The following is a 72,089-nucleotide window of genomic DNA, read 5'->3' as shown; positions in this document are numbered from 1 at the left end:
AAGGTAATAACCATCCGGGCGAGTGTCGTGCAGGGAAGGGTGGTTGTTTTGGGTGTGGTAAGACTTTTCAAAAGTTGAGGAATTGTCCTTTTTATTAGTTAGTTGCTTTAGGATTGCAATGTATATTTCTCAATTTCATGTATTTTTTTCAACTATTTTAGGAGTATTTACCATGGTTAGCATCATGACTTAAAAGTAGGACCCCGATCTATTTTAGTTTTTTAATTATAGGTGTTTATGTACTTTCTACTTCTTTTTCAAAGTATTGCAAGTCTCCATATAATTTTTTCTAATAGCCATCTTCACATTTCAATTCCTTGTATGCTCCTACTTTCGTTTTAATAACAAAATAGACACTGTTTTCATCGTATTATATGCAATCAGTCTCTTAAAAACTTACACTTGGTATCAGAGCTTTCATATTAAGGAATATGTCATCGAGTTTGAGAAGTCATGGATGTTGAAGAAAGTTTCTCACCAATTGCTCCGCCGGTCTTTGATGCTGATAATTTTCAGACTTGGATGGTACGAATGTATATGTACTTTTATACTTTTCATCTCTAGGAAGTTGTAGAAGAGGATTAGGTTATCCCTTCCTTACCAAATAATCCTACCATTTCTCATATTAAAGCAAAGAAGGAAAAGAAGACAAAGAAATTGAAGTCCAAGGAACGTTTACTTTCTTCCCTATCGTCAATAGTTTTCACGCGAATAATGTCCCTGAATACTTCTAATGAAGTATAGGATATTCTCAAGGAAGTGTATTTTGGATATGAGAGGATAAAAGGTATGAAAGTTTCAATCAAAATAGGGAGTTTGAATTGCATAAAATGGAGTAATCTGAAATAGTGAAAACATATTCAAATAGACTTCTAAATGTTGCAAATAAAGTGAGGGTACTTGGCTCTACATTTTCAAACTCGAGAATTTTCTAGAAGATCCTTGTAACAATTCCTGAAATTTATAAAGAAGAAATAGACCCTTAGAAACTACTAAGGATTTGTCAAAGATTAGTTTGGCAAACTTGCTCAATTTCCTAAAACCTTACAAACAAAGAAGACTCATGAGACATGAGGTAACAATAAAAGGGGCTTTTTCACTACCCATCAAGTTAACAAAATTTAGAAGAATAAAAAGAATCAAGCAATGTGTGAAGGATAAACATCAGCCAACAAAAAAACTATGGTAGGAAACGCGAAGAAAATTTATCTTCTTTGTCACCATTGTTGAAGAAAGGTCATGCACCATTCAAGTGTTAGAGAAGACTTGATGCTAAATGAAAAAAATTCAATAAGCTTGGACATGAAACAGTGATTTCCAAGAATGAATTCCCGCATGAGGATGGAAATGCTCGAGTTGCTGATCAAGAAGAAGAGGATCATCTTTTTGTTTCAACATTCTTTTCAAGTAAGAGATCAACTGATTCTTGGTTAATTGAAAGTGATTTTAACACACCACATGACTCAAGAAGAGAGTTTATTCAAGGATTTGAAGCCGACAAACAATTCGAAGATTCGAATAGGATATATATCACTTTTTTGTCAAAAGAATTGGAACCATAGATATAAAGATGAGCAATCGCACAAAGAAAATTTCAGATGTTCTTTATGTTCTTGAAATTAATTAGAGTTTTTTAAGTGTAAGACATCTACTAGAAAAAGGATTCAAGGTAATCTTTGAGAATAATAACTGTCAAGTCAATGAACCTACTTGAAATTAAATTTTCAAAGTGAAGATGAGAGAAAGGAGTTTTTTCTTTGATCCTACATAGAAAGATCAACAAGCTTATTCTATGAAGGCATGTGTAACAGAGACATGGCACAAGAGTCTTGCCATTGTCATCTATAAGCACTATTTTTTCTGGAGAAGGAAGATATGAAAAGAGGACTACCAACTCAAGTTAATCACTTACCAAGTTATCAAGCTTGTCAATATGGTAAGCAGAATAGGAAGTCACTTCTTAAAGCAACATGGCGGACTTCTCAAAGGTTGCAACTGATTCACACAGATGTTGCATGACCTCAAAAAACACCATCCTGTAATGGTAGTCTATACTATGTTAAATTCATTGACGATTCTACAAGATTCTTCTAGATTTTCATTATGAAATATAAATCAGAAGTTGATGGAATTTTCTTAAATTTCAAGAAGATGGTGGAAAATCAAAGAGTGGTTGCAGAATTCAATCCGTGTGGTCTAACAACGGAAAATAGTAGAATTTTAAAAGATTTAACAAATTTTGTGAGGAAAAGGGCATCGCTAAGATTACTGCTCCATATACTCTGCAACAAAATGGAGTTAGTGAAAGGATAAATAAATATATAACGGAGATGTCGCAGTGCATGTTGCATGAAAAAGAGTTGCCGAATCATTTGGTGCTGCGGCAACAAATATGATAATATTTCTCAAAAATCGGCTTCCTACTAAAGCATCACTGAACAAAACTCCATTCGAGGCTTGTAATGGATTCGAACCATCAATAAGATTCACTAAAGTATTTGATTATGTTCATTTCTTTCATGTGCTACAAGTCAAAAGAGACTAACTTGACAAGAAGGAATTTCCTGTAATATTTGCTGGTTATAACTCATCCTCCAAAGCCTACAAAGTATAAAATACACAAACGGGGAAGATAATTATAAGTAGCGATATGCACTTTGCTGTGGAAGAGAAATGGGGCTGGAACATTAGAGGAGCAGGCATCTGATCACTTGAAATATATGTTGTAGGATGATCTTACTCTCTACATTTACCAAAAAAGTAATGTGGCAGTTTATGAGCCTCTAGGAAATGATTAAAACTTCAAGATAAAAAGTAGAGAAATGCCATGGATAAGAAGATGCTAATAATCAAGAAAAATTAAAGTTGGGAGTTAGTTGGCCGACTGAATGATAGGAAGGTCAATGTACGAAAATAGGTGTTTAGAACCAAGCTCAATTCTTATTTTTCTATCAATAAATACAAGTCTAGGATTATTGTCAAGGCATATGCCCAAATATTTGGTGTTGAATACTCGAACACCTTTGCTCTAGTAGCCCGATTGGATACCACTAGATTGTTGCTAGAAATAGAAGCACAAAAGGGCTGGAAAGATTTCATGCTAGATGTGAAATCTGCCTTTTTAAATGGAATACTACTTGAAGAAAAATATGTAGATCATCCTGGGGGTTTCTTTGAGCAAGAAAAATAAGAAAAAAACGTGTGCTTGTAAAAGCACTTTAAGTCTTAAAACAATCTCTAAGAGCTTGGTATAGAAGGATTGATGATCACTTGTTGAGTTTAGGGTTTGTTCGAAGTGTATTTGAACTCACTCTTTATGTCAAACATAAAGGAACTGATCTTTTCCTTGTTTCCCTTTATGTTGATGATCTCTTAGTGATAGGAAACAATGTGTGGCTGGTTGAAGAGTTTAAGAAGGAAATGATTCAAGTCTTTGAAATGATTGACTTGGGATTAATGATATACTTTTTCGGAATGGAAATCAACAACAGTTTTGATGAAATTTTTATTAGTCAAAAAAAGTATGTAAGAGAGATACTTAAGAAATTCCATATGGAAAAGTGCAAGGCATCAACCACACCAACTAATCCAAAGGAGAGGTGAAACAAATAGGATTGAACTGACCAAATTGATGAAGGAAATTTCAGAAGCTTGATTGGATATTTGATGCATCTCACTTCTATAAGGCTAAATATTCTATTTTTTGCAAGTCTTTTATGTACATTTATGAATTAATCTACTGAAATGCATTTTCGAGCAGCAAAAAGAATTATAAGATACATTAAATACACTATTGAATATGGCGTTAAATTCAATAAGTGTGAGCCTTTCAAGTTGTATGGATTCTCAAAAAATCATTAGGTTGGATCCATTGACAACATAAAAAGTACATCAGGACATTATTTCAATCTGGGATCAGGGATTTTCACGTGGTGTTCAAAAGAAAGGAAACTACGGCACAATCCAAGGAAGAGGCTGAATTCAATGCTCAAACTGCAGCGGTAAATCAAACCTTATGGTTGCGAAAAATATTTTTGATTTGCATATTGACCAAAAATTTAATACTGAGGTTCATGTTGATAAGCAATCTGCAATAGTCATTTCACATTATCAAGTGTTCTATGGAAAGACTAAACATTTCAATATCAAGCAGTTTTTCTTTAGGGATGTGCAGAAAAAGGAGAAGTGATTCTTGTTTATTACAAATATGAAGATTAGCTAGAACATATATTTACGAAATCCCTTCATATCCGCTAGTTCAAGTTCCTAAGGGAACAACTTGGAACTTGCAATTCCTAATGCAAGGAAGAGTATTAGTTGCTTTAGGATTGTAATGTCTATTTCTAAACTGTATTTCTCTTTTTTTTTTTAGTTTTTTTAGGAGTAGTTACCATGGTTAGCACCATGACTCAATGATCTATTTCAATTTTATAATTGTATGTTTTATGTATATTCTTTTTCTTTTTGACAGTAATAAAACTCTCTATATAATTTTTTATCTAAGTCATCTTCACATTTAAATTCTTTGTATTCTCATGCATTCCTTTAAGTAACAAAATAGACATTGTCTTTATCGCCTTATCTACCATCAGTCTCTCTAAAACTAACACTTCTTCTAAATGGTGTCAATAAGGTCACAATGGTAGGGCTCAGTCTATGAATTTGCAAAACTAGCAAGTAGCCCGACCCTACATTGTACGTCATTTTGTACATATGGTGGTTAGCGCCAAAACAATTGTAGGCTATACATGATCTCAATGATCTAGAAGATTCTCCTGATGTTCTTACCGGAACATTACGAGTCTTTGATTAAGAGTTTTTTGCTTTGTTAGATCAAGGGGCTACTCTTTTCTTTGTAACTCCTTTTATAGCAGTACACTTCCCCCAGTCAAGAAATTCTCTCAAAACCCTTCTTAGTCTCTATTCTAGTAGGTGACTGTGTTACAAAATCACAAGTATATAGAAATTTCATTGTCACATTCACACAGAAAGTCACGTTAGAAGATATAGTAGAGTAATAAATGGTCTATTTTGATAACATTGTAGTCATGGATTTGCTACATTATTTTATGTCTCAATCGATTGTAGAACTAGGATCATTTGTTTTTAGTTTCTTGACGAACCAATCTTAGAATGGACAGGAAGTAATTCAGCTCCTTTGGGTCAATTCATTTATTATCGTAAGGTGAAATACATTATCTCTAAATGTTATCTCTATCATCTAATTTGGATTAAGGATTCAATCTTCAAAACACAATTTTGTCAGTCAAATGTAGAAGTTAGTGACATTCTTCAAGTGTTTCAAGAAGATATTTCTAGATTTCCTCGAAAAGGTAATCGACGTCAGCATTGATATGGTTTAATATACCAAATCTATGTCTATTACACCTTACAGAACGGCTGCAGCTCAGCTTGGGGAAATGAATGAGCAGTTGAAATACATTCTAGATAAGGGCATTCATTAGGCCTAATATTTCCCATGGGGTGCATCAATGTTGTTCGTGAAAAAGAACTTGTTATTCACTAAGTTTAGCAAATGTGACTTTTCGTTGCAATCAATTTCTTTTGTAGGCCATATAGTACCTAGAGAAGGAATCTGAGTGGATTCTCAAAAAGTAAAAGCACTGAATAAAGGGTCAAGACCTACCTGTCCTGTTCTTTGATGTAGAGGGTTATTTTCTAAGGTTCATGGAAGGATTTTTATCCATAACTTCTCCCTTGAATAGGTTGACTCAGAAAAAGGTTAAGTTCCAGCGGTCAGATTATTCTGAGAAGAGCTTCTTAGAATTGAAAATTAGGTTTACTACAACTAATGTTTTAACTCTACTAGAGGCTTCAGATGGTTATGGGATCTATTATTATGCCTCCAGAGTTAGTGAAGGTTTTGTGTTGATGCAGAGAGGTAAGGTTATAGCTTATGTTTGAAGACAACTTAAAGTGCATGAGAAGAACTATCTTGCTAATAATCTTGAGCTTGCAATCGTAGTATTTTCCCTAAAGATTAAGAGATATTACTTTTACGGTATTCACAAAAATGTGTTCTACTAGCATAAGAGCCTTCAATATGTGTTCACCTATAAAGAGTTGAATCAACTCAAAAGGAGAAACTTCAGTTACCCAAGGACTATGATATGAATGTGCTTTACCATCCTAGAAGGCCAATGTAGTAGCAAAATCTCTTATTATATCATCTATGGTTATTGTAGAGCATGTTGAGGAAGAAAGAAAATATCTAGAAAATGGTTTTCACTGACTAGGTCGTGAGGGATTCCACGTTATGAACATATTAGAGAGAGGTGTAACAGTTGAAAATTATCACGACCTAGATTCTTGAATCTGGATCGCAACCGGTATCGTTGACCTCTCCGAAGTCGCATACAAGCCTCATCTTGCATTCATCACATTCATATGGTTATTTTTGGCGGAAATTTTAAAACTTTTAAACGTATAAAGTATACATAGACTTCATATAGTTATTTCATGAATTTATCATATACTAAGCTCAACATAAAGAATCAACAATCTAACAATTACGGAATCAATTCAAATCAAAGAATAACATATCATAGTAGTTTGCCAAAATGTCCTTATTATATAAATTTGAATAAATGTATGAAAGAAATTCTAGCGACAACATCTACTAGCCATATCTCAAACTAAGGCTATACTAAAACTGTAGCATCCTAGAAATAAAGAGGACCTGCCAACTTGTCTCGAGAAATGCTGATGTCCAAACCGTTGCAAGGGTAATCAAAATATCCCTTAACCTGCATCTATAAAATAGTATTATTAGGGGGTTAATACAACGCTTGTACTAACTATGGGTGTATGCACACATACACATAAGGCTACGCATGATCAAAGAAAGTTCTTCCTAAACAACATGCTATTTCTGGAAAGCGTAGTGACTAGACTTTCCTTAATCATTAGATGTGAATTGTGGTTTGGATATCATGTATTTTAATGCATTCAAAGCAAACAATTCATTTTCTATATGATAACAAAACATTAGTATCATCCACATAATTTCAGAACAACTCGGGCGAAGATTTGAGATTTTGATCCTCTTAGGACGAGAGATCCTCTTTGTACACTTAGATTATTTATCAGTCTTTTTCTTCTTGTGGTTGTGTAGTTCAATAGTTCTTTTGGTCCTATGTTTTACTTACACGTGGAATGATTCATTGTAGTCCCATACAAACAATGAATCGATGTAAGTAATCCAAGGACTAAGGAATGATTTCACTACCTTATAGTGAGTCATCATTTACACTATATATTCATTACCTTTCCTAAGTAATTCAGTATTGATCATGCAATTGATTTCATTACTTTCATGTCTTATATATAATACATTTCATATACACGAGAATTTGGAGACATTGATGTAGTATAAGACATCTCAAGTGAGGGCCCAACATCGGGGACCTCAACCCGAGGGCCTTAATTAGAAAACACTGAGTCTGCTTAATTCATTCATTCATACCTCATATTATTCATTTCATTCATTCGTAGGTTGATATAAAAACCAGCTATACCTAGGATGAAGTTTAATACACTCTTTGGGATCATGAAGTGCAATGACCAAGAATGACCTAATGTCATTACATGAATTTGATTTCACCTCTTCATTGTCTTGCACAAAAACCTTCGATGTCATTCATTTCATTATCTTTCATACTTTGAGTAACTCCAACCTTAACCGACATAGGTCATGTGAGCATCATGAAATCCAGTGTCTACCCCAAACCGAAAAGGAGTGGAATCACCAGCCTAAGTAACCCAAAACATGCTAGCGTACATGAGAGTTGATCCCCGCCAAATCCCTATATTGGTAGTATAGGTTTGAATAATAGGAGATATATGGAGAGTCATACTTGGAATGCCGGACAGTCAAATCTCATGAGAGTTACGTGAAATTACATCCTTCCCAAAAGAAGGCATCACCACTCATAGCTAGCCTATCAATGTTCAGTATAAAGTTCCATTACATTCAACTCATACGTCATGGAAGATGGATTCTAGTATGAGGAAATCATAGCTCAATATATTATTTCTCATCTCATCATTAATATTATGTATACATTAATCTCAATACTTTCGTTAGAGTGTTCATAGAGATTGGTCTCATCTTTAGCTTTACACTCTCATAGGTGAGTACGTTTTTCTAAAATTTACTTATGCTCATTAGAGATTGATTTCATCTTTCACACTATCCTCTTATCATGTTGTCACAACATTCATTAACATTAACACATTTTTTTTCATAATTACTCACCCCTTTACATGAATGTTCATTTCTTCTTTATCTTCTAGTGTTGACTCAAGCATTATGGAGGCTTTCTTCTAGATTGAGATTTACTTACTCTATTCATGACTGGTCATCCTTACTCTACATTTATGATATATGAATTTTCCTTACATATCATCCTTTGGTGTTAATGATACTGGCTTACACCTTCGAATAATTTCATACGTAAGTATTCATTTATCACAGAAGCTTAGGTGTATGTGAGACTTCTCTTACTTCCTTTAACACCCCATTCAGGTTAATTACTTACTTTATACCCCTTTAATTATGTTATAACTCACGTTACTTACTTACTTTAGTGTAGTAGAATAATATCATCATGTATGGAGTATGAGCACTTCAATCAATTAGTTTCATGAATTCATATGTCATTCTTTTAGAGCATGTAGGGAGTTGTCCCAATGAGTGTCATTCCCTTGGTTATGGATTCATTGCTATTACATTAGAAGTGCTTATATTATAATTTAATACTCTAATTACAGAAGATTTATCATATGATTAGTATTGTCTTAAGATTTGGGATATTAGAGTAGAGAATTCATTCTTATTGGCATAAGCCAATTTTATGTATGTTCATATTTAATTTGCCATATGTATGAACCTTATCCAATCTTTTAATGATTTATGTGAATATTTAATTTGCCATATGTATGAAACTTATCCAATGTTTTAATCAGTTACATAAGTTTCTAGTTATTGGCATATAATCATTTTGACAAATAGAGTTAGCCAATTTTATTGGAACTAGATAGACAATTCATTCAAGATATGATTTCATACTGGCCTTGTTAAGCAAATATTAGTTCATTACTTTCGAGTGACGTTTTTAAGTCATAATGGACAGCATTATATTAACATTTGATGACTTAAACATCTTCATAATGTTGTATTAACAACAAGTATGCACAACAAACCGTAAAATCTTCATACATAACATTTTCATACATTCTTTAACATAGCGTCATTCTTTTAATTCACAAAATAACACTTAATAACAAATGTGTCCAATTAATACGTTCATTTAATCATTATTTAATAAAACACAATACTCATTAAGATCAGCCAGCACCACAAACCAACAACATGATTTCTAACCTATTCAACATTGAAATCGTAACAAGGATACTAGGGAAAGGAGTTCGACATGAACGACGGAAAACAACCCTAGTTTTCAGGATCTTTGAATTATTAGAAAGAATGTTCTCTTGGACAGATAAGTCCAGGAGAGAAACCCATACCTTAAGTAGAACATAATTTACGAAGACCTCCTTGAACGAACCTTGAAGAAACATTGAAAATCGTTTAAGAAATTTTCTATTTTTTTCTTGCATTTTATTTATTATTTTTCTCACGCTTGTTTTCTAGTTTTAGTCGTGTATTTGTTTGATTTTTAATGTGGTTTTTAGTTTTAGGAACTTACCTTGACTTATTCAACTTAGGTTTTAATAAATTAATTAAAGAATTTAATTAGCTAATTACTAAAAAAACCCTCATAAGTTGACTAAACATAGGAGAATGTTGACTTGACCTAAAATCTGAAATTTAGTGTTGACTATAGTTTAGGTCAACATTTTGACTTTATATTAATTAATTAAATCCTTAATTTAATTAATAAGGTAACTAGTGTACGTACTAAAGTACTCCTAAGTCATTGGAACCATAATAAGCCCTTTAGGGCCATACTAGGTTAAGTACTATAATGTTTCTTGCATTATACTAGGTTAGCATAAGAATTTCGGTTTGACCCCTTTAATTTAATTAATAAATTGATGATTAAATTAATTGAGTAACCTAGGGTAATTACTTAAGTACCCTTAAGTCGATGTAACCATAACCAATCCTTTGGACCGTCGTGGGTTAAATACTAGGTTGTCTTTTTCTTGTCTCAATCGAAATCTTGAAACTTCTTTGTGATTTTTGTTTTGACCCTTTAAATTAGTTACTTAATATGCTAAATTTATTAATTAAGTATCCTAGTGTACTTATTAAAGTATCACTAAGTTGTTAGGACCTTAACTAACTCTTTGGACCATATGTATGAACACTTAAAAAATCATTTAATCATTTACATATGTTTCTAGCCATTAGCATATATTCATTTTGGAAAAATAGAGTTAGCCAATTTTATTGGAACCAGATAGTCAATTCATTCAAGATATGATTTCATAGTGGCCTTGTTAAGCCAATTTTAGTTCACAAATTTAGAGTAACGCTTTTAAGTAATAATGGACAGCATCATATTAACATTTAATGACTTAAACATCTTCATATGGTCATATTAACAGAATGTATGCACAATAGACCGTAACATCTTCATACATAACATTTTTGGACATATCTTTAACATAGTATCGTTCTTTTAATTCACATAATAACACTTAGTATCAAACGAGTCCAGTTAATACGTTCATTCAATCAGTATTTTATCATTACCCATACACATTAAGATCAGACAACACCACATACCAACAACATGATCTCTGACCTATTCAACATTGAAATCGTAACAAGGATACTAGGGAAAGGAGTTAGACAAGAATGACGGGAAACAACCCAAGTTTTCAAGATCTCTGAATCATTCGAAAGAAAATTCTCTTGGACAAATAAGTCCAGGACAGAAAACTATACCTTAAGTAACACTTAATCTATAAAGACCACCTAGAATGATCCTTGAATAAACCTTTAAAATTGTCTAAGAAATTTTTTTTTCCTTACGTTTTGTTCACTGCTTTTCTCACGCTTGTTTTCTTGTTTTAGTCGTGTATTTGTTTGAGTGTGACCGTGGTTTTTAGGTTTAGGAACTGACCGTGACTTATTCAACTTAGGTTTTAATATGTTAATATAATAAATTAAATAACTAATTACTAAAAAAAATCCTAAGTTGACTAAACATAGGAGAATTTTGACTTGACCTAAAATCTGAATTTTTTGTGTTAACTATGGTTTAGGTCAAAATTTTGACTTTATATTAATTATTTAAATCCATAATTTAATTAATTTAGGTACCTAGGATAAGTACAAAATTACCCCTAAGTTATTGGAACCATAATAAACTCTTTCGAACCATCCTATGTTAAGTAGTAGGATTTTTCTTGCATTATAGGTTAGGATAAGAATTTTGGTTTGACCCCTTTAATTTAATTAATCAAATGGATAATTTAATTATTAATTAACTTAGGGTAATTACTAACGTACCCTTAATTCGTTATAACCATAACTAATACTTAGGACCATCCTAGGTTAAATACTAAGTTGTCTTTTTCTTGTCTCAATCGAAATCTTAAAACTTCTTTGTGATTTCGGTTTTTACCCTTTAAATTAAATAATTAAGCTTATAAATTAATTAATTAAAAACTCTAGGGTACTTACTAAAGTATCAATAATTTTTAAGGACCGTAACAAACTCTTTGGACCATCGTAGGCCAGGTACTAGGTTGTCCCTTTCTTGTATTTTCAAAAATCTGAAAATTTCCTTTGTAGTTCTTGTTTTAGTTCTTTTAAATTAATTAATTAATTTTTGAAATAGATTAATACGGTAACGTAGGGGAATAACTAATCTACCCCTTAGTTTATAGAACCATAACTAACCTTTTGGACCATCCTAGGTTAGGTACTAGGTTGTCTCTTTAACTAGTACTAGGTTAGTGTTAACCCGGTTTCAGTCCTAGGTTGTTGAGTGCTCTAGTTGGTCCATTTCGATTAGTCCTAGGTTTGTTAGATATTTGAGGCAGTAGGTTAGACCTTAAAATTAGTGATAATTTTAAGCCTTACATGGACTGGTCCCTTATGCTAGTTTTTGTCCCCTTAACTACCCTAACCGAATTTGGTTAGGGTGGTCCCCTCCTTTGGTGCTTCTTAACATGTCGTGTACATGGGCTTGCACATGGGTTGGTTGTAATTTCCTAACTAACTATTATTTAAGTTCGTTTGGGATTGTTTACTTATTGTCCCAAGGATTCTCACTATGTCGTTGGGCACTGCTTACTCTACATGATCATTTTAAATGGTTATGGAGTATGGTACTAGGGTTGACACTTGGATGCCTTTTACCTAATATGTATGCGGATATAATTATCACAATTTATTATAACTTAGGGCCTTCTTCGCAAGTACATTTCTAAACAATCTTGGACTATATTTTTCATATTTGGGTATATATAGAAATTTGCTAACACCCCTTAGACATTTTTCTATACTATGCCAAATATTTCTCAATATTGGGCACTGAAATGTCTATTTTTCCCCAATACGTATTCTAACGGACTTACTGGCTCTTCACTAGACATATGATTTCCCAAAATGTTCCAAGGATGGTTGAGAATCTTCATTGGTGGTAGAGGTTAAGGAAAAACCAAGACGGCTATCCTATTTTCTTCAACTTAAGGGTGTGGTTCATCAGTAGAGGGTTGAGGTTTTCTTCTAAAGGGAGATAATGTGCTTCACCATAAGGTTCATTTATGGGTTCCTAAGGTGGGTGAGCTAAGACAACAGATTCTTAGAGAAGCCCATAACTCACTCCAGGTGTTCTATTTATCTAGGTTCCACTACGATGTACCATGATCTACTGGAAGCTTTTTGTAGAATGGTATCAAAGGGGATATAGCAAATTTTGTGGCTAAGTTCCCTAATTGTCAACAAGTGAAAGTAGAACATCAAAAATAAGAAGGTATGACTCAAGATATTATCATTCCGACATGAAAGTGGGAAGCTATCAATATGGACTTTATTATATTTTTACCTAATACTTGAATTGGGTAATAGTAGATAGAGTTACAAAGTACCCTCATTTTCTTGCTGTCAAGATTACAAATTCGGTGGAGGACTACGCCAAGCTTTACATTAATGAAATAGTAAGGTTGCATCGAGTTCCTTTTTCTATCTTGTCAAATAGGGTTACTTAGTTTACCTCTCATTTCTAGAAGTCATTTAATAAAGGTCACACTACTCAAGTTAACCCTTAGCACGACATCTCATCCATAGACGGATGGTTAGGCAAACTGTACCACTCATATCTTAGAGGAAAAGTTGTGATCTTGCATAATTGACTTCAAGGGTAACTTTTATGATTACCTTATTCTTATAGAGTAGCATACAATAATAGTAACCACTCAACTATTTAGATGGCCCTTTATGAGGCATTGTATGGGCGCTGATGTAGATCTCTAGTTGGGTGATTTTAAGTCGGTGGAACAACCTTGATATGGACAAAAAAATTTCATGATGCTACATATAAAGTTCAGATCATTAGAGATAGACTTAACCCAGAGTAGACAAAAGTCCTATAAAGATGTAAGGAGAAAAGACTTTGTGTTACAAATTAATATTGGGTTTTCTTGGAAGTGCCACCTCTGAAGGGGGTGATGATATTTTTCATGCAAATAAAGTTAAGTACTAAATATGTAGACCCTTACACAATTTGGAAAAGAATTGGAAAAGTGTATTATGAGTTAGAGTTACCACCAGAACTAGAAGTGGTGCATCCGGTCTTTTACATTTCTTTGTTGAAATATTGTGTAGGTGATCCAACACCAATAGTAACATTGGAAATTGTGGCTATGAAATATAATCTCACTTATGAGGATGTTCTACTGGAGACTCTTGATCGTCATGTTTAAAGGTTGAGGAACAAATAAGTGGGGTCAATGAAGGTTTTGTGGATGAGTAAGTCCATAGAGGGAGCTACTTAGGAAGCAAAAGTACTTGTGAAGGGAAAATATCCTCAACCCTTTCTTTCCGATTCCATCCCCATTTGAGGTAATAGTTTATATCTATTCTTTAAGGTACTCATGCATAGATTCAGTATTAGTATCATGTTCATTTAGGTATACTTGCATTTTTAGAATATTTGGATGTTCTTGGAACTTAGTTCAGCTAGATTTCAATTTTCGACAGTTACGGCTAGTCTTCATGCGAGAACAAATGTACCCAAGGCCGATATAATGTAACGCCCGTAATATAGAAAGACCTATTTTATAACATCTCGCAAGTTGAAATAACTAAAAAGAACATTAAAATTAGAGAATAGTCATTTTTGCAAAGAATATAAAATTTGAATATTTTTGTTAAGTATAATAAGTTGAGTTTTTTTATTAAATTAAATTGACCATACCTCCTATGTAAGGATGTGTTAGATGTTTCTCCAGATATCATATGAAAGTGTAATAATATTTCCAATGCAATCAAATTTGCACAACTCCAAATTCGTATAAGTGATGTATTCCCATTGGAAGTTGGGATATTCAAATAAGAAAAGTCTAATCAGAATTTTCGAAGGGCAGTTCAGTGTTTTCCTTACACAATATATTAAATACGTTTTAATAAATTACTTGGGGTCTAAACTAATTTATTTTAGTTAATGCAATTATAAAATACGCTAGGGCTTTCATAGAGAGAAACAAGTAAAAAGGAGAAGAGAAACCCAATATTCATCAAGTTTTTTTGATTTTCATTGCGGAATTCACCAAGGATTCAATCCCACAAAGTTTTTGAGTATTTAATAGCGCTGGGTTCATTAATCCACACGCCAATCATGTTTATTTCAGCGAAGTTCGCTCCAGAAAGTTGAAAGTTGATGAATCTTTAATGGTGTTCTTGAAATTGTCCTTCAGTCTTGAGTTAGGTTGAGATTGAGAAGTTCATTGAGGAGAAAATGTTGTTTCCTAGACTTGTTTCTATTAGATTCTTGTGTATACATAGTGTATATCTTAATCAAACGGTAATTTAAGAAAAAGAATTGAATTTAGGCGAAATAGGGTTAAAAAATGAGTAGGAAAAGTCATATAAAGAACAAGTACTAGGTCCTCGTCACAGACATGTTCCTTCAATGTGAAAATTTTCTCTCTGCGTTGTGGAGAGTTCGCGTACTCCACTATTTAATAAATTATTGGTGACAAACCTTTTAATTCATTTCCGTGTCATAAGCTTGATCCCTAAACAATTTTTTTAACTATATCTCGTGTTTAGCTATGTAAAATCACTCCAACACATCAAAAGATCTTTCCTATCATAAATCATAATCCTTGAATCCATAATTCAATTGAAGGAAATTTAAGAGTAATGTCTTGAAGTTAAGAAGCAAGTCAAGAAAATTTGTATAGTTTTCAAAGGGCTTTGAAGAACGTTTTAACTTTGTTTTAAGACGTATCTTTTATGTAAAGCAAAGAGAAAAGAGCTATGTTCAGTTCTTCAAATCTTATACGGGAACTAAGTATTCCCAAAAATAAGAAATGTTTTCACAATTGAACAAGAAAGGGAAATACTGATTTCCTAGAGAGCTTTTAAGCTAAGGTTGGCGTAATTATGTTAAGCAAAACAAAGTGCTTTGTTTTAAAAACATACGAGTTAAGTATATTTTGTGAGTAGTATTGAGAACTTATATAGGGATTCCAGCTCAAATAACTATAGTCTACATAAACCATGCAACCATCTAGGGTAGTAAAGGATCATACATTTTAGATGACTCCTTAAGTGATTTTTAGCATAGACTATTGGATCAACCTAGTTAAGTCTTTCTATATGACAACAATGTATAAAACAACATGGGCAAGACGATGTATCACCAATTAGTCTCATAGTGGTGGTTGTCGATTAGAGAATCTCCCATAAAACTGTAGTACTTTATTATATGAGTAATTTTGAGTTTTTTGTTGCATTTTTTAGAAGGAATTAAGTTGCTTTCTACAATTTAATCTTTCTATGTATTGCATACATTTTATTTATGTATATTGAGTTAAGTGATTCAGAAGTTGAGTAAAGACACGATAAGTGTTCCTTTTAGACTCTTTTAAAGCCTACGTTATGTTAGAATTCCAAACTTGTATAATCTTACCTCCAATTTACTGATGTTAGTTGGCCTATATCCTCTTATGACGAAAATTTAGGTAACCATGATCAACACTGAGCAACTCGTTGATCAAGTTGAACGCTCAAAGTCATTGATGATCCTATTTGAATTTTGGAGGACTCCTTTTATTTCATTATTAAGATGATCGGGGGTCTACTAGTGACATCCCACTTTGTTTTAAAGGCTTCATAAACAATTAGTTATAGATATTTGCCCTTATTCATTGCAGTTGTATACGTTTAAGAATTGAGTTTCAATTTTATCTAACTTATTATTTTTGAAGTTATTGCGTTAGTAACATTTCTTATGTTTAACTATTCCGCTAAATAAGTATGCCAGTCAAAGTGTTCTCTTGGGACCAATAATGATGCTGGAGTGCCAGTCTCTCCTATGTGTAGGATTAGGGAGTGACATGTTCTATAAATCAGAAGTTATAGGTGACACCAACAAGCACAACCCATGGACCTTACGGTGACCCAGTGACCGTAGGTGGGGTTAGTGGATGAAAACCTTCAACACTTAAAACTCAAATAAAATTCGTCACAGGGTCTACCTACGCCAGTACCTACGAATCATAGGTGGGACCACGGTTGTTGGTTTATACCGTTGATCGGATCCCAAATTAAACGTCATTTGACCCTTGACAGGATGGAACAAAGGTAAATCCATGGTCCGTAGGTTTGTCCCTTGGTTGGACCCAACAACTTTTAAGCCATGGGTCACTTTGTTTTTTTCTTATGCGTTGCACCCCTAAACTACGTCATTTATAAGTTTTATCCTATAACATAATTAGAACTTTACCCTAGACAACTTATTCCCAAAAAATTATCAAGTTTAACGAAAAGAAGGAGAAATAATTGACAAAGACCTTTCCAAGAGACAAACAAGGTTTCTTTATTTATATGTGAATTTCATCAACAAGTATGTGAGATTTAACTTTTGAGTTCCTTTCACCCATTAGGTCCCTAGAGCTCAGTTAGATTCTTCATTCTCTATATCATATTACTCCTATAGTTTCTAAAATTCAAGAAATTACATTGTGATTTATTTCTTGGACTAATCAAAATCAAATTATCATGTTTCCATGGAATTGTTGCTTATTTCTTTGCATGAAACTGAGAATCATAGTTGTATTAATTCGTTTAATTCATTAGTTACACTCGCTAGATCAATTTATCCAAATATAGATACTTTAGTTAAAATGTCTTACTATCAATATATTATTGTTGTAGTTTAAGTTAGCATGTTAGTATTTGAACTATTAAGTATTTCAAAAATTCAAGCATAATGTGTTATTTACATAGTTAGTTGGGAGTTGACTTAATACATAGTGGATTAAGAGTCTGTCACCCTCATTGTCATTGAGCTATGTCGCCTGTAGGATAAGTCCCATCTGTGAGCAACATATTTTGCCATCACGCGAATTATTCTTTCGTACACATGGCAAGGTATACTGGGTCCTCTCGTTGTTGTGATACCTCAGAATCCACGAATAGCTCTCGTGGTTTTATGTTAGTTAACAATACCACAGATAGTAAGATTCTAGTGTATTGACCAGGGTATTAGTAACATGTCAGCATTCGGTCTTATTATGTCATGTACATGGTCATTACATTCAGTTACTTCAGTATTCAATACATTTTAGTATGTCTATCATGATTAGATTATGTCATTATTTTATTTCTTTGTTCGGTTATATGTTTAATTGAGCTTTATCCTATCATTCATGCTTAGGAACATTCCAATATATACACATACTCTACACTACATCATCTCATGATTTACGTTTAGGTCCTCAGAAGTCATATTACACATAGATCAATTCCGAATCTCTAGTTTAGCAACATTAGTGGCAAGGTTACATTCTTCGAGGAAGATTGACATGTCTTTTATTTAGTTGTTTGGTTCAAATTTTTCAAGACTTAGTTGGGGCATGTCTCAACATCTCTAATTAGTAAATACTTTTATTCATTCATGGTTTAGCTTCAGTTTTTAGTTGGAGTTTGATCCTCTAGTTGTCATCAAAATCTGTTTTACATATTCAAACCTGGAATGTGTTTTCCCCATCATTGCATTTTATGTTATCTTTTGTGCTTCTACATAGTATATTTATTATTTAGATAATTTTTAAGTATGCTTGTGATATGCCAGCAGGGTTTGATTTCGGTCAGTCATGGTCCTAGGTCCCGTGTACACGTCGACAGGGCAGCCTTGGGGAGTTATATGTGTAAATAACAATATGGAACTCGTGTATGAAACTCAGCTCATTCTCATACTTTACTTCCTCAAAACTCAGTGTAAAATTCTACTGTTGTTTTTATCAAACATTCTCAAGCCTTATAACTCAAAACAAGGCTCATGCTGAATTATTAACATGAACAAATAAACCCAAGGATCTCTATAAAATATAAAAACTCAATAATATGGAATAAATTTTTATTAGAAACCTTAACTCAATAAATCAAAATCAACTAATCTCAAAAATACAAAAATATCGGGAAAGAATCCTTAAATACTATTTTACTGAATTGAAAGTAGATTTAGCGCGTGAAGAAGAACTAGCCCAACACTATTATAACTTTGTATACGCGGAAGAACAAGGTTCCCAAATAATCCTGATGAATTTTTGAGGAATCATGAAAAAGAACATGATTCGAGGGCTTGAAACTTTACCTTGAAGGTAAACCATCAAGAAAACTATTCTTGAGATTCTTGAATTAGTTTCTTGAAATCTCTATGGCCAACAATTATGATTTTATTTAGTATTTCATAGTTGTGTGGAGGAATTTGCGTCAAAAAAAATGAAATTCATTGATAAAGACTTACCTTGAAGAAGAATCTTCAAAAATATTGAACGAAACTTGAATATAGTATTCTACTTTGATTTTTCCTTCTTGTTTTGCCCTAGGGTTTGAGAGAGAAATCATGAAGGATTAAAATATGAAAATCTTATTGTTTTTACCATTTTGTTAGTCAAGAAATACATTTCGAGTTTTCTTGGAGGTAAAGAGATAAAATGATCTTTTTTAATATTTTCATGTCAGCTAATTCATTAGATCATCGTATTAGACTACTAAATGGTCATAACATATAACTTTTAATTTTGATCGACACAAAAATTAGTGGGTTGGAAAGGACATTCAAATATCTTTAATTTCATAGGTTATAAGCCATGTAAATCTTTATGTTTTAAAAGATATGGTCGTTCAAAGTTGACCATAGTAGAATCTTACATAAAAAAGGAAACTTCAAGAACACTTATCAAGAAATAATCAAGAAATATAAGTGCTCAATATTAATGGATATATTTGTAAAATATAGTCATGGTTGATGTCTTGGTGAACAAATTAAACATGATGAAACCTTACATACATCAAAGAACTAGGTTCTTGATGAAATATTGAATTTGTTGAATGAACGCTTGAAACTTCAAACTTTTTTTTCCTCTTGAATTGTCTCTCAAAAACCATAAACGCTTTTGGGATGAATGATTTTGAAATAAGTTCGGTGGTGGTAAATAAAATACTAGAATACCCATCCTATTTTTGGGTAAGTTTACTTATATTGACAGACTGACTTCAAAACGGCATATTTCCCTCATACGAGCTAAAAAATTAGCAAATTCGATGACGTTGGAAAGATGAATTATAGATATTCAATTTTATATCTTATGAGTATCCAAAATCATCTTGTTTTGAATGTTATGATTGTATTAAGTCGAACCAAAACTTAAAAGAACTAAGGAATGAGTTGAATGAATTCCCTTTAATTGGTTTTTGAACTAAAAGTACTATATCTAGTGACCTGACCTTAATATGTAAGAAATTTTAAATATTTTGGTACAATTCTAATCACAAGGAAGAATGGTTCAAGTCTAAACTAAATATTTTCTGAGGTGTTACAATTATCTTAATGATTAGTACTTTTTCATTGCATTCAATTTAGTCTTTCAGTTATATTTCACTATCTATGTCTTTGCTCAGTTACATCATTACTCAGTTATATATTGTTTAAATTATATATCATGTATGCAATTTAGTGTCTATATCTTGCATATTCAGTATATTCCAAGTACCGATGCGTACTCTCGCCATATCATTTCATGATGTAGGTTCAGGTACTCAAAATCTGGGTCATGCTTAGATCAACTGTCGGTCCACTTTCAGTAGCTTCAGTGTTATGTCCTAATTTTCCGAGGACAGTATCTGGGGGCATGTCCCACAACTCATCTCAGTTAAAGGTTTTTGACATAGTAGAATATTTAGTTTGAGTTGTCAACTGGTTATTTGAGTTATCACTAAAACTCTTAGTTTAATTCACTTATATTTAGACCATTTTGTGTTTTCCCCATTTTGAGATATCCACTATTGTAGCTTCTACATAAGTTTTACATTGTAACTTTTATAGTATGACTGATATATTCCAAACATAGGGTTAGCTTGGGATATCACTCGTGATCCTAGGACCCGTGTTACGTCAAGGGGGTAGCCTCGAGGTGTTGCAATCTCCTATTTATCTATGGCTCACTTTTAAAATTAGGAAAGTGAAACTTTCGATTCCAAAAATCATTGGTCAGGACAATGGTTTCTCATATTCTCTAAGCTACAATGTTCTTAGACACAACTATTAGTGTCTAAGATCACACTAGTAGGTTAGTAAATCTTCATCGATGCTTCAATAACATAGACTCTGCATCGGGAGACATAGTTATCGGTGATTTTTTTGTTCTTATTCTCTCTGTCTAGAATTTTATCTCTCATTTTCATTTATTTTTCATCTTGAAAGGTGACGGTTATCCACTTTAGAAGTTTCAGCTTCATCTTGATTTTATTTACAATCAAAGATCTATTTTTACATTCTGAAATTCACATTATAAATTTGGGTTTTATATCACTGATGAAATTATTTGCAAGAGCTTCTTTTGGTAGATTTTGTTTTCTTTTAACTATTAATGTATATCAGATATGTTTTTCATTTTTATGTATGTTTTGTTGTTATTGTTGTTTAAAACCTTGTTGGTACACAAAAAAATACTTATCACGACTACTTCTTAAGGTAGGGATATAAATTTGGTTAGTATAGAGACCAATATTTTTTCAAGCATTATAAAAATTTCTTAGATAACAATTAACAAGCGGATAATATTCCCTTATTGCATGACATAATATTTGATCATTAAAACTGAATTTATAAATAAGGATAGGTACCACATGTTATAATAATCTAAACCATGATCTGATATTACACAATGATTTATATATATAACGATTGAAACTAACTGAGGAAGAAGCTGAATTTAAAAGGTGAATTAGATCAAAACACTAAATGGATAAGGAAAAAAATGTAACATACAGCTCAAACAATTATAGCTAAAAGCATCTTAGAAGATGTGTTATTGGAAGAAGTACCCAACTAACTCTAAATCTTAATCCGAAGACTAAATAACTTAAATAAGTAGTTTTCCTCAAAAGTAAGGACTTACTAACGCTACTGTGACCTGATAAATGTTACAAAATGCGAGCTAAGTACAAAGATTCAGAACCCGTACTATAAAATAATAAATCACAAAAGTTATGCAGATAGTATTTTTCATGTATTTATTGTGATACATGTGCCACAATTCTTGTAAATGAGGTATTATAAATCTAAGATGCTAAACTAATTGTTGCCAATCTGTGTTAAGAAAATCAGAAATTACTGGTTGTAATAAATCATTCAGAAACACCAAGTAACTGAGATTTTTAGAACCAGTAAATAAGATGAACAGAAATTTATTTGTAAAAAATAATTTAATCTATAAAACTTACCAGAATCTGGAATACTCTTTTTGATAATTTATGAAGAAAATGAAGTCCACTGAATTCACAGTGTCCCCTTAAGGAAATTATTCCTTTCTAGTATCCGAGGTTTGACTTGGAATATAACCTCCCAGGGTAAAATGATCTTAATCAGTAGATTATAGATACAAAAAACTCTACTGTCAGCGAATCAATCTACAGCAGGAAAGTACACAAAGAGATATGTCTTTTTAAGAAGAAGGAAGATCAGAAAATTCGTTAAAAATATTCTGAAGACTTAATAGTATTTATAGACTGAATGGTATTTCAAAATTGACACAACCATTAATGAAAGGTTGCAAAATTTCAAATGGTATTGACTGTTCCTGAAAGTTGTAACCTTTCAGAATAGTCATGGCGGAAATTTTTTAAATATAACGGAATTTAAAACAGGTCACGCGCGCGGATCTGAGTCGGGTCGGGTAAACTAAAAAGTTGAAAACATTTCTATTACCGATGAGGGACTATTGCCTTTTTTATTAAAACATTAGAGCACTTTTCAAGTTCCCAACCTTTCAAGTTCTAAACTTTTCAAATTCCTCTCCTTCCCTCTATTTCCCATCAATTCTTGCTACATACCCAACAATCCCCCAAATTGATGGGGAAAAGTTATAACATAGGAATGCACGGACAATTGTGTACTTTACAAGCAAGGATTAATTGCATATGGATAAATAGGTTTTCCCTTGGACTTTCCGTGGTGAAAATATGTCAGATATACTCGGTCAATCGGTAAATGTGATATCTTTTAACCGTCGAACTTTGGTGTATATCTAGACAACCATATGTCACATAATTAACCCTTTACTATTTATGATTCTTACGGTTGTGTTCGTTTCAGCCATGAACACCTCTTGGTTTCATGAATGTATAGAGAATAGACTTTTGACATAAAATTCTCTTTGAAGCGGCTCCACATCCCACTCACATAGGTGATTTCTAATCCTGTCATCTCGTAGATATACTATTTGGTCTAAACAATAAAACTTAGCAAATCATTAAAAACATTAAGCTTTATTATCTCATTAGTAAGACTTAAAGTCTTAACCTTTTCCTGAACATTGTCTTCATCATGAAAATGGATTCTGTTAATAGACAATGTCGAACCGTCAGCCACAACTTTGTTTTTCTCCTTTAATCTAGCTCTTGGGATCTCCAGTCTGCTAAATAGAGTTGTCGTCATGCTGACTTGTCCTAAGCCGTAAACTCATTCTTTTAGAAGATCTTTCAACTGAGTCTCTCACTAGGACTTTCGTTAGTGGATCTGACACATTATCGCTTGACTTTACATAGTCAATTGTGATAATTCCACTAGAGAGCAGTTGTCTTATGGTGTTATGTCTACGTCGTATATGACGAGATTTCCCATTGTACATAACGATCCCTGCACTACCTATTTCTTCTTGGCTATCGTAATGTATGCAAATTGGTCCAACGGGTTTGGGCCAGAATGGAATATCCTCTAGGAAATTCCGGAGCCATTCCGCTTCTTCACCAGCTTTATCCAAAGCAATGAATTCAGATTCCATTGTGGAGCGAGTAATACATGTCTGTTTGGAAGATTTCCAAGAGACAGCTCCTCCACCAAGTATGAATACATAACCACTCGTGGATTTTACATCATTTGGCCCAGTGATCCAATTTGCATCACTATATCCTACAATCTTAAGGAAATTAATTAAATTTGTGTTTCTGGTGGAGACAAAAATCTCTGTGATTTTATACTCCTTTAAGTCTGCAATTATAATTTATTGCTTACTTATATTGTATCAATTTTGTTTATAAGAAATGGAAAACATTGGTGTTACAGTGGTTGTTGCTGCACCAACCCGAACTCTTGTATCACAAGCAGAGAAACCGTGTAAATTCACAGGTGAGAATTTTAAAGGATGGCAGCAACGAGTATTTTTCTGGCTTACCCCTCTTGGTGTGCAGAAATTTACAAGTGAAGATACTCCAATACCTGGTGATGATATGCCAGACAGGGAAAAATTTATGATTGTTGAAGCATGGAAATAGTCAGACTTCCTATGTAAAGGTTACATTTTGAGTGCTTTAGAGGATGACTTATATAATGTCTACAGTCCTATAACAATTTCAAAAGAGTTGTGGAATGCACTTGAGAAGAAATATAAGACAAAAGATGCATGCTTGAAAAAGTTTGTGGTCGCAATGTTTTAGACTATAAAATGGTAGATAGTAAAACTGTTGGATCACAAGTGAAGGAACTTCAACTTATTCTCCATGATCTGATTGCTGAAGATATGGTAGTAAATGAAGCTTTTCAAGTGGCTGCAATGATCGAAAAGTTGCCTCCTTCGTGGAATGATTTCAAGAATTATCTAAAGCACAAGCATAAAGAAATGAAGATTGAAGATCTTGTGATTCGTCTCAAGATTGAGGAAGATAACAGAAATGCCGAAAAGAAGTCACGTAAGAGTTCAAAAATCATTCGAGTTAATATTGTTGAAGAACCTCCTACCAAAGAAAAAAAGAGAAAGAAGTCCAACGGGCAGAAGTCAGAACAGGCCAAGAAGAAATTCAAAGGCAACTGTTATAATTGTGGCAAGGCTGGTCATAAATCTTCTTATTGTCATGCTCCAAGAAAGGACAAAAACAAAGGCAAAGGAAAAAGTCAAGCAAACATCATGGAAAAGATTGAAGAGGCAGATGACTTGTGTGCAATGATATCAGAGTGTAACTTAGTTGGAAATCCCAAGGAGTGGTTTCTCGACTCAGGTACTACTAGACATATTTGCTCTGCAAAGTAAGCCTTTTGAACATACACTCCTGCTGAGTACGATGAAGATTTATTCATGAGAAACACAGCAACAGCAAGGATTGCAGGAACTGGGAAAGTAATGTTGAAAATGACATCCGGCAAAGTGTTGACATTAAACAATGTTCTGCATGTCCCTACTATTAGGAAGAATTTAGTTTCTGCTACATTACTCGTTAAGAACGGGTTTAAGTGTCTCCTAGTTAGTGATAAAGCTGTAATAAGTAAGACTGAAATGTTCATAGGAAAGGTCTACCTCCATGACGGTCTTTTCAAACCAAATATAATGGTTATTGACAGTATTAATAGAAATTTTGCTTCTGTTTACTTATTGGAGTTAAGTGATTTATCGCATGCCCGTTTGGGACATGTAAATTACAAAGCCTTGCAAAAATTTGTTAATCTAGAAGTATTGCCTGATTTTAAATGCGATAATTCGAAATGTGAAATTTGTGTGGAAAGTAAGTTTGTTAAACATCCTTACAAGTCTGTTGAAAGAAATTCTAAAACTTTAGACTTAATTCACACAGACATATGCGATATTAAGTCAACACCATCTTGTGGTGGGAAAAAATATTTTATAACTTTTATTGATGACTACACTCGATTTTGTTATGTATATTTGCTTAATAGTAAGGATGAAGCAATTGATGCATTTAAGCAATACAAAAATGAAGTGGAAAACCAATTGAATCTAAAGATAAAAATGATTATGAGTGACAAGGGTTGAGAATATGAATCTCCTTTTGCAGAGATATGTTTGGAATATGGTATTATTCATCAAACTACTGCACCTTATACACCATAGTCAAATGGTTTGGCAGAACGGAAGAACAGAACATTAAAGGAAATGATGAATGCCTTAATGATCAATTCTGGTTCACCGCGAAATCTTTGGGGGAAGCCATCCTTACAGCTAATAAAATACTCAATAGAGTACCCCATTGAAAAAAACAATCAATTCCATATGACTTGTGGAAAGTAAGAAAACCCAACTTGAAATATTTCAATGTGTGGGGGTGTTTAGCCAAGGTAGAGGTTCCTTTACCTAAGAGGGTTAAAATTGGACCCAAAACAATAGATTGTGTCTTTATTGGGTATGTTGTGAATAGTATAGCCTGTCAATTTTTGGTTCACAAATCTGATAATCCTGAGATTCATGTTAATACAATAATTGAATCAGATAATGTAGAGTTTTTTCAAAACATTTATCTGTATAAATCTGAAAGTGAGTGAACAAGTGAAAGACCTAAACGATCACGAGAAGAATCAATGGAAAATATTCTAACTAGTGAGGAACCTAGGCGAAGTACTCGCCAACAAAAATCTGTTTTTTTCGGACCAGATTTTGTAGCACTATTGCTTCAAAATGAGCCTCAAACATTTAAAGTAGCTATGTCTTCGTCAGAGTCAACTTATTGGAAAGAGGTAGTCAATAGTGAGATTGAATCAATTTTAAGCAATCACACTTAGGAATTGACTGATCTTCCTACAGGAAATAAACCTTTAGGATCAAAATGGATCTTTAAAAGGAAAATGAAACCTGAAGGGACTATTGATAAATATAAGGCTAGACTGGTAGTCAAAGGGTATAGACAAAAGGAAGGTCTGGACTACTTTGACACATACTCTCTAGTAACAAGGATAACATCAATTAGGATGTTAATAGCACTAGCAGCAGTGCATGATCTTAAAATCCACCAAATGGATATAAAGACAGCTTTCTTAAATGGAGAGTTAGAGGAAGAAATTTACATGGAAAAAACTGAAGGGTTTATAGTTCCTGGTAAAGAAAAGAAAGTGTGCAGACTTGTGAAGTCACTTGATCGACTCAAGCAAGCACCCAAACAATGGCATGCTAAATTTGATCAAATAATGTTGGCAAATGGATTCAAGATTAATGAATGTGATAAATGTGTTTACATTAAAAACGTTATGAATCATGAAGTCATTGTTTGTTTGTATGTTGATGAAATGTTAATAATGAGTAAGGAAATTGACGATATAAATGCTACTAAGAGCATGTTGTCCAGTAAATTCGATATGAAAGACTTAGGAGTTGCTGATTTGATCTCAGGGGTCAGGATTATCAAAATTCCCCAGGAACAAGCATTATCTTAATCTCATTATATTGAAAAATATTGGATAAGTGCAATTACTTGAATTAGAATGTAGTCAAAACTCTAATTGATTTAAGTTGTACATTTAGAAAGAATGAAGTTCAAAGTGACTCACAATTGGAATATGCGTGAGTGTTGGGAAGTATGATGTATATTATGAATTGCACGTGACCAGATATAGCATGTGCTATTAGTAAACTGAGTCGGTACACTAGTACTCCGAATCAAACTCATTGAATGGCTATGAAACGTGTGTTCGGTTATCTAAAATGGATACAACATTATGCTTTACATTATAATAAATATTCTGTTGTGGTTGAAGGATATAGTGAAGGACATAAAATTCTCTTTGAAGCGGCTTCCACTTCACACTCACATAGGTGATTTCTAACCGTGTCATCTCGTAGATACACTCTTTGGTCAAATCTACAAAACTAGCAAATCATTAAGAACATAAACTTTATTATCTCATTAGCAAGCCCTAAAGTCTTAACGTTTTCCTGAACATTGTCTTCATCATGAGAATGGATAGAGTTACCGTCATGCTGACTTGTCCTAAGTCGTAAACCCATTCCCTTAGATGATCTTTCAATTGCCTCTCTCACTAGGCCTTTCGTTAGTGGATCTGACACATTATCACTTGACTTTACATAGTCAATTGTGATAATTCCACTAGAGAGTAGTTGTCTTATGGTGTTATGTCTACGTCGTATATGACGAGATTTCCCGTTGTACATAATGCTCCCTGCCCTACCTATTGCTGCTTGACTATCGCAATGTATACAAATTGGTCCAACAGGTTTGGGCCAGAATGGAATATCCTCTAGGAAATTCCTGAGCCATTCCGCTTCTTCACCAGCCTTATCTAAAGCAATGAATTCAGATTCCATTGTGGAGCGATCAATACATGTCTGTTTGGAAGATTTCCAAGAGACAGCTCCTCCACCAAGTATGAATACATAACCACTCGTGGATTTAACATCATTTGACCCGGTGATCCTATTTGCATCACTATATCCTTTAATCACAGCAGGATATTTATTATAATGCAAAGCATAATGTTGTGTCCATTTTAGATAACCCAACACACGTTTCATAGCCATCCAGTGAGTTTGATTTGGATTACTAGTGTACCGACTCAGTTTACTAATAGCACATGCTATATCTGGTCGCGTGCAGTTCATAATATACATCATACTTCCCAACACTCTGGCATATTCCAATTGAGAGTCACGTTAACCTTCATTCTTTTTAAATGTACAACTTAAATCAGTTGGAGTTTTGACTACATTGAAATTCAAGTAATTGAACTTATCCAATATTTTTTCAATATAATGAGATTGAGATAATGCTAGTCCCTGGGGAGTTTTGATAATCCTGACCCCTAAGATCAAATTAGCAACTCCTAAGTCTTTCATATCGAACATGCTGGACAACATTCGCTTAGTAGCATTTATATCGTCAATTTCTTTACTCATTATTAACATGTCATCAACATATAAAACAAACAATGACTTCATGATTCATAACGTTTTTAATGTAAACACATTAATCACATTCGTTAATCTTGATTCCATTTGTCAACATTATTTGATCAAATTTAGCATGTCATTGTTTGGGTGCTTGCTTGAGTCCATAAAGTGACTTCACAAGTATGCACACTTTCTTTTCTTTACCAGGAACTATAAACCCTTCAGGTTGTTCTATGTAAATTTCTTCCTCTAACTCTCCATTGAAGAAAGCTGTCTATACATCCATTTGGTGGATTTTAAGATCATGCACTGCTGCTAGTGCTATTAAAATCGTAATTGATGTTATCCTTGTTACTGGAGAGTATGTGTCAAAGTAGTCCAGACCTTCCTTTTGTCTGTACCCTTTGACTACCAGTCTAGCCTTATATTTGTTAATAGTCCCATCAGGTTTCATTTTCCGTTTAATGATCCATTTTGATCCTAAAGGTTTATTTCCTGGAGGAAGATTAGCCAATTACCAAGTGTGATTGCTTAAAATTGATTCAATCTCACTATTAACTGTCTCTTTCCAATAAGTTGACTCTCACGAAGACATAGCTGCTTTAAATGTTTGAGGCTCATTTTCAAGCAATAGTTCTACAAAATCTAGTCCGAAAGAAACAGATTTTCGTTGTGGAGTACTTCGCCTAGGTTCCTAACTAGTTAGAATATTTTCCAATGATTCTTCTCGTGGTCGTTTAGGTTTTTCACTTGTTGACTCACTTTCAGTTTTATACAGATAAATGTTTTCAAAAAACTCTGTATTATCTGATTCAATTATCGTATTAACATGAATCTCAGGATTATCAGATTTGTGAACCAAAAATTGACAGGCTTTTCTATTCACAGCATACCCAATAAAGACACAATCTATTGTTTTGGGTCCAATTTTAACCCTCTTAGGTAAAGGAACCTCTACCTTGGCTAAACACCCACACACTTTGAAATATTTCAAGTTGGGTTTTCTTCCTTTCCACAACTCATATGGAATTGATTGTGTTTTTTGATGGGGTACTCTATTGAGTATTTTATTAGCTGTAAGGATGGTTTCCCCCCAAAGATTTTGCGGTGAACCGGAATTGATCATTAAGGCATTCCTCATTTCCTTTAATGTTCTGTTCTTCCGTTCTGCCAAACCATTTGACTGTGGTGTATAAGGTGCAGTAGTTTGATGAATAATACCATATTCCAAACATATCTCTGCAAATGGAGATTCATATTCTCCACCTTCATCACTCCGAATCATTTTTATCTTTAGATTCAATTGGTTTTCCAATTCATTTTTTTATTGCTTAAATGCATCAATTACTTCATCCTTACTATTAAGCAAATATACATAATAAAATAGAGTGCAGTCATCAATAAAAGTTATAAAATACTTTTTCCCACCACGAGATAGTGTTGACTTCATATCGCATATATCTGTGTGAATTAAGTCTAAAGTTTTAGAATTTCTTTCAACAGACTTGTAAGGATGTTTAAAAAACTTACTTTCCACACAAATTTCACATTTCTACTTATCGCATTTAAAATCAGGCAATACTTCTAGATTAACAAATTTTCGTAAGGCTTTGTAATTTACATGTCCCAAACGGGCATGCCATAAATCACTTAACTCCAATAAGTAAACCGAAGCAGAATTTTTATTAATACTGTTAATAACCATTACATTTAGTTTGAAAAGGCCCTCATTGGGGTAGCCCTTTCCTATGAACATTTCATTCTTACTTATTACAGCTTTATCACTAACTAGGACACACTTAAACCCGTTCTTAACGAGTAGTGCAGCAGAAACTAAATTCTTCCTAATAGTAGGGACATGCAGAATATTGTTTAAAGTCAACACTTTGCCGGATGTTATTTTCAACATTACTTTTTCAGTTCCTTCAATCATTGTTGTTGCTGTGTTTCCCATAAATAAATCTTCATCGTACTCAGCATGAGTGTATGTTGCAAAGGCTTCTTTTGCAGAGCAAATATGTCTAGTAGCACCTGAGTCGATAAAACCACTCCTTGGGATTTCCAACTAAGTTAGACTCTGATATCAGTGCACACAAGTCATCTGCATCTTCCATCTTTTGCACGATGTTTGCTTGACTTTTGCCTTTGCCCTTGTTTTTGTCCTTTATTGGAGCATGACAATCAGAAGATCTATGACCAGCCTTGCCACAATTAGACAATCAGAAGATCTTCAAGCTTTATTTCTTTACGCTTGTGCTTTAGATAATTCTTGAAATCATTCCACGAAGGAGGCAACATTTTATTAAAGTCACAACTCTTTATAAAAGTCGCAACTCTTCATTTTCCATTCACACCTTTTTTAAAATCCAACAATCCCCCGCATGAATGGAAAATGACTCGTAGAAAAAGAAACGGACAAATATGTGTACTTTACAAGCAAGAATTAATTGCATCTGGATAAGTAGGTATCCACTTGGACTTTTCATAGTGAACATATGTCGGATATACTCGGTCAATCGATAGATGTGATATCTTTGAACCGTCGAACTTTGGTGTATACCTAGACAACCATATGTCACACAATTAACCCTTTACCATTTATGGTTCTTACGGTTGTGTTCGTTTTAGCCATGAATACCTCCTTGTTTCATGAGTGTATAGAGAGATGGGCTCTTGACAATTATCTTCTTTGAAGCGGCTTACACTTCACACTCACATAGGTGATTTCTAACAGTGTTATCACATAGATACACTATTTGGTCAACTCTGCCACACTTAGCAAATCATTAAAACAATTAAGCTTTATTAACTCATTAACAAGCCTTAATGTTGTATCCTTGTCCCTGAGCATTGTCTTCATCATGAGAATATATTTAGTTTATTGACAATGTCGAACCTTCATTCACAACTTTGTTTTTCTCCTTGAATCTAGCTCTCGGGATCTCCAGTTTGCTAGATAGGGTTACCGCCATGATGACTTGTCCGAAGCCGTAAATTCATTTCGTTAGATGATCTTTTAACTTTCTCTCTAGTTAGGCTTTTTTGTAAGTGGATCCAACACATTATCCTTTGACTTTACATAGTCAATTCTGATAATTCAACTAGAGAGTAGTTTTCTAACACTCTCATGTCTATGTCGTATATGACGAGAATTTCCGTTATACCTCATGCACCATGCCCTACCTATTGCATCTTAACTGTGAAAGTGAAATATCAAACTACTGCCATTTTCACCTCAATCTAATGAAAAACCGACCGTTGAAAGAAATTATGGATGCATAACTTATACGGAGAAGGGTCTGAAATACCCTGATAGTATTAGAATTGGTACAAAAATACCCCTCGTTTATCTTTTGGCCTTAAAATACCCTTGGGGTTAACCTTTAGGGACCTATTTTGCCCTTTTGACTAACAGACTATTAAGTCAATATATTTTATTATTTCATTTATTACGTGGCATGTTGTAATTGGTTAAAAATTCAATTAATTATAATCTAATTAGTTTGACCCAAACCACACTATCCACCCGGATCGACCCGACCCATCTTTCAAAATACCCAACCCATCCAAATAAAACATCCATTACCCTTTTCTTTTTTTAAAAAACCCTAAAAATTTCCCCCAACATCATCAGTTCTTGGAGCGCTCTTGGAGTTCATCTTCTTCATCAGATTTGTTAAGTTTTCTGGGAGGCTTTGCAGGATATCACTCTCATTTATCCTCATGGTTTGTGCTGTTGTCTCCATTAGTGTGGGATTTGCCACGGAAGGCTGGCCAAAAGGAATATACGATGGACTAGCTGTTCTGCTTAGTATATTCTTGGTAGTCATTGTTACTGCAATTAGTGATTATAGGCAGTCGTTGCAGTTCAAGGATTTGCATAAGGAGAAGAAAAATATACTTATCTAGGCAGTCGTTGAAATGACATTGCTTCTGCAGGCAATATTTCACAATACGGTAGCAGAGGTTGTTAAGGATAAGGGCGGAAAGAAATCTAATCTCGGTACACCAACAGAATCAGCAATATTAGAATATGTATTGCTTCTTGGTGGTGATATTGACAAGAAAAGAAGGGTCTGTAAACTGCTGAAGGTTGAGCCTTTCAATTCGGAAAAGAAAAAGATGTATGTGCTTATTGCGCTCCCAGATGGAAACAACCGAGCTTTCTGCAAGGGTGAAGCCGAGATAATCTTTAAAATGTGTGGTGTAAATGAATGGTTCCTGAAATGCTCAAATCTTGAATGTAGGTGATCGCTTGAGCATCACCAATGGACAAGCTTGTGTTGGTAAATAATCTAAAAGGTACGTTCGTGTTGTAACCAGATTTTTTGTGGTAGATATGTGTCTGGCTGCTGAATCTAATTGCAGGGACATATATAGTGGTCAAAATGATTATGCAGGTCTTAGAGTTGATACTGATTCTGTTAAGAAGAATCTTTCTTTGTTCCTTCTTTTTGGAAATTTCGAAAGCTTTTTCAAAGCTCGAGGGGACTTGAACAACGTGTTCCCTTGTATCCTTTAGAATCTCGTGTTGGATTAAGGGACTACACAGACTTATGGATAAATAATCTAAAAGGTACGTTTAATGAGATTGTTGCAGTTACTGGTGAAAAAAAATGATGCTCCTGCTCTCAATGAGGCGGATATTGGATTTGCTATGGGTATAGCAGGCACAAAGGTTTGTAAATTGCTCCTGTCATACGTTAACTTACCATTTCTTGTATTAAACCTTCCAAATGAAGCTGTTCTTGACATATTTTTTCTTGAATACATTATCAGGTTGTAAAGAAAGTGCTGATATCATAGTGATCGATGAAAACTTTAGCATAATCGTGAATGTGGCTAAATGGGGTCGTTCTGTATACATAAATATTCAAAAGTTTGTGCAGTTCTAGATGACAGTCTGTGTTGTGGCTCTGATAATCAATTTTATCTCTGCATGCATTTCAGGTATTCAATGTTCTATACGAGTTTTTATTCATTTTTCTGTAAGTGATCAGTGTATTCCATTGAAAAAAATGTGAGAACAAGTTTCTGAATTGATAACTGATATTTACCTGTTTCTATAACATAACAGGATCTGCTCCTTTTACCGCGGTTCAGCTGCTGTGGGTTAACCTTATTATGGACACTTTAGGTGCAATTGCCTTGACTACAGAACCACCACATGAAGAACTAATGAACAGACCTCCTGTTGGAAGGGAAGTGAGTTTGATTTCCAAGACGATGTGGAGAAATATAATCGGACAAAGTATCTTCCAACTAGCTATACAAAGAAAATACAAGCTGAAGACTTTAAATTCAGTCTCGAAATTGGCCTCGTATATTGCACTCGAGGTCCAACTAAACATACATTTCCCATTGTTTTGCCACGAAACCAATCTCGAACGTACATACATAATGTCATCGGACAAAGTATCTTCCAACTAGGGTGGTGTAGTCATTTGTATTTTGATGTAATGTTAGCAATCTGCAGGTTACAACTAATGTAATGTCATCATGTTTTGCTTTTGGAAAATTGTTAGTAATCGTGTTAATCTCTTGATTGTAAAGGAAAAGCTCTTTGCAATCTGCATTTTACCATTTAGCAATCTGCATTTTACAGCAATTCACATTTTTATGGCAAACTGCAATTAATTACAGCAACATGCAATCTGCAATTTTTAACAGCAAAATGCAGTGTGCAAATTTTTATAAAAATCTGCAATCTTCAAATTTTTACAGCTATTACACATCAATTTGTAATCTGTAAATTTTTACAGCAAAATGCAATCTGCAATTTTTTGAACAATTTGCAAACTGTAAGTTTTTACAGAAATTTACAATCTGCCAATTTTATAGCAAAAAGTGCATTATGTAAAATCTTACAACTCAATCTAGTTAAAAAAAATATCACCAAGGATTCACAACTCACAAGATCTGTTAAGACTACCATCAAACAACATACATAATGCAATTGAAAAACAAAATACAACAACTCCACAGATAAGTGATAATGGCATTGTCATATATTTTGAACCCACAAAAACTTACAGACACTTGTTCAAGATATAGTAACATCAAAAAAAGTCAAAATATTTATGTTTCATCATGCCATAACAAAACACCAGAAAACAAAAAAAAAACTTCATAATGCAACTACTTCTTCCCACCCCTCTTTGCCTTCAATTTGCCAATTCTTTTCTCCTTTTCAATTGTCAAATGATCTGAAGTAATAGCTTCTTTTCCTTTCCATACCAATTTTCTTGGTGAGTATGGTAGATTAGTTGGAATGCTCACACCATTCTCATCTCCTTTGAAGTCAATCCTCCTGGTACCAGTTAGTCGAATCTGCATCTTTTTAGCTTGAAGCCTAGTCCTAGCTTCAGAAATTGCCTTTGGCTTTAGAATAGTCTGCTCGTCTTCACTTTCATGCTCATCTCCATCCTCATCAGGAACTGCACTTGAAAGTTCAACATGTTGCCCATCCTCAGATTCATCAACAATTATTTTTCTCTTTGACTTTGAAGGTTTAGTAGGGTTATTTTCAATTTCCTTTGATTTTGAAGGACCATCAGGTTGGCTACTCTGTTGACTTGAAGAATCAACAAAGCCAGGAGTAGACATGATACAAGATTCTTCTTGAATAGCTTGGGGTGTTGACACAAGCACATCTTGGGCTGGTTTTTTTAATCTTTGAACCTATAAAAATGACAAAATTAGTTAGATATTGAATTAACTAGTGTAACTATTGACCAAGTAAAGAAAATTACATACCATAGGACATCTTCTTTGGTTGTGACCTGTTTCACTACAATGTCCGCACGTCATTTTTAGTACTTTTCTTGAAGCAGACCACACCCCTTCCCTTTCCCTTGCCTCATCTTTTTCTCTCTTTCTTTTATGTTTTGGCCTGCCTACCAATTTATGTATTTCTGGTGGCTTCAAAAACTTGTCACCTCTAACAGGTTGTATTTTATGCATGTATATCAACATGTAAGCTTCTTTGGAATACCACCAACTCAATTGATCTAGTGGCTCTTGTTTGTCATGAAGATATGCTTTAATGGCATGAGGACATGGTATACCAGTCAAGTCCCATGTCCTACATGTACACTTCTTCCTATTAAGATTCACCACATGACTATCTTCACCCTCAACTACCTCATATCCTTTGTCTCCATTAGATTGAACTTGACAACATTGTCCAATGATATTGAAATCATTATACAACTCTATGGCATATGGACTAAATTCTCCATTCCAATTTCTACCCTCTTCTTCAAGTTTTTGCAACCTATTCATAACCTTTATAACAATACAAAAGTAAGAATGTAACAATCACATAAAGCTATATTCTATAATTTCTATTAAAACACTAGATCTGATAAAACCTATCACTAGTGTGCAGTTGATAATTTGTTCACTAGCTGAACTAAGTCCTTTGGTAGGAAAGTAATTGTAATCTATACAACATCTAGCATGCTGCCTCAATCGAATAAGGACCTTATTTTCTCTAGCCTTCCACCCAAAATGCTAGTCAGATTCATAAAACTTATAAGCCTCAAATCTATCACCCAAAAAAGTAACATGCTTAGCTAACTTCTCAGTCGCAGTGACAACAATATACTATGCAACAAACATCTTTATTGAGCTTATCATCCAACTATAACATGCATTACTTCTATGCAATCCAACTACAGAAATCTTTCTAAAAAACTATAGTTTTGACCCCTTCCGTAGGCTTAACAATTGTCATGTTGTGAAGCAATATTTCCTATTACTACTAATATACAAGTATAAGTTAAACATTAAAATAATTCCTTTTTCCGACACCAACTACATTCCACGCGACTCATTGGATGATCTGAAAACATCTTCTCCTAGAATATTATTTCCAAACATTTGTGTATCCCACATTAATCTAACCTATATAAAACCTATCAGCTATATTAAGGTAAAATAAATGATGATATTATAAACAGTAACAACTCACCTTGATTCTAATATTTTCTAACATCTTGATTATAGGTTTTGCTCTTGCATCTATAATCCATTTGTTGAATGACTCTGTAAAATTATTCTCACATGAATGATTTTTGCAGACTGTGTCAAAATAAGCCTTGCACTAGTTTTGTGCAGGGTACCATACCAAATCCTTTGCAGCTTGTTTAGACACACAACCCATGAATTTTAATTGATCGTGAAATTCTTCTTCATAGGTGCTCCAGGCACACAACCACAGTAACTTCTTCATTTGTACACTTTTCCAATCCTTGCTCCAATTAGCTTCTATGTGCCTTGCACACCATATATGATGTTCTTTAGGAAACACCTGACTAACAGCATTCAGTAGCCCCTGTAACAATTAAAATCATAACAAGTTAAAGTATTATTTGTATAAGAATTTAACTGAAATAAAAAACATGCTAAAATCATAAACAACTACCTTATGCATATCAGACATGAATGTTACTCCTTCACCATCTGCCAGGTCTAGAGAATTTCTCAGCAGCTCAATAAACCATTTCCATGTTCTAAGTGTCTCTATGTCCACCACTGCCCAACCAAGTGGATAAAAGTGTTTCATTTAATCTTGTCCCATTGCAACCAATAAGATTCCCTTGCATTTTCTATTTAAAAAGGTCCCATCTAGCCCTATAAAAGGCCTCAAACCTCCTTTCCATCAATTTTCTAAAGCCTGAATGCATACATACATTCTTAAGAATCTTATTTTTCCTTGTTCCAAAGCCTCTCTAGATATATTTATGATAACATCAGTACCTGGGTTGTTGTCCCTCAATTCTTGAGCATAACCCTCCAACTTATTGAATTCATCAATGTAGCTACCCTCCAATTTCTCTAACACGAGCCTTTTAACCCTCTTCATCTTGGAATAACTAACATTCAAATTAAAATTATCATCCAAATCTTGTCTCATATCATTAACACTGTACTTTGGATTATTCTGAAGTTTTTTCTTGAAGTAGTGTGCTAAAGCTTCTTAAGTGGCCCTTCTATTCTTAAAAGCATTTTCACCACATGAGTGTTTGGTGTTCAAGGTTTTAATTTTGAATCCTTGGTTTTTCCTATCTTCAGATATCAAACACTCAAATGGAAAACCAATATCACACAAATATCTCAATCTTGTAGAGTCACTTTTTTCAACTTTAAGTGCAACCTTTCTAACAATAGAGTAAAAACACTCAATTCGTTTAGCTTCTTTATGATCTATAAAGCACATACCATTTTCCAAATCTAAGAATCTGTCTAGCTTGTCATTGATCTCTCTCGTTTTTTTTCTTTCTAAAGACTTCCAACTCATCAATATTGTAATCACTAGGAACAGGTTCATTCTGATCCTCATCCTCATCATTTGATTCACAATCTGTTGCTACCTCTACTGGCACAACAGCGTAAGGCTTGTTCAGGTCACAAATATTAGGAATAACAACAGTAGCTTCACCCTCATCTACAGCAAATAATTGAAGAACACTAAACTGGCTTGACAGAGCAGATTGTAGAGTCCTAATGCTTGAATCATCCTCAAGCAAATAATACCTACCTGTTGGTCCTGTTACTAACATATGTTTCACAGTCCTAAACCCATGTTTATTAATGAACACTGAGCAAACGTCAATATATGACAGCAAATCCACATCATAACCATGCCAGGTTTCATTTAATTTTTTAATGTATACAACTTGAGGAGAAAGGACCCACTTGCCCCCATAGTTTAATACTAAATCCACTTTTTTGGTCATTCTTCAAATTTTTCACATGGAAGACAAAAAAAAGTGAAAAGGAATTGTCAGCTATAAACAAAACAACTTATAGGAAAACTAAAATTATTTACTATAAAGATAAAGGTAGTTAAGTTATAGAGACCACTAACATTATTTATTCACATGGAATAAAACACAAAACAAACAAAAAGGCACAAATTGGGAGCAATGAAGTCATACACATACCAATCACACACATACCTCACTCGAAAACAATCTATAAAACATGTAAGAAGCAATAAAAGACTCTAACATCAGAAAATAATATATAATGTTAACACTACACAAATTTCACAACGCTACAGTACAAGAGAAAAAATGCAATAAAAAATTGAATAAAACTAAACCCTAACTGTTTACGAAATACATTTAATCGAATAATCATTACACAATATTTATGAAAATTATTAAAAGTAAGTCTTCAGTTCTTACTTTATAGGAGTAGAATCGATTTCTTCACTTTGACTTGAACATCGCCGCAGATCCAAGAACTGATGATGTTGGGGGAAATGTTTAGGGTTTTTTTAAAAAAACAAAAATGGGTAATGGATGTTTTATTTGGATGGGTTGGGTATTTTGAAAGATGGGTCGGGTCGATCCGGGTGGATAGGGTGGTTTGGGTCAAACTAATTAGATTATAATTAATTAAATTTTTAACCAATTACAACATGCCACGGAATAAATGAAATAATTAAATATATTGACTTAGTAGTCTGTTAGTCAAAAGGGCAAAATAGGTCCCTAAAGGTTAACCCCAAAGGTATTTTAAGGCCAAAAGATAAACGAGGGGTATTTTTGTACCAATTCTAATACTATAAGGGTATTTTAGACCCTTCTCCGTAATTTATAAGTTCGGGTTTAGACAAAACTTGTGTGGAGGAACTATCCTTACTGCAAAAGGGATCAATAAAAAGTTTTGTCCTTTTAGAAAGAAAGAGATTTTGTTTTATCAGAATATGATCTTTTCCATATGAGTAATGGAAAGAAAGGAAATCCAACTTGAAATATTTCAAAGTGTGGGGGTATCTAGTAAAAGTCGAAGATCCTATTCCTAAAAGAATTAAAATAGGACCTACGACTGTGGACTGTAAAATTAGACTTGAGTAGTATAGAGAATGGTCTAAAAGGCCTAGGAAATGAAAAGGATAATGTACTTAATAAAGAGATTCAGACGCTTAGTAAAATGTTAAAGGACATTTACTTCGTTCGAATATGCTTTTGTAACATTTTCTGTGTCTTCTGTAGACTCATCCTTTAGAAAGATGGTGTCAATAAATAATATTGAAAGTTAATTGAGCTTCTTCAAGGAAATAAACCTTTGGATTCAAAATGAATCTTTTAAAGGAAAAATAATAGTTGATAGAAATATTGAAAAATATAAAGCAAGACTTTGTGTCAAAGGCTTTAAAAAAAACAAGATTTTGATCTTGTCGATATATATACTCGTTAGTAATTAGAATTACATCCATTTGGATGCAAAAATTATTACTGTAGTATATGACCTCCAAATTCATCAAATGAATGTGAAAAGAACTTTCTTAAATGTAGAATTGGAAGAACAAATTTACATGGAATAACCAGAGGGTTTTGTGGTACCTGGTAAATAAAAGAAAGTATGTGAACTTGTTAATTCACATTATGTTAGCATCAAAACAATGACATAATTCAATCAAACCATGTCGGCAAATGGATTGAAGAATGATAGAAGTGATAAATGTGTTCACATTAAAATCATAAGGTCATTTTTTTTTGTATATTGGTGATATGTTGATAATCAATAGAGACATTAATGACATAAATGCTACTAAACGTATTCTATAAAGCAAGTGGAATGAAAATTATTGGAGTTGATAATGCGATCTTAGATATAAGAATTCATAGAACTCCATAGTTTTTAGCATTTTCACGGTCTCATTGCGTTGAAAAGGTACTTAACTAGTTCAAAATTTGAATGTCACTATTGTCAAGTGTCCAATAAATGTGAGTTTTGCATTTCAAAAGAGTGAAAACAAAAGTGACTCACAATTGGATTGTGCTAGATTGTTGAGAAGCATGATGTATATCATATAGCGTGTGCGATCAGTATAGCATTTGTTATTTTAAACTGAGTTCGTTCACAAGTGATCCCAAATAAATTCATTAGATGACAATAAATAGAGTTTTGGAGTATTTAAAATAATACTTAAAACTATGTCTTGAATTATAACAATATCCAACAATATTGAAAGATATAGTGATGCAAATTGAATCATCGAAAGAATGAAGTAAAATTCTCGAGTGGATATGAATTTACTATTGGTAGAGGAGCAGTCTCTTAGAAATATTTCAAAAGTGACATGTATCGCTAGCCCTACAATGTTCTTTGAGCTAGGTGCTCTAGATAAGGTCGGTGAATAAGTTAAAAGACTCCGGAATTTCTTGATAGATATTCTATTTTTGCCCAAACCATTGGCATTAGTATGCATACACTTTCACAGTCAAGATGCAATAGGTAGGGCATGGAGCATGAATATAACAGAAAGTCTCGTCATATACGACATAGACATGATATTGTTAGAAAACTACTCTCTAGTGGAATTATCAGAATTGACTATGTAAAGTCAAAGGATAATGTGTCGGATCCACTTATAAAAAGGCCTAACTAGAGAGAAAGTTAAAAGATCATCTAAGGGAATGAATTTACGGCTTAGGACAAGTCTTCATGGCTGTAACTCTATCTAGCAGACTTGAGATCCCGAGAGCTAGATTCAAGGAGAAAAACAAAGTTGTGAATGACGGTTCGGCATTGTCAATAAACTCAATACATTCTCATGATGAACACAATGCTCAGGGACAAGGATACAACATTAAGACTTGATAATGAGTTAATAAAGCTTAATGGTTTTAATGATTTGCTAAGTGTGGTAGAGGTTACAAAATAGTGTATCTACGCGATAACACGTTTAAAAATCACCTATGTGAGTGTGAAGTGTAAGCCGCTTCAAAGAAGATAATTGTAAAAAGCCCATCTCTCTATACACTCATGAAACCAGGAGGTGTTCATGGCTAAAACGAACACAACCGTAAGAACCATAAAAGGTAAAGGGTTAATTGTGTGACATATGGTTGTCTAGGTATACACCAAAGTTCGACGGTTCAAAGATATCGCATCTACCGATTGACCGAGTATATCCGACATATGTTCACTACGGAAAGTTCAAGGGGAAACCTACTTATCTAGATGCAATTAATTCTTGCTTGTAAAGTACACATATTTGTTCGTTTCTTTGTCTTCGAGTTATTCCCCATTCATGCGGGGGATTGTTGGATTTTAAAAAAGGTGTGAATGGAAAATGAAGAGTTGCAACTTTTATGAAGAGTTGTGACTTTTATGAAATGTTGCGACTTTGATGAAAAGTCATGACTTTTTAAAAACGTTACATTTTTTATGAAAATTTGTGACTTTTATGGAATTTTGTGACTTTTATGAAAGGTGACGACCATTCTGAAAGATTTTGACTTTTCCAAAGGTTTGTGACCTTTCCGGTAAGGCACAATGAGAACTACTTCGCACCACCCTTTGTTTTCTATAAATTGAGGGATTTCCTCTCATTTTAATATAGAATTTTTGGACTTCTTCTTCAACTACTAAATTTAGTATTCTAAGTGTACTTTACTACCGTTGAGTGGTTCGCTGACACCGGAGTTTTTGATATCTATACTCTGGTGATTGAGATCATTTTACCCTGCGAGGTCATATACTACAGTAATAATTTTTGCATCCGAATGGATGTAATTCTAATAACTAACGAGTGTATATATCGACAAGATCAAACTCTTATTTTTTTAAAGCCTTTGACACAAAGTCTTGCTTTATTTTTTTCAACAGTTCCATAAACTTTTATTTTTCCTTTTAAAGATTCATTTTGAACCCATAGGTTTATTTCCTTGAAGAAGATCAATTAACTTTCAATATTATTTATTGACACCATCTTTCTAAAGGATGAGTCTACAGAAGACACAGAAAATGTTACAAAATCATATTCGAAGGAACTAAATGTCCTTTCACATTTTACTAAACCTCTGAATCTCTTTATTAAGTACATTATCCTTTTCATTTCCTAGGCCTTTTAGACCCGTCTCTAGACTACTCAAGTCTAATTTTACAGTCCACGGTCACAGGTCCTATTTTAATTCTTTTAGGAATAGGATTTTGGACTTTGACTAGATACCCCCACACTTTGAAATATTTCAAGTTGGATTTCCTTTCTTTCCATTTCTCATATGGAAAAGATAATATTCTGATCAAACAAAATCGCTTTCTTTCTAAAGGATAAAACTTTTTATTGATCCCTTTTGTAGTAAGGATAGTTCATCAACACAAGTTTTGTGTAAACCCAAACTTATAAATTATGCATCCATAATTTCTTTCAACGTTCAGTTTTTCATTAGATTGAGGTGAATATGACAGTAGTTTGATATTTCACTTTCCAAACATATTTCTGCACATTGAGATTTATACTCTCCATTCTTATCACTTCTTATATATTTTTTCACACTGATTTTCAACTTCGATATTACATTGTCTAGACATTTCTATTGCTTCATCCTTACCATTTAGCAAATAGACATAGTCATTTCTAATGCAATTCTCAATAAAAGTAACAAATACTTTTTCCCACCATGGGATGGTAACTTCATATCATAAATGTCAGTGTAAATCAATTCTAAGGGATTAGAATTCCTTTCAACAGATTTATAAGAATGCTCAACATACTTAGATTCCACAAAAACTTGACATTTTTATTTATTGCACTCAAAGTTAGGCAAAACTTCTAAGTTGATCAGTTTTTCTTACAAGGTTTTGTAATTGACATGCCCCAAGTGTTCATGTCACAAACATTGACTCAAGCAAGTAAGAACAAATAAAAACATTGAGTTTGAAAAGCTCTTCGCGAGGTAGCTTTTTCCTCACTAATATTTTGTTCCTATTTCTTACAATTTTGTGTGATATAAACATTGTTTAGATTGTCAAATATCCTTTTCAAAAGGACATTTTCCATAACTTTCAATGTGATTGCTAAAGAACAACCTATGAACAAAGTTTCATTGGGTTCAATAAAGACAATATAGTTCAACTGGTATTTTTACAAAAAACATAACAAATGACTATTCACCAATATTCATGTTTATGCAAATACTTTTATTATAATAGACATATCTTTTCATGAAAAATCACAACATTTTAAGTGATTTTTTTTTCATAAAAGAACACAATTATTTTGAACAAGTGTATATATAATTTGGATGTTTCATACTAGTCACACTATATGCTAGTAATAGAGAAACTCAACAACCACAATACCAAATATATTCCAAGAATTTTGTGGGTATAACATAATACAAAAGTATCATTGAATTTCATATCTTTTGCTCCAAAGTAAAATTAGACACCATGTCTAATCATAAGCAAATAACCCCCACATTTCAAATGTGATCTCAAAAATATTTTTTTTTTATGTATTTGAAAATAGTTTTTCCACATATTTTAATGTTGGAAACATTATTCTACGAAAGAATTATAGTTCTGCAATTCTCTTTGGCAATGTTTACACAATGTCAAAGTTCATTCCATAGAAATACAAAATCACAAATTCTAATTTAGTGGTATTTTTCCTCTATCATAAATAGACATACCACTTAGTATTTTAAATACTAACAATAAGGACAAAAAAAATTGTACAATTTATTTATATATTACATTGAAGTTTATAGAAAATCAAAAGTACAGCACTGACTTATTATGTGAAGTTTTCATATTTTTCAAACCAACTGCATAGTCCAATTTATCAATAGTATAAAACCACAAAAGTTTTTAGCCTACAAAAATCCGACACACTAACAAATCATAGAGTACAAAACTACAAAAGTCTTTTTTTTCTCCAAACAGAATAACACATATTCTTTATCACGTAGAAATATTTTTCTTATCAAATAGTCTTCCAACTATAACATTTTGACATACTATTTTATCAAACAAAAATATGCATCTCTCATTTTTGCAATCTAAAAAATTTTAAAAGCAACAAAATTTGCGAAGTAAAATTCATTCCACAACATATGGTTTGCAGATCTTTTTCCAAAGATAGACCTAATAAAAAAATAAAAAAATCAAAGATGATAACTCTCAGAAACTATTTTCCTCATTAGATAATTTAATAAGAAGGTTACCTGGTAATCTTTACACGGAATACCATAAAAAAAATTGTTACATTCTTACTTCGATTTTGCTAAAATAAAGCAATAAATTATGGAGGAGTAATGCATTCATCTTCTATTAAAAATTTCCAGATTCTGGTACATGTTTTACAAATTTTATCGTCGCTCGCTCGCTTCGGCTTCGGCTACGGCTACGGCTTGGGCTTTGGCTTTGGCTTTGGCTTTGCATTTGGCTTTGGCAAATGATCGATCGAGAGACAATTTTTTTGGACTAATTTATTTTAATTAATTAAATGGCCAAAATTTGAATTAATTAGTTGATAATAGAAATTAACCGAAATATTTTCAACTTTTCAGTTAACCGGACCCGACTAGGATCTGCTCGCGTGACCCGTTTTAAATTCCATTATATCTAAAAAATTCCCGCCATGACTGTTCTGAAAGGTTGCAACTTTCAGGAACAGTCAATACCATTTGAAAGTTTGCAACCTTTCATTAATGGTCGTGTCAATTGTGAAAGGGTTGAAACCTTTCAGAATATATTCTTCTTTCCTATAAATATTATTCACTCTTCAGAATATTTTTTAACGAATTTTTTGATCTTCCCTCTTCTTAAAAACACATATTTCTTCGTGTACTTTCCTGCTATGGATTGATTCGCTGACAGTAGAGTTTTTGGTATCTATACTCTACTGATTAAGATCATTTTATCCTGGGAGGTTATATTCCAAATCAAACCTCGGATACTAGAGGGGAATAATTTCCTTAAGGGGACACTGTGAGTTCAGTGGATTTGATTTTCTTCCTAAATTATCAAAAAGAATATTTCAGATTCTGGTAAGTTTTACAGATTAAATTATTTTTTACAAATAAATTTATGTTCATCTTATTTACTGGTTCTAAAAATATCAGTTACTTTGTGTTTCTGAATGATTTATTACAACCAGTAATTTCTGATTTTCTTAACACAGATTGGCAACAACTTTTTGGGTATGTAGCAAGAATTGATGGGAAATATAGGGAAGGAGAGGAATTTAAAAAGTTTAGAACTTGAAAGGTTGGGAACTTGAAAAGTCCTCTAATGTTTTAATAAAAAAGGCAATAGTCCCTCATCGGTAATGGAAATGAAAATAGGAGAGTTTAAATAAATAAACACTCCTATTAATTGTTAAAAGGGTTGTAAAGAGGGACCCCCCTCGCGCCGTCGCCGTTGTCGCTCACTGGCTTCGCCTTCGGCTTTGGCAAATGATCGATCGAGAGATAATTTTTTTGGACAAATTTATTTTAATTATTTATTTAATTAATTAAATGGCCAAAATTAGAATTGATTAGTTGATAACAGAAATTAACCAAAATGTTTTCAACTTTTCGGTTAACCCGACCCGTGTCGGATCCACGCGCATGACCCGTTTTTACTTCCGTTATATTTAAAATATTCCCGCCATGACTGTTCTGAGAGGTTGCAACTTTCAGGAATAGTCAATACCATTTGAAAGTTTGCAACCTATCATTAATGGTCGTGTCAATTTTTAAAGGGTTGCAACCTTTCATAATAAATTCTTCTTGCCTATAAATACCATTCAGACTTCAGAATATTTTTTAACGAATTTTCTGATCTTCCTTCCTCTTAAAAACACATATGTCATCATGTACTTTCCTGTTGTGGATTGATTCACTGACAGTAGAGTTTTTGGTATCTATACTCTACTAATTAAGATCATTTTACCCTAGAGGTTATATTCCAAATCAAACCTCAGATACTAGAGGGGAATAATTCTCTTAAGGGGACACTGTGAATTCAGTGGGCTTGATTTTCTTCCTAAATTATCATAAAGAGTATTCCAGATTCTGGTAAGTTTTACAGATTAAATTATTTTTTACAAATAAATTTTTGTTCATTTTATTTACTGCTTCTAAAAATCTAAGTTACTTCGTGTTTCCAAATGATTTACTACAACCTGTAATTTCTGATTTTGTTAACATAGATTGGCAACAATCTTAAGGAAATTAATTAAATCTGTGTTTCTTGTGGAGACAAAAATCTTTGTGATTTTATACTCCTTTAAGTATGCAATTATAATTTATTGCTTACTTATATTGTATCAAATTTTTTTATCAGAAATGGAAAACACAGGTGTTACAGTGGCAGTTGCTGCACAAACCCGAACTCTTGTATCACAAGCAGAGAAACCGGGTAAATTCACTGGTGTGAATTTCAAAGGATGGTAGCAAAGAGTATTTTTCTGGCTTACCACTCTTGGTCTGCAGAAATTTACAAGTGAAGATACGCCAATACCTGCTGATGATATGCCAGACAGGGAAAAATTTAGGATTGTTGAAGCATGGAAACAGTCAGACTTCCTATGTAAAGGTTACATTTTGAATGCTTTAGAGGATGACTTATATAATGTCTACAGTGCAATAACAACTTCAAAGAGTTGTGGAATCCACTTGAGAAGAAATATAAGACAGAAGATTCATGCTTGAAAAAGTTTGTGGTGGCAATGTTTTTAGACTATAAAATGGTAGATAGTAAAACTGTTGGATCACAAGTGCAGGAACTTCAACTTATTCTCCATGATCTGATTGCTAAAGATATGGTAGTAAATAAAGCTTTTAAAGTGGCTGCAATGATCAAGAAGTTGCCTCCATCGTAGAATGATTTCAAGAATTTTCTAAAGCACAAGCGCAATGAAATGAAGCTTGAAGATCATGTGATTCGTCTCAAGATTAAGGAAGATAACAGAAATGCCGAAAAGAAGTCGCGTAAGAGTTCAACAATCATTGGAGTTAATATTGTTGAAGAAGCTCATACCAAAGACAAAAAAAGAAAGAAGTCCAACGGGCAGAAGTCAGAACAGGCCACGAAGAAATTTCAAAGGCAACTGTTATAATTGTGGCAAGGCTGGTCATAGATCTTCTGATTGTCATGCTCCTAGAAAGGACAAAAACAAAGGCAAAGACAAAAGTCAAACAAACATTATGGAAAAAATGGAAGATGCAGATGACTTGTGTGTAATGTTATCAGAGTGTAACTTAGTTGGAAATCTCAAGGAGTCGTTTCTCGACTCAGGTGCTACTAGACATATTTGCTCTGCAAAAGAAGCCTTTGAAACATACACTCCTGCTGAGTATGATGAAGATTTACTCATGGGAAACACAGCAACAACAAGGATTGCAGGAACTGGGAAAGTAATGTTGAAAATGACATCCGGCAAAGTGTTGACTTTAAACAATGTTCTGCATGTTCCTACTATTAGGAAGAATTTAGTTTATGCTGCACTACTCGTTAAGAACGGGTTTAAGTGTGTCCTAGTTAGTGATAAGGCTGTAATAAGTAAGAATGAAATGTTCATAGGAAAGGGCTTCCTAAATGAGGGTCTTTTCAAACTAAATGTAATGGTTATTGACAATATTAATAAAAATTCTGCTGCTGTTTACTTATTGGAGTTAAGTGATTTATGGCATACCCGTTTGGGAAATGTAAATTACAAAGCCTTGCGAAAATTGGTTAATCTAGATGTATTGCCTGATTTTAAATGCGATAAGTCGAAATGTGAAATTTGTGTGGAAAGTAAGTTTGTTAAACATCCTTACAAGTCTGTTGAAAGAAATTTTAAAACTTTAGACTTAATTCACACATATAAATGCGATATGAAGTCAACACCAACTCATGGTGGGAAAAAGTATTTTATAACTTTTATTGATGACTGCACTCGATTTTGTTATGTATATTTTGTTAATAGTAAGGATGAAACAATTGATGCATTTAAGCAATACAAAAATGAAGTGGAAAACCAATTGAATCTAATGATAAAAATGATTCGGAGTGATAGGGGTGGAGAATATGAATCCCCTTTTCCAGAGATATGTTTGGAATATGGTATTATTCATTAAACTACTGCATCTTATACACCACAGTCAAATGGTTTGGCAGAACGGAAGAACAGAACATTAAAGGAAATTATGAATGCCTTAATGATCAATTCTGGTTCACCGCGAAATCTTTGGGGGAAGCCATCCTTACAGCTAATAAAATACTCAATAGAGTACCCCATCGAAAAACACAATCAATTCCATATGAGTTGTTGAAAGGAAGAAAACCCAACTTAAAATATTTCAAAGTGTGGGGGTATTTAGCCAAGGTAGAGGTTCCTTTACCTAAGGGGGTTAAAATTGGACCCAAAACAATAGATTGTGTCTTTATTGGGTATGCTGTGAACAGTAAATCCTATCAATTTTTGGTTCACAAATCTGATAATCCTGATATTCATGTTAATACGATAATTGAATAAGATAACGCAAAGTTTTTTGAAAACATTTATCCGTATAAAACTTAAATTTAGACAACAAGTGAAAGACCTAAACGACCACGAGAAGAATCAACGGAAAATATTCTAACTATTGAGGAACCTAGGCGAATTACTCGACAATGAAAATTTGTTTCTTTCGGACCTGATTTTGTAGCACTATTGCTTGAAAATGAGCCTCAAACATTTAAAGCAGCTATGTCTTCGTCAAAGTCAACTTATTGGAAAGAGGCAGTCAATAGTGAGATTGAATCAATTTTAAGCAATCACACTTGGAAATTGAGTGATCTCCTCCAGGAAATAAACCTTTAGGATCAAAATGGATCTTTAAAAGGAAAATTAAACCTGAAGGGACTATTGACAAATATAAGGCTAGACTGGTAGTCAAAGGGTACAGAGAAAAGGAAGGTCTGGACTACTTTGACACATACTCTCCAGTAACAAGGATAACATCAATTAGGATGTTAATAGCACTAGCAGCAGTGCATGATCTTAAAATTCACCAAATGGATGTAAAGACAGTTTTCTTAAATGGAGAGTTAGAGAATGAAATTTACATGGAACAACCTAAAGGGTTTATAGTTCCTGGTAAAGAAAAGAAAGTGTGCAGACTTGTGAAGTCACTTGATGGACTCAAGCAAGCACCCAAACAATGGCATGGTAAATTTGATCAAATAATGTTGGCAAATGGATTCAAGATTAACGAATATGATAAATGTGTTAACATTAAAAACATTATGAATATGAAGTCATTGTTTATTTGTATGTTGACGACATGTTAATAATGAGTAAAGAAATTGACGATATAAATGCTACTAAGCATATGTTGTCCAGCAAGTTCGATATGAATGACTTAGGAGTTGCTGATTTGATCTTAGGGGTCAGGATTATAAAAACTCCCCAGGGACTAGCATTATCTCAATCTCATTATAGCGAAAAAATATTGGATAAGTTCAATTACTTGAATTTCAATGTAGTCAAAACTCAAATTGATTTAAGTTGTACATTTAAAAAGAATGAAGGTCAAAGTGACTCTCAATTGGAATATGCCAAAGTGTTGGGAAGTATGATGTATATTATGAATTGCACGCGACCAGATATAGCATGTGCTATTAGTAAACTGAGTCAATACACTAGTAATCCGAATCAAACTCACTGGATGGCTATGAAACATGTGTTAAGTTATCGAAAATGGACACAACATTATGCTTTGCATTGTAATAAATATCCTGCTGTGGTTGAAGGATATAGTGATGCAAATTGGATCACCGGGTCAAATGATGTAAAATCCACGAGTGGTTATGTATTTATACTTGGTGGAGGAGTTGTCTCTTGGAAATCTTCCAAACAGATATGTATTGCTCGCTCCACATTGAAATCTGAATTCATTGCTTTGGATAAGGCTGGTGAAGAAGCGCAATGGCTCCGGAATTTCCTAGAGGATATTCCATTCTGGCCCAAACCTGTTGGACCAATTTGCATACATTGCGATAGTCAAGAAGCAATACGTAGGGCAGGGAGCGTTATGTACAACGGAAAATCTCGTCATATACGACGTAGACATAACACCATAAGACAACTTCTCTCTAGTGGAATTATCACAATTGACTATGTAAAGTCAAGCGATAATGTGTCAAATCCACTAACAAAAGGCCTAGTGAGAGAGGCAGTTAAAAGATCATCTAAGGGAATGGGTTTGCGGCTTAGGACAAGTCAGCATGCGGTAACTCTATCTAGCAGACTGGAGATTCCAAGAGCTAGATTCAAGGAGAAAAACAAAGTTGTGGCTGACGGTTCGACATTTTCAATTAACTCAATCCATTCTCATGATGAAGACAATGTTCAGGAAAAGTTTAAGACTTTAAGGCTTGCTAACGAGATAATAAAGCTTAAAGTTTTTAATGATTTGCTAAGTTTGGTAGATTTGACCAAATAGTGTATCTACAAGATGACACGGTTAGAAATCACCTATGTCAGTGTAAAGTGGAAGCCGCTTCAAAGAGAATTTTATGTCAAATGCCTATTCTCTATACACTCATGAAACCAGGAGGTGTTCATGGCTGAAACGAACACAACCGTAAGAATCATAAACAGTAAAGGTTAATTGTGTGACATATGGTTGTCTAGGTATACACCAAAGTTCGACGGTTCAAAGATATCACATCTACCGATTGACCGATTATATCCGACATATGTTCACTACGGAAAGTCCAAGGGAAAACCTACTTATCCAGATGGAATTAATCCTTGCTTGTAAAGTACATAATTGTCCGTGCATTCCTATGTTATATTTTTTTTCCCATTAATGTGGGGGATTCTTGGGTATGTAGCAAGAATTGATAGGAAATAGAGGGAAGGAGAGGAACTTGAAAAGTTTAGAACATGAAAGGTTGGGAACTTGAAGAGTTCTCTAATTTTTTAATAAAAAAGGCAATAGTCCCTCATCGGTAATGGAAATGAAAATAGGAGAGTTTAAATAAATAAACACTCCTATTAATTGTTAAAAGGGTTGGAAAGAGGGACCCCTCGCGCCGTCATCATCGTCGCTCGCTCTCTTCGGCTACGGCTACGGCTACGGCTTTGGCTTTGGAAAATGATCGATCAAGAGATAATTTTTTTGGAAAAATTTATTTTAATTATTTATTTAATTAATTAAATGTCCAAAATCCAAATTAATTAGTTGATAACAGAAATTAACCAAAATGTTTTCAACTTTTCAGTTAACCCGACCCGACTCGGATCCGCGTGAGTGACCCGTTTTACAACACTGACTTATTATGTGAAGTTTTCATATTTTTCAAACGAATTGAATAGTCCAATTTATCAAGAGTATAAAACTACAAAAGTTTTTAGCCTACAAAAATCAGACTCACTAATATTTTTCATGGAGTAGAAAACTACAAAAGTCTTTTTTTTCTCCAAACAGAATAACACATATTCTTTATCACATAGAAAATTTTTCTTATCAAATAGTCTTCCAACAATAACATTTTTAAATACTATTTTATCAAACAAAAATATGCATCTCTCATTTTTGCAAACTAAAATTTTTTAAAAGCAACAAAATTTGCGAAGTAAAATTCAATCCACAACATATGGTTTGCATATCTTTTTCCAAAGATACACATAATAAAAAAAATAAAAAAATCAAAGATGATAACTCTTAGAAACAATTTTCCTCCTTAGATAATTTAATAAGAAGGTTACCTGGTAATCTTTAAACGGAATACCATAAAAAAAACTGTTACATTCTCATTTCGACTTTGCTTAAACAAAGCAACAAATTATGGAGGAGTAATGCATTCATCTTCTATTAAAAATTTCCGGATTCTGGTATGTGTTTTACAAATTTTATCGTCGCTCGCTCGCTTCGGCTTCGGCTACGGCTACGGCTTCGGCTTCGGCTTCGGCTTTGGCTTTGGCTTTGGCTTTGGCTTTGGCAATTGATCGATCGAGAGATAATTTTTTAGGACAAATTTATTTTATTTATTTATTTAATTAATTAAATGGACAAAATTTTAATTAATTAATTACTAACAGAAATTAACCGAAATGTTTTCAACTTTTCAGTTAACCGGACCCGACTCGGATCCGCGCGCGTGGCCCATTTTAAATTCTGTTATATTTAAAAAATTCCCTCCATGACTGTTCTGAAAGGATGCAACTTTCAGGAAAAGTCAATACCATTTGAAAGTTTGCAACCTTTCAATAATGGTCGTGTCAATTCTAAAAGGGTTGCAACCTTTCAGAATATATTCTTCTTGCCTATAAATACCATTCAGTCTTCAAAAAGTAACTGAGATTTTTAGAACAAGTAAATAAGATGAACAGAAATTTATTTGTAAAAAAATTTAATCTGTAAAACTTACCAGAATCTGGAATACTCTTTTTGATAATTTAGGAAGAAAATCAAGTCCACTGAATTCACAATGTCCCCTTAAGTAAATTATTCCCCCCTAGTATCCGAGGTTTGATTTGCAATATAACCTCCTAGGGTAAAATGACCTTAATCAGTAGAGTATAGATACCAAAAACTCTACTGTCAGCGAATCAATCCACAGCACGAAAGTACACGAAGAAATATGTGTTTTTAAGAAGAAGGAAGATCGGAAAATTCGTTAATAAATATTCTGAAGACTGAATGGTATTTATAACCTTTTAGAATAGGAGAGGAATTTGAAAAGTTTAGAACTTGAAAGGTTGGGAACATGTAAAGTCCTCTAATGTTTCAATAAAAAAGGCAATAATCCCTCATCAGTAATGGAAATGGAAATAAAAGAGTTTAAATAAATAAACACTCCTATTAATTGTTAAAAGGGTTGGAAAGAGGGACCCCCTTGCGCCGCCGTCGTCGTCGCTTGCTCGCTTCAGCTTCGTCTACGAATTCGGCTTCGGGTTCGGCTTCGGCTTTGGCTTTGTCTTTGGCTTTGGCAAATGATCGATCGAGAGATAATTTTTTTGGACAAATTTATTTTAATTATTTATTTAATTAATTAAATGGACAAAATTTGAATTAATTAGTTGATAACAAAAATTAGCCGAAATATTTTCAACCTTTCAGTTAACCCGAACCGACTCATATCCGCGCGCGTGACCCGTTAAATTTCATTTTATTTAAAAAATTCCCGCCATGACTGTTCTAGAAGGTCGCAGCTTTGAGGAACAGTCAATACCATTTGAATGTTTGCAACCTTTGATTATTGGTCGTGTCAATTCTGAAAGGGTTGCAATCTTCTTTCCTTTAAATACCATTCAGTCTTCAGAATATTTTTTAACGAATTTGCTGATCTTCCTTCTTCTTAAAAACACATATTTCTTCGTGTATTTTCCTGCTCTGGATTGATTCGCTGACTGTAGAGTTTTTGGTATGTATACTCTACTGATTAAGATCATTTTACCCTGGGAGGTTATATTCAAAATCAAACGTCGGATACTAGAGGGGAATAATTTCCTTAAGGGGACACTGTGAATTCAGTGGACTTGATTTTCTACCTAAATTATCAAAAAGAGTATTCCAGATTCTGGTAAGTTTTACAGATTAAATTCTTTTTTACAAATAAATTTTTGTTCATCTTATTTAATGGTTCTAAAAATCTCAGTTACTTCGTGTTTCTGAATGATTTATTACAACCAGTAATTTGTGATTCTCTTAACATAGATTGGCAACAGTAATTGTGATGAAATGCATGAACTGATGCATTGACCAATAAAATAGACACGTAACTGATAAGTACAAAACAGAAATAAGCGAATACAAGGCCGATACTTTATTCTGAGAATAACTATATGAGATACTAATAACATTCATACTTTTTTGGGTTAATTGATTCCAACCTCTACCCCAACTAAAAGGGCTCTTTGTAACTTTCCAACAGTACAAAACTTGCTGATATGAATCTAGCTAACTAATGTATCTGACTAAGTTATCCAACCAATGCTTATGAGTTACCCTTTACCCAATCTACACATACATTTGGGACTTAGGGATGGCTATGAAACGTCTAAGTCAAAACTAACACGGAGACCGAAATTTGCAATTTCATGAGTAATTTCCTTTATATGTGACCATTTTTTCCTTTCCCTTAGTGTTAGCATATTTTTTTATTTGTTGATTTGTTAATGTTTAGCGTTTTCCAATATTATCGGTGGTATTTAGATAGATTTGAGCCTGTTGGTTGAGTTATATTTAAATGATTGACTTTGTCAAACATTACAAGATTCGTCGATCGGATGTTAGTTCTATCAGTTCCATTACATGCAAAACATCAATTTCGGTCTAGTAGGGTCGTTAATGTATTAATTATATATATGTAGTGTCACATGATTGAGTTTGATCAGTTAGGTTTAGTTGAGATTCATCGATCCTTCGGTAGTTCTTGAAATATCTTTGTTTGTTTAGCTTTAGTTGTAGATTGAGTAACCTTAGTTTAGGCGATACTTGAAAGAGTAATATCTTTAAACCCTTCATCTAGGTGCAGTGAAACTTAAGATTTATTTTGTTCAACTGTGTTAGTTGATTTGATTGGTTATATGGATCATTGAGGGTAATTCTTTTGTTTTTCATTAAACTATTGGAACTAAGGCCTTGAGCATAATTGGCAACAACACCGGTCTTATTATTTGGATTCAGGCTAATCCACTAGATGGGTTGTAGTAAACGTTATCATGGCCTTATTTTATGTCTTGAAAGCAAACTCCAACTCTGGTTTCTCAGACTTAATCATAGGTGAGTTCATTTAGTTTATTCTCCCATTCTATCGTTTTATCTCTCATTTGCATTTCTTGTTTTGTTTGGGAGACAACCCTTCTCCACTTCACAAGTTGGAGCTTCCTATCCATTATAACTACGATCTAAGATGTATGTTCATGTTGAGGTTCTCTATAACTTTGAGCTTTGTATCATTGATGTACTAGTTTTTCAACTGCTTCTTGTGGCAGACTGAGCTTTCCTTTTCACTTATTTATATTTGAGAATAAACATTTGATATTACATGTATGCATTCATTTTTGTGTATTTTTTGTTCTGTAAAACCTTTTTGATATACAAAAAAATGACTTTTCATAACTACTTCCTATTGAATGGATACATATTTGATCGATCTAAAAATAAATAGAGGAAAGGCGTAAAGTAACCATTGAAGTTGTCTCGGAATCTTAAAAAGACACTTTTCATAACTACTTCCTATTGAATGAAGACAAATTTCATTTGAAGTTTCTTCTTTATCTTTTTTTTGTTTCTCTCTCTTGCGTTTTGGATTTTAATTTTTATTTATTTTAATATTCATTAAATCTTCCACTTTTCTAGATTTTTTTTCTTCACCTCTCACCCCTCATGTCAAATTGAATCTCACTCCCATTTCTTTTCTTTTATTTTAGTTTTTTTCTTCTTCTCCGGTCAAATTCTATTCTTCGTATTATTTGTACTTTACTAAAATATTGATGATAAAACTAATTATTTTTCTAAATATTTTAAAATTTTGAAATATCATCATCTACTTATTTTCATATAAATTCAAAATTAGAATCATAATTTTAAAAGAAAAAATTAAATTCTGAAAATATAAAGAACTTAATTGAAATCGCATAAAATAAAATTATATGATACTCCCTAATCGTCTAATTAATTTAGATCGTTTACATATAATTTCAAAATTAGAAATAATAATTTTAAAAGAATCATAATTCTCCGAAATTAGAAAAAATTTAATTGAAATTTTGATTAAAAAACTAAATTATATATACTAATCATCATGAAATCTAATGTGTTTATCAAATTGTTCAAATGTAATATAATGTTTAGATATATTTTTAAATTAAAAAGATAGTTAAATTAATAGTAGTAAAAAAGGGAGATGAAATCATGATAAAGAGTGACATTTAATGTGAGGAGCTTCAATTAAGATAAAAATGATTTTTTGAGGAAGTAGGAGGAAAGAAAAAGAAAAAAATAATAAGGAGAAAGACTTGAAATAATAAGAAAAACAAGAAAATGCAGTTTATAGAAAAATACTTGCAATAATAAAATTATATTCATTTTTTGTGTTTGTTCACGCTCTTTAAGAGAGTGAATACACTCTGCATGCCAGGTGGATAATCAATAATGTAATAATATCAATTTAGAATTGTTTAGGGGGGTAATAGGACGTTTGCATAGTTTAGATATCTTTCTAAAAATTTGGGACATCTTCAGGTGTCACTTTATGTCTTTTCACAAATAAATGTAGTGACCTGTTTGGGGCTTTATAGAGAATCTTAGCTTACAATTAATAAAAGATAATGTTCCACCCTTAAAAGGCATAATAGTTGGTCACTAAAGCTTAATTATGTGATGTTGTCTTAAGAGACAAAGGGGGCTACTTAAGAGAACGACATTTGAGGGGTGGGGGTCGCTTAAATAATCAGCCCCTGGCTTAAGAAAAGGGCGCCTGTAAGGCAGGGTTCTCTTAGTCGAGGTTGTCATTAAGAAATCAACAATGTTCCACCTTTAAAGGGCGTAGTAGTTGGTCATTAAGGCTTAATTAATCATTAAAAAATTAGAACCACAAAAAACATAAGTAAAACCACAATCTAACATGAAACTATGATTTGTATAAAAAAACAACTAAAAAGTAATTGATGCAGAAGCTGAATATAGAAGGCATATTAAATTCAAAATACCAGATATATAACAGGAAAAACAATCAAAAAAACATAAACCTCAAAATATTATATTGAAAAGCCGTTGAGAAAATGAGTTGTAGGGAAATATCCATGACTAACTGTAATTGTTTGAAAACAAAAGGACTAAATAAATTAAATAAGGGGTTTTCCTCGAATGATAAGGACGTACAAAAAAGATTGTGACCTAATTGGGAATTGTATTAGTCGCGAGCATAATGCCGAGCTTTAGAAACTACATTATAAAATAATATAGCACATGAAGGTGTATGCTCATTACTTTGAAATATATTGAGTGTTCGATATGTGCCTCAATTCGATTAAACCAAATATTATAAATCTTTTGGTGGTGAAATAAATAGAGAAGAAATACATGAAATTGTGTGTCGCACATTCAAATACACATTCAATTGATAAATGCATAACAACAATAACTAAATACAATATCAATGAAATATATGTGACTCAATTATAGCAAATACTAGTATCATCATACTCAATCAAAGTTAAATGGATTCAGACTTGTACCCCAACTGAAAGTGCATTTCAAACCTTGGCAAGTGTACACAACTAGCTGACATGAATCATCTAATATGATGTTCAAAACAAAGGATTCATCCTTTATTACCCATTTTGACACATAGGTTTGGGATATAAAGGAGTCTACTAAGGTCAAAGTCTAAATGGATGATAAACCTTCATTCTTATGTCTTCTTGCTGCTATATAAAACTGAATGTTCAATTGATCATGATGCAATAACTAAATAGTATGAAATTTAGAAAACTAGGGTTCAAGGACATGAATTTTCCCTATTTTGATGGCCCATGGGAATTACCATAAAGAAATACTAAATTATAGATTAAAACATATATTGATAGACTATTTCATTAAGAAGAACTAAAATATCATGAACTTTGATTTAACTCAAAGACATGTATTCCTCTCATATGCAGATCCTTATATATAGATCCTCCTCTAAGGGTGAGCAACTTCTTTGTGTAATTTGTACCTTGGTCAACCTTTTGGTTTTGTATGGGACAATATTGACTGAAATTTTGTGAACCACCTGATTGCACCTAGACCATATTTGCAGGCAGGGTAATACTATTGGCGCTTAGGATCATTAATCATATTCATGTTCTAATTTTTTGACCCAAAAACATTTTCTTCCCTCCTCATAATTAATCTCTTTTATATCTGGGTGCTAATCTAATTCATCCTCTGTTAAAAAACCATCTTGATCGTTTTCATCATCATAAAAATCAAATTTATTAGGTGATCAAACATTGTTAAGCAAATACTATCTTTTAATAGTTGGTTGAGCACAAGAACTATTCTTATTTCCCAATGTCCTCAAATGGGAATCTCAGGAATCCATGGGATCTTTCCAATACTATTTTTTACATCCTGGTTGTCGGACCTTCTTGCACAAACAAAGAAGTCATCATTTTGATCATATTTCAGACTCAAATATAAAATAACAACATTTATCTATCCACTCCATATTTGTCGAGGATAGAATTATGCTTTGATGATCTATTACAAAGTTTCTCAACAATTTTATTATTGTTGGAAATCATATTTGTATGAACCTAGAAAATATTTCACTAATCAACTAAAGAGGGAAACTTACAGTTGAACTTCTTTGTGTCTCTACTTTGGCTTTTCAAACTTTTCGGGTGCTAGAGCAGAAATATTTGTTCACAAGACCACAAATGGTAACATATTTATAAATTGAAAGCTAGTGATTTGTATGCACTTTATTTACATAATAAGAATACTCATTATATGTAAATCAGAGGCTAAAACGGATAATAATATATCATACAGGATTACCACAAAGGAAATTACCTGATTCTGGGCTAGTTTTACTTTTTAGGTTAGATAAATAAATGGAAAGGATTTTATGAAATAGTTCATATATTTATTTAGTTCAACTTTTTTAGGTTAGATAAATGGAATGAAACCAGTTCTTTGAATCATCCATATATTATTAAAATTTAAACGCTACATAATTTAAAGGAATAGAATCCACATATTTATTTGGTTTTGCTTTTTTTATTATATAAATGAAAGATAAAAGTTTATAAAATCATTCATATAATTATCTAATTAATTCATGAAATTTTTCATAACCTTAATTTATTTACTTTTTATGGTTAGATATATTAAAGAGTGGGGGTGTTTATAAAGTCATCTATAACCTTAACTTATTTACCTTTTTAGGTAATATAATGTCACGATCCAAAACGAGTCGTGAGTGGCACCCACACTTAACCTACTAGGTGAGCGAACCAACAAATATAAACCTCAACATTTACCAATAGTTCAACTATGAATAACAAAAATAATGCGGAAGTTCCAAAACTTATTAATGTAACTAATTAAATAAGCTTCTAAAGTTTAACACTTGTTATCCCCAAAATCTGGAAGTCATCACATCAAGAACATCTATCCTCAAATTACCATGTCTAAGAGTAGTTAAGAAACTAAAATAAGTAAAAAGATGGTCCATGTCCAAAATTCAAAGACATCAAGACTTGAATGAGAGAATCCAGCACGAGCTAGAAATAATAGCTCACCCTGAACTCTGATGTGCTGGAGACTGATTATAGCTAAGGGCGAGTCGAAGTCGATGGTACACTTGCTGCACTCCACAAAAGAACAAAGAAGAAAATTCAAGTAGGGGTCAGTACAAGGAACACATACTGAGTAGGTATCATCGGCCAACTCAAAATAGAAACCAATATACATTGAATAATAATATAAAATCAACTACAATACTTAACAGGTGGCAAACAACAAACACTTGAACCATCAACAACAACACCATAACAGGTACACAATCAATTACCACATCAAGCAAAACTATAAGGACTCATGCCTCCACACCATACTCATTTGAATTATAGGTTCTTTGAGGTTAAGTATTTTAAGTTACTTCAAGATTCCTTTCCTTTAATATTATTGTGTCGGAATGTGACACCCCGATCTCATATACCGTGTTGGAACATGACACTCCGATCCCATAATACCGTGTAGGAACGTGACACTCCGATCAAATTGTACCGTGTCGGAACGTGACACTCCGATTCAATTATCTCATTATTTTATTTCATTAAGCCTTCTTTATTCAAGGCGTCATCTTAATAGAGAGGATTCAAGATTGAAAATTCAACAGTCTCATAATTTTAGGCCAACCACAAACCACACAATCAAAACATACAACCACACCATCAAGTACATAGGAGACATTACAATATCACTCAATACATATCAATCGCTATTTAGAGTTTATCTATCAAATAGAAATAAACCATAACTTACCTCCACCGAAGAATTGACTTTAGGCAAGCTACTTCTCCAATGTCTTCCTTTTCCTTAACGCCTCCGAACGTTTCAAATTTGAATAACTCGTCTGCCTCTCCGCTTATCGTGTTGTCGCCGCTAGAGTTCTCTTTGAGTTTATGACTCAAAATAGGAACCCTTGTTATTATTATTATGACTAATTATAAAAAATGTGAAAGTGATCTACTATAAATTTTAATGTTATTTTCTTTGACCATCAATTAAATAAATTATTAAAGTACCCAATTAATTCTATAATTATAGTCATGAATAGTCCAAAACACCCATTACAAATCTATCGAAAAGTATTTCATCAAAGAACAAATTCTAGTTCTTAAAACAGCTGAATAGGTTGTTACAATAGATACCAATTTACCCATCGTTCATCCTTGAACGATCATAGGAAGAAAGGCGAGGGAGAGAAAGAGTACCTTAATCTGTGAAAAGATGTGGATATCATTCTTGCATATCAACCTCACTCTCCCAAGTGGACTCTTCAACTGGCCAATTCTTCCTCTGAACCTTGATAGATGCAATCTCCTTCGACCTCAACTTGCTGACCTCCCTATCTAGAATAGAAACAGGCTCCTCCTAATAAGACTGATTCTCATCAAGATGAACTAAATCCCAACGAATAATGTAGTTTCAATCATTATGGTACTTTTTCAGCATAGACACATGAAATACTGGGTGCACTCCTGACAGTCCTGAAGGCAAGGCTAATTCATAGGCCACCTCCCCCACGCGCTTAAGTACTTCAAATGGTCCAATATATCTCGGACATAGCTTACCTCTCTTACCACATCGCATCACATCTTTCATGGGTGAAACCTTCAGCAAGACTTGTTCACCCTCCATAAAATCCAAGTCCCTAACCTTTCGATCTGCATATTCCTTCTGCCTACTCTGAACTGCTAAAAGCTTTTCTTGAATAAATTTCACTTCCACTAATGATTCCCTCAGAAGATCATTACCCCAAGGTCTAACCTCAAATGCATCAAACAAACAAATGGGAGACCTATATCTCCTCCCATACAATGACTCAAATGGGGCCATATTAATACTCGAATGATAGCTATTGTTGTACGAAAACTCTGCTAAGGGTAAGAATTTGTCCCAATGACCACCAAATTCTATCACACATGCACGAATCATATCCTCCAACAGTTGAATCGTTCGCTCAGACTGACCATCGATCTAAGGGTGAAATGCAGTACTAAGATTCAACCTAGTACCTAATTCAGCATGTAATGTTCTCCAAAACTTAGAAGTAAATTGTGTACCTCTATCTGGTATGATGGAAAGTGGAACTCCATGCAATTGAACAATTCCTGAGATGTAAAGTTTTACTACCTTCTCTGCATTGTAAGTCCTCTTGACCGGAATTAAGTGAGCAGACTTAGTTAACCTGTCAACAATTATCCAAACAGAATCAAACTTACCCAATGTCTTTGGAAGACCAACTACGAAATCCATTGCAATTCTTTCCCACTTCTATTCAGGAATGGGCATTCTCTGAAGTGTCCCTCCAGGCCTCTGGTGTTCATACTTTACTTGCTGACAATTCGGGCATTGGGTAACAAAATCAACAATGTCACGCTTCATTCTACTCCACCAAAAATGTTGCTTTAGATCTCAATACATCTTGGTTGCACCAGAATATATCGAATACCTCGAACTATGAGCCTCTGTAAGAGTAGTGTGAGTCAAATCATCAACACGAGGAACACATACTCTTCCCTTAATTCTCAAGACGCCTTCCTCATCAATTATTGCCTCTTTAGCCTCTCCTCGCAATACCATATCTTGAATTCCACTCAGCTTCTCATCAACAAACTGTTTTCCCTTAATATTGTCAAGAAAGGAAGATCTTGCCTCCATAGAGGCCAAAAATCCTCCTTTCTCTAGCACTTCAAGCCTCATAAAGTCATTAGCCAAAGTCTGAACCTCTCTAGCCAATGGACGTCTAGAAACCTGTAAGTGGGCTAAACTACCCATATACTCCCTGCTTTTGTACTTAAAGCATCTACCACAACATTAGCTTTTCCTGGGTGATACAAAATAGTAATATCATAGTCTTTCAATAGTTTCATCCACCTCCTCTGCCTCAAATTCAAATCTTTCTGAGTAAAGACATATTGTAAACTACGATGATCTGTATAAACTTCACACTTGACCCCATATAGATAATGTCTCCATTGCTTTAATGCAAATACAACGGCAGCCAACTCCAAATCATGGGTTGGATAGTTATGTTCATGAACTTTTAATTGCCTTGAAGCATAAACAATCACATTCCTCTTTTGCATTAGTACTGCACCCAAACCAGAATATGATGTATAACTATAAATAATAAAATTCTTACCTTCCACTGGCAAGGTAAGAATTGGTGCAGTAGTCAACAAGGTCTTGAGTTTCCAGAAGCTTTGTTCACATTCGTCCGACCATACAAATGGAACATTCTTCTTAGTCAAAGTTGTCAGCTGGGAAGCAATAGAAGAAAATTCCATAACAAATCGACGGTAGTAGCTAGCTAAACTAAAAAAACTCCTTACCTCTGAAACATTAGTAGGTCTTACCCAAATCTTCACTGCTTCAATCTTAGAAGGATCCACCATCACTCCATCCTTAGAAACCACGTGCCCCAAGAAGGACACTGAATCTAGCCAAAACTCACACTTGGAGAATTTGGCATAAAGCCTTTTCTCCCTCAACAACTCCAATATTACTCACAAATGCTCCTCATGTTCTTTTCTGTTCTTTGAGTATATCAGTATATCTTCAATAAATACAATAACAAAGAGATCCAGATATGTCTTAAAAATCCCGTTCATCAGGCTCATGAAAGTAGCAGGGGCATTCGTAAGACTAAAAGAAATTACTTAGAATTCATAATGCCCATACCTGGTTCGAAAAGCAGTCTTTGGCACATTTGTTGCCCGTATTTTCAATTGATGATAACCGAATCTCAAATCAATTTTAGAGAAGACACAAGCACCTTCTAACTTATCGAACAAATCATCAATGCGAGGAATGGGATACTTGTTCTTAATAGTTACCTTATTCACCTGCCTGTAGTCTATGCACATCCGAAACTTCCATCTTTCTTCTTCACAAATAAAACAGGAGCACCCCAAGGGGATGCACTCAGTGTAATAAAACCTTTACCTAACAACTCCTGAAATTGGGCCTTTAACTCTCTTAACTTAGTTGGAGCCATTCTATAAGGGGGAATGGAAATGGGGAGAGTACCCGGCTCTAGATTAATATAAAAATCAATCTCCATATCTGGTGGCATACCAGGAAGGTCTGTAGGAAACACATTCAGAAACTCACGAACTATCGAAACAGACTCAATTGAAGGTACTTTGGAAGTATCATCTCCGAGATGTACCAAGAAGGCTAAACAACCCTTACTCACCATACTCTTAGCACAAAGACAATAGATAATACGGATTGGAGTGGAAATATAGTCACCCTCCCACACTAGCGGATCTGTCCCAGGCTTGGCCAATGTCAGAGTTTTAGCATTACAATCTAAGATTGCAAAATTTGGAGAAAGCCAAGTCATACCCAGAAATACATCAAAACTAATCATCTCTAGAATAATCAAATCTACATGAGTATTGCTCCACACAAAAGTCACAAGGAAAGAGCTATACACCTCATCAACTATCACAGACTCACCCACAGGAGTAGAGACACGAATAGGCATGTCAAGCAAATCACAATATAAATCAAGACCAGTAGCAAAGGAGGAAGATACATATGAAAATGTGGATCCAGGATCAAACAATACAGAAGCCATGTAATCAAAGATCAAAAAAGTACCCGTGATAACAGCATAAGATGTCTCTGCTTCAGACCTCCCGGGGAAAGCATAACCATGGGCCCTGTCACCTGTCTGTCCATTGCCCCTACCAAGTTGCACAGTAGTAGTTCCAACTTGCCCGCCACCTCGATTAAACTGGTGACCACCATTACCCTGGCCACCACGTCCTCCAGAATGGCGGCCTCTACCATGTCCACCTCTATTCTCTAACTACTGGGGGTCTGTAACTCTGTTTTTGACAATATTTCCTAATATGTCCAGCCTCTCCACATCCATAACAATTCCTTGATTCAAGTATAGGTATCTGTGAAAATGATGAAGTCTGGGGATAACCTCCAAACTTAGAAAAAGGCTGACTGGTCTACGATGGACCCCTAGCTGAAGCCTGCAGTGAAGACTGAATTTGACGGGTTGGGTAACCTCCTGAACTCTACCCTCTGGAGTAAGAACCACTAAACTCACCTCCCTTACGGAACTTCTTAAATGTCGACGCCATGGTGAAGTCATCTGGCTTCACCCCCTCCACCTCTATCACAAAATCAACCACTTCCTGAAAGGATTTTACTGCAGCAACTACCTGTAAGGCTGGGATCTGCAAATATGACCTCAATCCTTTTACAAAGCGGCGAATCCGCTCTTGTGGACGGAAGCAAAGATGAGTGGCATACCTGGATAGTGCACGAAATTTAGCCTCATAAGCAGCAACAGACATCCTTCCTTGCTCTAGGTTCAGGAACTCATCTCTCCTCCTATCCCTCAATGTTCGGGGTATATACTTCTCCATAAATAAGCTAGAAAATGATGCCCAAGTCATAGGTGGTGCATGTGCTGGTTGACACTCAACATACGACCGCCACCATATTTTGGCATCCCCTTGAAACTGATAGGTTACAAACTCAACACCGAATCGTTCTACTATGTCCATCTTATGTAGCAGCTCATGACAATCAGCCAGAAAATCATAGACATCTTCAGATTCAGCACCCTTGAAGACTGGAGGTTTCAACTTTAAGAACTTAATGAAAATTTCACCCTGATCACCTGTCATTATAGACCCTGTAGTTAATCGAAGAAACGTGCCTACTTCCAATGATGCATCCATGCGGGGAGACATAGCAGCTCCATAATGTACCCCCTGAACCTGAGGTACTGGTGTAGAAAACACTGGAGGTGTCTGGCCTTGATAAGATAACCCGGTAAGATAAGTAAGAACCCAAATAATCATCTTTGGGGTAGGCTGGGGTGGTACTTTCTTATCTTGAACCTGCTCATTTTACCCTTCGTCACCCTCTCTCACTACCTCATCAGTTGGTGGAGGAGTCACTGCTCTATTCCTAGCTGGACCAGGTGTTTGTCCTCTGCCACTAGTGGGAGTCCTCCTGCAACCTCTACCAAGGCCTCTTGTCACTTCTCCTCCTCGAGTTACAACCCCAATGGTTGGCTCAGACGCACCCTGTCTTGTCAGTGTTGGTGTTGGTACAATTGTTTCTCTAGTTCTAACCATATGCAAAATAGAGTGAGAATGTTAGATTCAAATTTGTATCACCTAGATACCAATTGGATCCAAGTAATAGCATGAAAGAAAGAAAGAATGGAGTTTTCCTAAAGTACTATAGCCTCTCGACGAAAAGTAAAGGCGTCCCCATACCGTTCCTCAAGACTCTACTAGACTTGTCCTTGTGTGATGAGACCAACGAATCAAACACTCTGATACAAGTTTTGTCACGACCCAAAACGAGTCGTGAGTTGCACCCAAAGTTAACCTACTAGGTGAGTGAACCAACAAAACTAAACCCCAACATTTACCAATAGTTCAACTATGAATAACAAAAATAATGCGGAAGTTCCAAAACTTATTAATGTAACTAATTAAATAAGCTTCTAAAGTTTAACACTTATTATCCCCAAAATCTGGAAGTCATTACATCAAGACATCTATCCTCAAATTACCAAGTCTAAGAGTAGTTAAGAAACTAAAATAAGTAAAAAGATGGTCCAAGTCCGAAATTCAAAGACATCAAGACTTGAATGAGAGAATCCAGCACGAGCTAGAAATAATAGCTCACCCTGACTATGATGTGCTAGAGACTGATTAGAGCTGAGGGCGAGTCGAAGTCGAAGGTACACTTGCTGCACTCAACAAAAGAACAAAGAAGAAAATACAAGTAGGGGTAAGTACAAGGAACACGTACTGAGTAGGTATCATCGGCCAACTCAAAATAGAAACCAATATACATTGAATAATAATATAAAAGCAACTACAATATTTAACAGGTGGAAAATAACAAAAAAATGAACCATCGACAACAACACCATAACAGGTACACCATCAATTACAACATCAAGCAAAGCTATGAGGACTCATGCCTCCACACCATACTAATTTGAATTATAGTTTCTTCGAGGTTAAGTATATTAAGTTACTTCAAGATTCCATTCCTTTAATATTATTGTATCAGAACGTGACACCCTGATCCCATATATCGTGTCGGAATGTGACACTCCGATCCCATAATACCGTGTCACAATGTGACACTCCGATCAAATTATACCGTGTCAGAACGTGACACTCCGATCCAATTATCTCATTATTTTATTTCATTAAGCCTTCTTTATTCAAGGAGTCATCTTAATAGAGAGGATTCATGATTGAAAATTCAACAGTCTCATAATTTTAGTCCAACCACAAACCACACAATAAAAATATACAACCACACCATCAAGTACATAGGAGACATTACAATATCACTCAATACATATCAATCGCTATTTAGGGTTTATCTATCAAATAGAAATAAACCATAACCTACCTCCACCGAAGAATTGACTTTAGGCAAGCTACTTCTCTAATGTCTTCCTTTTCCATAACGCCTCCGAACGTTTCAAATTTGAAGAACTCGTCTGCCTCTCCACTTATCGTGTTGTCGCCGCTAGAGTTCTCTTTGAGTTTATGACTCAAGATAGGAACCCTTGTTATTATTATTATGACTAATTATAAAAAATGTGAAAGTGATCTACTATAAATTTTAATGTTATTTCATTGACCATCAATTAAATAAATTATTAAAAGTTCGCAACTAATTCTATAATTATTGTCATGAATAGTCCAAAACACCCATTACAAATCTATCAAAAATATTTCATCAAAGAACAAATTCTAGTGCTCAAAACAGCTGAATGGGTTGTTACATATAAATTAAAGAACAAGATTAAATGAGAAGTCTCATTGCATATCAACTTCCATCAGTTGCAGAACTTTTAATATTCTTTTCTAGTTATGCATAATGTTTTGTAAAATATTTCTTGTTCCTACTAAACACCCCAAAATATCATGATGTAAATATTCGATATGGGTTAAAATATTTTTTTTAAGTTAGAGATCATAATTGTCTAGTGCTTCAATAATTATTTTATTCTTCGTCCTAATGAACACACATTGTTTATGTCACATATAAAAATATTCTCAATGATAAAAGTTCATATATAGCTTTGAAGTTCAAACATAACTATTCATGGATGTAGTCTTAAAGATGTTGTCAAATAACATTATTTTCACATCTGTATCCTTTCAATTTTCATTTTTTAAGTGGGGTCTCAATTTATAATTTCTTTTAAGGAATGTTTATTCATGACCGTTCACTACATTGGTACTCATTTGATGTTTTGGTATAATTGAAAGATTCATTATAGTCCTATCCACAACAAATGATAGATATGAATTTATCTATTTGGTTTTGTTTCTAAATACCCATTACCATCCCTAGACTTATCACATACATAGTGTGAGTTATATTTTTCATGTGATGTTGATACAAGTGATCATTCTCAATCTCAAGTATTGGGTAATTAGTCACAATTCAACAATTGTTGAGTCCTCATCATATGGGGACATAGTTTATTTTTTTCCTATACATATTTCTTACTTATGTCATGAGCAAAATTATATCCTTGGGGTAACATGACATATAGAATACTATAAATAAATACTTTAGATAAACTATTTTATGCATCAAAGGAGTTGACAAAGCTAATTTCTAACATAAGTCTCAAAGTCATCTTATATGCATATCATTATAATGTGATTAGGACATAAACAATACATCCCATACAAAGTCTAAAAATTGGAAATGGCATATGAAGACTCATCAATCCACTTGAAGCACCCCCTAAAGATGTTTTTCGCCGAATGTTCTAGGTCGGATTGTCGAACCTTATATTCATCAACTAAAAAGTCTAAGTCCAAAGGGAATAGAGAAAAGTCAAATACCAATATAAAGGAACTAATCAACACCGAGGCACATCGTTCATGATTAAAATACAGAATGAATACTTAAAAAAAATTCAACATAGATGAAGAAAGCCTTTAAGAAATGTGAATTAATATTTGAGAAATACCTTTAACAATAATGATCATAATAATATTTGAGAAAATATTTTATATAACATTAATTCTTTACTTCAAAATCTTCTCATGATCATTTAGAATAACTTCATAAAAAATGAATATCTTCATAAGTTCATAATTCACAGGTTCGTGTTATCATAGGTTGATAGTTAAATAATCATGGGTAAATATAATTTCTGCTAAATATTATGTATTAACATTGAATCATGCATTAGAAGACTAAATTAACAATAACCAATAAGAATCGAAACCCATAAAGATTATATTGAAAAACCTAACTTTAATCTATTAAAATGGAAGGAAGGGATCATAAAACGGGGGATCCTATGTGGGAAAGGAATCCATCGGTGAATACCCATTTACCTTGATCCTTTAACCCCAAGAATGATGTATAATTGAGGAATTGAATGGAATCGTAGCTCCTTTTCTTCTTTTTTAGGTTGAGGGAATTCGGGGATGATGGATTTGGTAAAGTTAAGAAATTTAGGAGAATGAAAGTGGGTAATTTGGTGCATAAAATATTATAGGTATAAGTATAGAAGGAAAACTGTTATGATTCAAATTAACTTTGGAAAAGAACTAAAATCCCTTTATAAAAATTGTCAACTTAACCTACGATTGAGACCTACAAACCATAAGACTTTCTTTTGTCCGTACTGATCGACCATAGGCCAGTACTAGACCATGATTTCACCTATCTTTAATAGAATACAACTATGATTGTAGGTATTTCTACGGTCAGTAGAAACCAACCATAGAAACAAACTTTGACTCTGAAAACTAACAATGTCTAGGACTCACCTATGATATATATATATATATATATATATATATATATATATATATATATATATATATATATATATATATGACATGTATAGTGAATGAAGAACCATCCTGGTGAACCTTACAAAGGGTAGTTTGGTTTTGAAAAAAAATATTTTCCCCCAGATGTTATCTATGATCAGTGAAGCTTCTACGGTCCATAGGTGGACTTGTAATTCCGAAATCGGTACAAGAAAATATTTTCCCTTTTCCAAATTTTGAGGTGTTACAATATTTCCTCCCTGAATATTCTTCTTTAAATGGATCTGCAGAAAGGTAGGGTAGGTTAAGACATCTAACAACAGAATAAGAATACTACTTTATCAACAACACATAATCAAGGATCAAAATCAACTCATAAATAAAAAATATTTAATACATTAATTTATAAGGCATAAATATTCAATGTACATAATTTTGAAGGAACTAATCAATATACCACATCTCTCAAAAATCATGTTTTCATGTATCTGCGTGCATGAGGAAACATAAGAACAATAAAGACACAATAAACTGAAAATCATGATCCATGAGTTGCTAAATACCTCAAGCTAGAATAGGATTGGAGGGAGAGATAGGGACAATGGGACATCATTTTGGCTTTGGCCTCCCAAGTAGAATATGAACCCTTAAATTCCTCTGTAAGACCTAACAAAGAGACATGAAAAACCATATTAACCGATGTTAAGCCATTAGCCAAATCAATTTCATAAGAAACCTTACCAATACGCCTAAAAATCTTAAATGAGCCCATAAAGTAGGTACTATGCTTCCTTTTCTTCCCTAATCCCATCACACCATTCATGGGTGAAATTTTCAAATGGACCTTATCATCTACATCAAATTCACGATCTCTTAATCTCACATCTAGATTACAATTTTGTCATGTTCGAGCCATTTTTAACCATTTTCTAATAAGTCAAGCTTTCTCAATATACTTATGTATTCATATGATACATATCAAATCAATCGCAAAAACTACAATCCAACATTCATGATATCTACATCTCCTAATATAAAGAGCACCAAATGGATCCATACCATGTTTGAATGTTAGCTATTATTGGAAATAAAAATTAAAGGCAAATTATCATCCCAATTACCCATGAATTCAATTGCACTATCTCTCAACATATCTTCAAAAGTTTGGATAATATGCTCCTCTTGGCCATATGTTTGAGGATGACAGGCCGTAGTTAGCTTGACACAAGCATAAAGACCCTTTTTTGATAGACTCCAGAATTGAGAAGTGAATTGGCTACCACGATCGGAGATAATTTAAAGTAGAACACCATGAAACCTAAAATTTTCTCTCAAATAGAACTTAGAATAGTCCTCAACTTAATATGAAAACTTGATAGGAATGAAATGATATTATTTTTTGATACGATATGACATAATGCAAATCAAGTCCTATTGTCGCCTAGTGTAGGGGTAAACCAATAATAAAGTCTATATTTAAATTTTCCCCATTCCCAATAGGAATGCTAATATATTATGAGAAACCTCTTTGATTTTGATGCTCAATTTTTGTTTGGTTACAATTAGCGCACTTAGACACAAATTCCACAATATCCTTCACCATCCCATTTTACCAATATAATTCCTACAGATCTCGTTACATATTGGTTGATCTTGGGTGAATGAAATATTGAGGATTATAGGCTTCAGATCTGATTTTGTCTGTCAAGTCATCAACATAGGCTTCTGAAATATTGAGAATTATAGGCTTTTGGTCAAAGCCGTAAATGAAAAGGAAATTGAGGAAAATCCTTCCACAAATCATGTAGATAACTATTCGTAACCCAAAACAATTCTAATATCATAAATGGATAGAGCTCAAGGAAAATTTTTAACCGCATTTGTTATCTTAGAAATACATCAATACCCTTATACGAGACAATTTGACTAAGAAAAGCCACTGATCAAAAAAAAATTCTTATATTTTCAAAGAGGTTTTTGTCCTTGAGGATTTCGAACACAATATTAAAATGATAGGCAAGTTCATCGTTGAATAAATCAAAATGTCATTGATAAATACAATCACAAACAAGGAAAGGTATTGCCTAAATACTCTATTCATCGATTTCATAAATGTGGTCCAAGCATTAGTCAAGCCAAATTGCATTAAAAAGAATTTGTAATTGTCATACAATGTTTGAAAAACCATTTTTAGGATTTTTATTTTCCTTTACCCTCAATTGGTGATAATTTGATCGTAGGTCGATCTTAGTGAAGTAACCTTCTCCTTGGGGCTGATCAAATAAATCATTTGTCCTTGGAAGAGGATATTTATTCTTAATCCTAACCTTGTTAAATTTATGATGATATATAACACTATTTACCCGAAACACGGATGTTTAACAGATTTAGAACTCCCAGGTGTCATCCACGAAGGCCAACCACGACACCTAGTGTAATAATACAAGAGAAATCAGACCCATAAAAAATTATAAAAATTACCTAAAGTAGTAAACCACGTCAGGGTTATGAACTGGGATAAGGGAACACGGGTTGACCTACCTGTGGTCATAGCTTGGAATTCACTAGGCCCATGAATAAGACCACGGGCACCTTCATGGTTTGTGATCTTGATTACGAGTCCTGGTGTCACCCGTAGATTTAAGGTAGTAGTCCCTGTCTTGTCCCATACACCCACGACCAAGTGAAGACCATATTCACTTTTATAGTTTGTGGTCTCTCAGATGGGTCATGGGGGCATCTGTTAAGTCTAACAACTAGACTCCCACACCTAAGCTTCAAGACCTCATCCCAAGTAGGGACCACAGGGATCTTCACGGTCCGTGGTCCTCTTCAAGAGCAGTGGTAAAGTCTCATGAAGCAGAGGCGACAGTTCCTAAATCAAGTGAAGACCACACCTCACTTT

The 72,089-nt window shown here is 33.7% G+C and overlaps 4 protein-coding genes and 1 long non-coding RNA gene across 5 annotated transcripts; 2 read left to right on the top strand and 3 right to left on the bottom strand.

The window, feature by feature from the left end:
- The first annotated feature begins 24,354 nt into the window (after positions 1-24,354).
- Positions 24,355-24,762, top strand: LOC138347510 (uncharacterized). The gene has a single exon (XM_069295804.1). It carries the CDS (start codon positions 24,355-24,357, stop codon positions 24,760-24,762), a length of 408 nt encoding a protein of 135 aa, XP_069151905.1.
- A 7,193-nt stretch (positions 24,763-31,955) lies between these two features.
- On the top strand, positions 31,956-33,880 carry LOC101265107 (uncharacterized). Its single transcript, XR_740428.3, has 3 exons — positions 31,956-33,040; positions 33,142-33,312; positions 33,440-33,880. It is a non-coding gene; the product is annotated as an uncharacterized lncRNA (long non-coding RNA).
- Positions 33,881-34,076: 196 nt separating this feature from the next.
- Positions 34,077-37,394, bottom strand: LOC104646331 (uncharacterized). The gene is made up of 3 exons (XM_069294904.1): positions 36,791-37,394; positions 36,338-36,700; positions 34,077-35,649 (listed from the first exon to the last, which is right to left on the bottom strand). Exon 3 carries the CDS (start codon positions 34,966-34,968, stop codon positions 34,501-34,503), a length of 468 nt encoding a protein of 155 aa, XP_069151005.1. The 5' UTR covers positions 34,969-35,649; positions 36,338-36,700; positions 36,791-37,394; the 3' UTR covers positions 34,077-34,500.
- Positions 35,031-37,928, bottom strand: LOC138347509 (uncharacterized). The gene is made up of 6 exons (XM_069295803.1): positions 37,656-37,928; positions 37,126-37,309; positions 36,791-36,900; positions 36,494-36,700; positions 35,198-35,649; positions 35,031-35,043 (listed from the first exon to the last, which is right to left on the bottom strand). The coding sequence occupies exons 1-6, from the start codon at positions 37,926-37,928 to the stop codon at positions 35,031-35,033; spliced, it is 1,239 nt and encodes a 412-aa protein (XP_069151904.1).
- Positions 37,929-60,596: 22,668 nt separating this feature from the next.
- On the bottom strand, positions 60,597-65,476 carry LOC138347508 (uncharacterized). The gene is made up of 9 exons (XM_069295802.1): positions 65,260-65,476; positions 64,869-65,151; positions 64,499-64,640; positions 63,309-64,182; positions 63,045-63,219; positions 61,813-62,145; positions 61,424-61,548; positions 60,828-61,024; positions 60,597-60,731 (listed from the first exon to the last, which is right to left on the bottom strand). Exons 1-9 carry the CDS (start codon positions 65,474-65,476, stop codon positions 60,597-60,599), a joined length of 2,481 nt encoding a protein of 826 aa, XP_069151903.1.
- Positions 65,477-72,089: the final 6,613 nt, after the last annotated feature.

This window comes from Solanum lycopersicum, chromosome 3, assembly GCF_036512215.1.
Source record: "Solanum lycopersicum chromosome 3, SLM_r2.1".
Lineage (NCBI taxonomy): Eukaryota > Viridiplantae > Streptophyta > Magnoliopsida > Solanales > Solanaceae > Solanum > Solanum lycopersicum.
This window is presented reverse-complemented; position numbering and strand designations above follow the sequence as displayed.

What these genes read in the sequence shown, in the direction of transcription:
- LOC138347510 (XM_069295804.1), top strand. Translation starts at nt 24,355, where the DNA reads ATGAAGATTGAAGATCTTGTGATTCGTCTCAAGATTGAGGAAGATAAC.
- LOC104646331 (XM_069294904.1), bottom strand. Translation starts at nt 34,968, where the DNA reads ATGTCTACTCCTGGCTTTGTTGATTCTTCAAGTCAACAGAGTAGCCAA.
- LOC138347509 (XM_069295803.1), bottom strand. Translation starts at nt 37,928, where the DNA reads ATGTTAGTAACAGGACCAACAGGTAGGTATTATTTGCTTGAGGATGAT. An exon ending in ACAATATTGATGAGTTGGAA is followed by an intron (nt 37,310 to 37,655) that starts GTCTTTAGAAAG and finishes AAAAAACTTCAG; the next exon opens with AATAATCCAAAGTACAGTGT. An exon ending in TCATGTCTGATATGCATAAG is followed by an intron (nt 36,701 to 36,790) that starts GTAGTTGTTTAT and finishes TAATTGTTACAG; the next exon opens with GGGCTACTGAATGCTGTTAG.
- LOC138347508 (XM_069295802.1), bottom strand. Translation starts at nt 65,476, where the DNA reads ATGGTTAGAACTAGAGAAACAATTGTACCAACACCAACACTGACAAGA. An exon ending in TGATGAGGTAGTGAGAGAGG is followed by an intron (nt 65,152 to 65,259) that starts GTGACGAAGGGT and finishes TATCTTATCAAG; the next exon opens with GCCAGACACCTCCAGTGTTT. An exon ending in GTAGAACGATTCGGTGTTGA is followed by an intron (nt 64,641 to 64,868) that starts GTTTGTAACCTA and finishes TGCACTATCCAG; the next exon opens with GTATGCCACTCATCTTTGCT.